At 44.9% G+C, this 72089-nt stretch overlaps 3 protein-coding genes across 3 annotated transcripts; 1 reads left to right on the top strand and 2 right to left on the bottom strand.

Annotated features, from left to right (window-relative positions):
• Positions 1–13637: 13637 nt before the first annotated feature.
• LOC124660740 (homeobox-leucine zipper protein HOX29-like) lies at positions 13638–17983 on the bottom strand. Its single transcript, XM_047198555.1, has 16 exons — positions 17373–17983; positions 17139–17254; positions 16908–16998; positions 16711–16806; positions 16496–16609; positions 16331–16414; positions 16088–16243; positions 15881–15955; positions 15676–15782; positions 15399–15591; positions 15135–15320; positions 14964–15041; positions 14670–14804; positions 14253–14572; positions 14058–14166; positions 13638–13959 (listed from the first exon to the last, which is right to left on the bottom strand). The coding sequence occupies exons 1-16, from the start codon at positions 17736–17738 to the stop codon at positions 13651–13653; spliced, it is 2535 nt and encodes an 844-aa protein (XP_047054511.1). The 5' UTR covers positions 17739–17983; the 3' UTR covers positions 13638–13650.
• A 3919-nt stretch (positions 17984–21902) lies between these two features.
• LOC124661059 lies at positions 21903–28442 on the bottom strand. Its single transcript, XM_047198920.1, has 11 exons — positions 28233–28442; positions 28083–28127; positions 26946–27002; positions 26692–26761; positions 25428–25469; positions 24365–24438; positions 24088–24158; positions 23331–23416; positions 23079–23179; positions 22380–22441; positions 21903–22296 (listed from the first exon to the last, which is right to left on the bottom strand). Exons 1-10 carry the CDS (start codon positions 28440–28442, stop codon positions 22382–22384), a joined length of 816 nt encoding a protein of 271 aa, XP_047054876.1. The 3' UTR covers positions 21903–22296; positions 22380–22381.
• Positions 28443–29785: 1343 nt separating this feature from the next.
• On the top strand, positions 29786–34612 carry LOC124665558 (nuclear pore complex protein NUP35-like). The gene is given in 4 exon segments (XM_047202955.1): positions 29786–30000; positions 30002–30354; positions 31782–31893; positions 34154–34612. Coding segments are annotated over 4 exon segments (972 nt in total). The 5' UTR covers positions 29786–29823; the 3' UTR covers positions 34484–34612.
• The last annotated feature ends 37477 nt before the right edge of the window (positions 34613–72089 follow it).

Genomic DNA, 72089 nt, shown 5'->3' on the forward strand with positions numbered 1-72089 from the left:
TACTTCACTTCATCTAATTTTACTTTTTTTTGTTGCATTAGTTTTACTCATTGAATTTTAATTTTAGCACATATAGTTTTATACTAGAAACCTCTTCGCATAGACAAACACAATATAGATCCTAGATTTGTATAGAAGGTCATATAAATGGGTTATAGGGCTTTAGTGAATAGATAGTTTACCTTCAGCTCCTCATGGGTTCGACACTCAAATACTTATTGAATTGTACTACGGTGATCCCCTGCACTTGGGGGTCATAAGGGTCCCATTTTGCAGGAGCGGCTTCAACGTTTCAAAACCAGCAGCCTGAACGACTCAATCGGAGAACGTGAACGAGAGGGTGCGATCGAAAAAAAATAGCGCTAGAGACGCTGCCATATGGGCCCTACAGCCCTGGGAGTGCGGATTTGCGTTGACTTGGGTGACACATCCGATAATTCATCATGCACCATGTCCCGGCCACCATTCATGACGTTTTTCACGATTCCGTGGTGCTAGATGACCTCAAAAACGAGAAAAAACAGTTTTAAGATGCACCACGGAGAGAGCAAAAATCATCAGGGATGGTGCAACAACAACCACGGTCCGACTTGAAATTCGTCGACCATGGCAACTTTTCTTGTAGTGTGGCCTAGGTGTGAGAAACTTGCAGCTATTAATCGAAGTCTATTTGTTTCGGCAGCCTGCAGGTTAGCAAAAAAAACCTGAGAATCATCTTGCTCTCATCCTCAAGTCAAAATACCACAGTGATACATCCATTTGAAGGGAAAATCAAAACAAACCAAAATCTACCTTCTGGACGGCAATTCTCAAGGTAAGACCGCTTCTAATCTCAACATCTTTTTACCAAACTGTTGATGGCAGTAGCTCCATCTGGAGTTCTCCTTGGTTCTCGTAGTGGCAAACTATTTATGATAATATGATCATTCAGCAACCTCCTTATGCATACCCAACAATTGTTAAGGATCTAGGTGCCCAACCAGAAAATATGGAACGTACAACTGTGAATTCTCTGTTCACTCCTGAAACTGTCGATGCCATATTGCAAAATCCTATTGTTAATTCTCCTAGGCAGGATGTTCTAGTTTGGAAACTAATCCCTGCAGGTGATTGCTCCTCGAAAAGTTCCTACAAGCACTGCTTTGATAACCTTATGCTGCGAGCAAATTAGAGACCGAAAGCAGTTCCTCCACAGATTGTTCACCTTCTGAAGCAGGCATGGTTAGTAAAACTTATGGCTCCAAGAGTCCAGACTTTCTCATGTAGGCTTCTGCGCCGAGCACTTCCAACTGCTAAGCATGCAAGTAAGTTCTCCGAACACATGGATGAAGACTATGCTAGATGTGGTAGCATAGAGGATGAAATGCACATGATTTTTCTATGTCCATTCTCAAAAGCTGCATGGTTCTCCTCTCTTTGGTTTATCAAAACATGGATCTTTGCTGCTACTCATCACTCTGTTCCTGAGATAATTCAAGCTCTTCTTGCTTCTGCTCGTTCCCTTGTCAATACTAATAGTTTATACACCTTCTTGTGGTGTTTGTGGAAGGCAAGAAATGATGCTCAATTTGGTAGAAAATTTTGTAAACCCTCTCAGGTGTTTTCTAATGCAATCATGCAGGCCTCTAAGCTTGATGAGATAGTGAACCCTAGGAACAACGCTTTACTCGCTCAGCTAGCGAGCTACAAGTGCCACAACAAGATCCTTCTTTATTTGTAGGTAATGTTATCTTCCGCGGGGCGGCTTGGAAAAATGAAGAGAACGACCAATCGGTTCTAGCAGGCATTGGCATCATCATCCAAACTGGAGGCATTCAACACTGCCAACAACTACATATGTGGGCCTTGTCACTTTTTTTTTCGAGAGTACGTCTTCCATATCCATATCTTTATAGAAGGTAGAATTTTGAATACAAGACGACTACAACTCGCTGCAAACAACTGAGCTAGTACAAACTCCACTCCACTCTACACCGGCTAGTCCGAAGACAACCACAACCGAAACTACAACTACGACACGAAAGAGCCTATCCAAAGCAGCAGAACATCAAAGTCACGTCTCGAACAACTCGGGTCACATCCGAAGATCAACACCTCCAACTGAACTCTCCTTGTTCACGCACCACAAAAGTAGAAGATGGTGGGACTTGGGCGGTCCCGAGAAAGGAATCGTCTTGGACTCCCCAGCTATGTCGTACATAGGGCCACGGATGATCAAGCTTGGACAACGACAAGCACCGGAGGGGCGCGACGAGAAACAACGGGCCGTGACTCCAAAACGCAATGCTCCCAATAGAGGGACGACATCGAGATGCCGCTGATAACCCACAAGTATAGGGGATCGCAGCAGTCTTCGTGGGTAGTAAAACCCAATTTATTGATTCGACACAAGGGGAGATAAAGAATACTTGAAAGCCTTAACAACGGAGTTGTCAATTCAGCTGCACCTGGAAACAGACTTGCTCGCAAGAGTTTATCGATAGTAACAGTTTTATAGCAAGTAGCGTAGTAAAATAACAGCAGCAGAGTAACAGAGATAGCAGTAGTGATTATAGTAAACAATAGGATTAAAATACTGTAGGCACGGGGACGGATAACGGGCGTTGCATGGATGAGAGAAACTCATGTAACAATCAAGCAGGGCATTTGCAGATAATAATAAAACGGTGTCTAAGTACAAAGCAATCAATAGGCATGTGTTCCAATTATAGTCATACGTGCTCGCAATGAGAAACTTGCACAACATCTTTTGTCCTACCAGCCGGTGGCAGCCGGGCCTCAAGGGAATCTATCGGATATTAAGGTACTCCTTTTAATAGAGTACCGGAGCAAAGCATTAACACTCCGTGAACACATGTGATCCTCACATCACTACCATCCCCTCCGGTTGTCCCGATTTTTGTCACTTCGGGGCCATTGGTTCCGGACAGCGACATGTGTATACAACTTGCAGGTAAGACCATAAACAATGAATATCATGATGAAGTAATAACATGTTCAGATCTGAGATCATGGCACTCGGGCCCTAGTGACAAGCATTAAGCATAACAAGTTGCAACAATATCATCAAAGTACCAATTACGGACACTAGGCACTATGCCCTAACAATCTTATACTATTACATGACCAATCTCATCCAATCCCTACCATCCCCTTCAGCCTACAGCGGGGGAATTACTCACACATGGATGGGGGAAACATGATTGGTCGATGGAGAGGCGTCGGTGGTGATGATGGCGATGATCTCCTCCAATTCCCCGTCCCGGCGGAGTGCCAGAACGGAGACTTCTGGCTCCCGAGACGGAGTTTCGCGATGTGGCGACGTTCTGGAGGGTTTCTGGCGACTTCGACTTCTCCCCGTGCGTTTTTAGGTCAAAGGCAATAAGTAGTCCGAAAGAGGGCGTCGGGGGCCAGCCGAGGCCGCCACACACTAGGGCCGCGCGGGCCCCTCCTGGGCCGCGCCGGCCTAGTGTGTGGGGCCCTCGTGCCCCCACCTGGCTTGCCCTTCTGGCTCCGTCGCATTCGGGAAAATAGGGCCTTTCGCATAAATTCCGAGGATTTTCCCGAAAGTTGGATTTCTGCACAAAAACGAGACACCGGAACAGTTCTGCTGAAAACAGCGTTAGTCCGTGTTAGTTGCATCCAAAATACACAAATTAGAGGCAAAACAATAGCAAAAGTGTTCGGGAAAGTAGATACGTTTTGGACGTATCAACTCCCCCAAGCTTAGCTTATTGCTTGTCCTCAAGCAATTCAGTTAACAACCGAGCGATAAAAGAACTTTCACGAACACATTTGTTCATATGATGTAAATATTCTCATGCTATGGCTAACACTTAGGCAGTTCATAATAAGATACATGCAAATAAGATCATCCAATAGCTATGTCAATCATGGAAAAGTACCAACAATTAATAATAAGCATCATGAATCACGTATATAAGCATGATTGCAATGTTCATAAAAGAGTATGATAGAGTGGTATCTCGCTTGCCCATATTTGATCAGCAAAACATAAATGCTCAGGCACCTCTGAAGTTCATAGAAAGACTAGAAATAGTGATTGTCAAAGATAAAAGCATCAAAGTTATACCACAATCAATCATATTTTGAGACAAGCATATTACACTAAGAATGACAGTTGTGCTCTCAAGAAAGTACTCAAAGAAAGGATGGAGACTCAATGTAAAAGTAAAAGATTGACCCTTCGCAGAGGGAAGCAGGGATTAACATGCGCTAGAGCTTTTCATTTTTAAAACAGGAGTAAAATTATTTTGAGAGGTGTTTGTTGTTGTCAACGAATGGTAATGGGTACACTAACTACCTCGTCAACCAGACTTTCAAGAGCGGCTCCCATGAAATTTTATTTTTGGGTGGCACTCCTTCCAACCTTGCTTTCACAAACCATGGCTAACCGAATCTTCGGGTGCCTGCCAACAATCTCATACCATGAAGGAGTGCCTTTTTATTTTAGTTTTATTTAGATGACACTCCTCCCCACCTTTGCTTTCTCAAGCCATGGCTAACCGAATCCTCGGGTGCCAACCAACAATCACATACCATGGAGGAGTGTCTATTTATAAATTTATGAAGGTTAATTAATTTGGGGCTGGGAACCCCGTTGCCAGCTCCTTTTGCAAAATTATTGGATAAGCGGATGTGCCACTAGTCCATATGAAAGTCCGTCAAGAGTAAATGACAAGGTTGAAAGATAAACACCACATACTTCCTCATGAGCTATGAAACATTAACACAAATTGAGAAGCATTTTGAAGGTTTAAAGGTAGCGCATGAGAATTTACTTGGAATGGTTTGAAATGCCATGCATAGGTATTTATGGTGGACACTTTGGAACAACTTGGTTTTCATGTGTTTGGAGGCACGAGCAGCGTTCCCGCTCAGTACAAGTGAAGGCTAGCAATAGACTAGGAAGCGACAAATCAAGAGAGCAAGAATCGTCATAATCATGCTTGCGGCAAAATAGATTAACCGAGGCATAAAAGTGATACAAGAACTCGAGGCAATGTAAATCATTGAGGCTTAATTGACTCTTGTTCAGTCATATGCATGCGTGAGCATGTGCCAAGTTAATTCAAACGAATTATTCAGAGGAGGATACCACAATATCATACCTATTTATGAATAAAACAATGCAAGCAAACATTCATGACATGCTACTCATATTAATAGATTGGAGCTAAACATGAGAGATCATGAACTACTAGACTTTCTTAAATGACATATACCTCACATGAACCAACCAAGCATGCTCACATGGATGAGTATATGTACAAAAATGAAAACAAATAGAGTTCATACCAGCCTCTCACCACAATCAGATCGTCGTATATCGTCATTATTGCTTTTTCACTTGTATAGCTTGAATAATATGGAATGAAAACCACGCTCCAGCCACCGAAGACCATTGAACTCATAAAGAACTTTACAAAACCAAAGAAGAACAGCAAATATTTTTGGTGTTTTCGAATTTGGAAACAAGAACAAAAGGAAGCAAGCAAACAAAGCAAAATCTTTTTGGATTTTCTTATAGCAAACTAGCAATAGCAAATAAAGCAAGATAAAATCAAGAAACTAAAATAAACAAGTGGTGAAGAGAAACAACAGAAATATTTTTGGTCTTTTTGTGTTTTAGGAAAGAAACAAAGTAAGAATAAGAAAATGAAAACTAAAAGAAACACAGAAAAGCAAGATGGCAGAAATCTGCCAAAACTTGACAGCAGTACAGTAATCGATTTTTACAAAAATCTTCCGTTGCTCAGCTCGAAAAGTGTTCAACTAATGAAAGTTAGATAACAACCTGGGGAACATGCACAAAAATTGGCAGCTCAAAATAACGTTCTGGCTGTGCGCACGAATTTTTCTAGTAACAGTCCAGAATCTGTTTTCAGGCAGCACCTCCCCAAATATCATCTTCCTCTCATTAGAAAACCACTCAAAGAAACTCAACAAGTATATACAAGTATCCAGCAACCATAATATGCAAAGAATGAGTGATGCCGGTATACCTCCCCCCAAGCTTAGGCTTTTGCCTAAGTGGAGATCAATCCCATGGTGCCCATGAAGTAGCACCTTCGTAGTACGACGAAGATGGATCATATTCCGGGTATGTGCTGGAAGAAGCACCCGGATACGTGACGGTGTAGTCATAAGAGGGCTCGGCGTCCTCGGAGTCATGCTGCTGGTGGAAGCCTTGTATCTTCAATTGCTCATCCACCTCCTCCTTAGAGCGCGACCATGGTTTCCTGTCAATGCTGAACAAATCTGGCTGCGGCAAAAGAATTTCCCTCTCTTCCCCGTCAGCAAACAATATTCTATAGACAATGTTATCTAAACTAGAGTCGGCCGTAACAAATTGGTGACTCTTCATAGCAGCAATATCGAGCCTCATAGGGGTTATTTTTACATCAGTAGGGTCAAGAGGAAGCTCTAAATATGCTAAAACGCGCGAAGCAATAATTCCTCCAAATATAGGCCCCTTGTTAGACAAGCGGCGAGCAACAAGAGCACCAAGATGATAAGGCGTGTCCCCAAGTGAGTGCAGCAATTAAGAAACCAAGGTGATAGCTAGATATGTTACTAGTGTTCTCCCTACCAAGAATGCTAGTGCCAATGTAATAAGCAAAATACTTAATGGCGGGGAGTTGGATGTTTCTTATCTTGCCACGCTGAATGGTGCGACAATCATCATTGGTGATCCCTCGATAGAGCTCCAGCAATTCCTTGGGGTTGTCCTCGATCTTCCTTGCTGTACCTATAGGGACAATACCCAATGCAGCACAAAAAAATTCCAACTTCATAGTAATAGGTTTACCATAGATCTTGAATGAAACTGTCGGGCGAAAGTGCTTATTGTTGAACTTGAAGCTCTCCACAAAGATTTTAGTGAGCGTGTAGTATTGCTCACTCTCATCTCCCACATAGGTGGTTAAACCCGCCCTACCGACGAGGGTCAAGAAATCATCCAACAAACCTGCATTTCTCAAAAAGTCATAACATGGGAAGGATGAAGCATTAGGGACTCCATTGTCCTCCTCGGGTGCGAAGCTTGGTGCGATGAGATCCTCATTGTAGGATTGCCTGAATCGGGTGGATGACCTCGAGGGCCTCCCCGTGCTTGTTGTCTCCCCTTGGAACACTTCTCCAAAGTTAAAGTTGTCCATCCCCCTTTTCTGAAATTTTTCAACAAACAATATAAAATCTGATTTGGTGACATATAATTGAGGGAAACTACCATAGGAACTTGCTAGAGTACTAATCATGCATCAAAACTAGTTTCTACCACTTAGAACAAGCATGCAAGCTCACTAAACATGTTACCTACAGCAGCAAAATATTCAAGATATACTCAACCAAACAAAATTCTACTTGGATGGTTGGAGGAGTCACATACCGAAGAGCAAATGTGCCAAATTTCAGACAGAAATCTGGGCTGAGCAAAGAGATCGAGAAATCTGGAGCTCTTGAGCAAAAACGCGAGTGAGAGGAACCTGGTGCGAGCTTTTTCGGGAGAGAGAAGAATGTGGGAGGAAGAGATGATGAAGTGGGGCAAAGGGGGACCCACACACCAGGGTGGCGCGCCCCCCTTGCAGGCCGCGCCGGCCTGTGGGGTGCCACCCTGGGGTGCCCCACTGGTCATCCCCAGGTGCTCCCAGGTGCCTCGTCGAAAAATAGGACCAACGGTATAATTTTTGTGGATTTTTGAAAACTTTGAAAAATGCACATTTCTGGGTATTAAGTTTATTATTACTGGCCAGGAAATTTTTTGAAATCTCTAACTAACTAAGGAACTTTACAAAACAAAAGTGCTACAGCAAGTAGAACAAGTGGAGGAAGAAAGAGATGTTGTTTACCTCCTCTATGCATATAAAAAGTATTTGTTAACAAGGTTGATCAAGTCTTGCCACCAAATAAATTTTACATAGCATAAGAAGAAATAAACCTCAAATCAATCATGTTACCTTGAATTGTATTGATATGGATCCAATCACAAGAGTTTGATATTCTTCTTTAGGCTCATATATAGGACAATCAATGGTTCCCACTTTGATAGTTCTCACATTAGAAATTGTATTAACTCCACATGCTTTCTCAATCCTCTTGGGAAAATAAACGGTATGCTCCTTGTCATCAACATTGAAAGTAACTTTTCCTTTATTGCAATCAATAACAGCCCCTGCGGTGTTAAGAAAAGGTCTCCCAAGAATAATAGACATATTATCATCTTCGGGCATTTCCAACACAACAAAATCAGTTAATATCAAGCAGTTATTAGTAACTTGAACAGGAACATCCTCACATATACCAACAGGAATAGCAGTAGATTTATCAGCCATTTGCAAAGATATATCAGTAGGTATCAACTTATCTAAGTAAAGTCTCTTATAAAGAGAGAAAGGCATAACACTAACACCGGCTCCCAAGTCACATAGAGCAGTTTTAACATAATTATTCTTAATAGAACAAGGAATAGTCGGTATACCTGGGTCGCCCAACTTCTTTGGAACTTTGCCATTGAAAGAGTAATTAGCAAGCATAGTGGAAATTTCCTCATTGGGGATTTTCCTTTTGTTAGTAACAATATCTTTCATATACTTTGAATAAGGAGGCAATTTAATAGCATCAGTTAAAGGGATTTGCAAGAATAAAGGTTTCATCCAATCACAAAATTTATTATAGTGTTCTTCTTCCTTTGATTTTAATTTCTTAGCAGGAAAAGGCATTTGCTTTTGCACCCAAGGTTCCCTTTCATTACCATGTTTCTTAGCAATAAAATCTTCTTTAGTATACTTCTTATTTTTAGCATGCTTTTCAGGTTCTTCTTCAACCTCTTCTTTATCAGAAGCATCATTCTTATCATTATCTTTATCATGTTCATTACCACTTTCAGTTTCAGCATCGGAAATAGAAATACTATTAGGATCATTAACAGGCTCAGAGGATTCCACAACAGTTTTATGTTTCTTTTTCTTTTTCTTAGATGGAGCACTAGTTTCAGTTCGTTGAGAATCTTGTTCAATTCTTTTGGGATGCCCTTCAGGATATAGAGGATCCTGGGTAGAGACACCACCTCTAGTTGTTACTTCATAAGCATGTTTCTCTTTAGAATTATTTTTTAATAAGTCATTTTGCACTTTAGTAAGTTGATCAATTTGAGTTTGAACCATTTGAAAATGTTTAACAAGCATCTTAACATCATTGGAGGTTCTCTCTACAATACCATGCAATTCACCAATAGCTCGAGAATTTTCCATTAAGTGATTCTCTACTCTCATATTAAAATTTTCTTGCTTAACAATATAATTATCAAACTCATCTAAGCATTGCGCAGGAGGTTTTGAATACGGAATATCTTCCCTAGTAAAGCGCCGAAGGGAGTTTACCTCAATCATGGATGAAGGGGGAATTATCTCACATATATCTTCTATGGGAGGTAGATTCTTCACATCTTCGGATTTAATACCTTTCTCCTTGAGAGACTTCTTGGCTTCCCTCATATCTTCATCATTCAATTTAATTAAACCCCTCTTCTTCAATATTGGCGTTGGAATTGGTTCAGGCGTAGTCCAATCATCATGATTCCGGCCTATTTTAGCCAATAATTCTTCAGCTTCGTCCGGAGTTCTTTTCCCGAAAACACAACCAAGCACAACTATCCAAATATGCCCTAGACTCAATGGTTAGTCCACTATAAAATATATCAAGTAGATCATTCTTTTCTAAATCATGTCCAGGTCGAGCTCGATAAGAGAACAAAATCTTGCCCAAGCCTCGGGCAATTTCTCTTCATCTCCTCGGTCAAATCTATAAATTTTCCGTAAAGCGACATGTTGAGCACTAGCAGGAAAGTATTTTCGAAAGAAAACATCACGCAAATCGGTTGGACTTTTAATAGAACCAGGAGGCAAATTATTATACCAAGTTTTAGCATCATCCTTTAATGAGAAAGGAAAAAATTTAGCGACAAAATAAGTACGCATCTTGACATCATCAGAAAACAAACTACTCATAGAAGAAAGTTCAATCATGTGTTCTACAGCACTTTCTTTTTCAGTACCACAAAAGGGTGCTTTCTCTACAATAGCTATATGAGATAGATCAAGAGAAAAATCATAATCTTTATCCTTAATGCATATAGGAGATGTGGCAAATTTAGGATCAGGAGATAACTTATGTCTAACAGTATATTGTGTGAGAAACTTTTTAATTTTACTTGCATCAGTAGTAGCATTGCATCTATTAATAAAATCATCATTAAGCTCCACATAATCTTCATCAGGATCATCACTAGAATAATCAAGTTCAGGTGAATTAACAGGTGTAGTAGCATTAGGAGTTTCAGTATTTTCAATTTGTCTAGACCTAGCAATTGTAGCATCTAGAAAAGATCCCAATGAACCACTATCATCAAGCACAGCAGAAACATTATCAATATTATGAGAGTTTTCAGATTCAGCGAAGTACCAGCAAGTGAAGCTTGTGGCGGTGAAACAAGTCGACTTATCACGGATGGTGAATCAAGAGTAGCAGAGGTACTCGGAGTTGTACCTTTTCTTGTAGTGGATGGTAATATGGCGACTTTAGGATCGCGAGGTTTACCCATGATGGAGAATTTGCAGCGAACAATATCAATCCAAGTGAACTTCCAAATAAAGCTATGCTCCCCGGCAACGGCGCCAGAAAACGGTCTTGATAACCCACAAGTATAGGGGATCGCAGCAGTCTTCGTGGGTAGTAAAACCCAATTTATTGATTCGACACAAGGGGAGACAAAGAATACTTGAAAGCCTTAACAACGGAGTTGTCAATTCAGCTGCACCTGGAAACAGACTTGCTCGCAAGAGTTTATCAGTAGTAACAGTTTTATAGCAGTAGCAGTAGTGAAATAACAACAGCAGAGTAACAGAGACAGCAGTAGTGATTATAGTAAACAGCAGGATTAAAATAATGTAGGCACGGGGACGGATAACGGGCGTTGCATGGATGAGAGAAACTCATGTAACAATCAAGCAGGGCATTTGCAGATAATAATAAAACGGTGTCTAAGTACAAAGCAATCAATAGGCATGTGTTCCAATTATAGTCGTACGTGCTCGCAATGAGAAACTTGCACAACATCTTTTGTCCTACCAGCCGGTGGCAGCCGGGCCTCAAGGGAATCTACTCGGATATTAAGGTACTCCTTTTAATAGAGTACCGGAGCAAAGCATTAACACTCCGTGAACACATGTGATCCTCACATCACTACCATCCCCTCCGGTTGTCCCGATTTCGTCACTTCGGGGCCATTGGTTCCGGACAGCGACATGTGTATACAACTTGCAGGTAAGACCATAAACAATGAATATCATGATGAAGTAATAACATGTTCAGATCTGAGATCATGGCACTCGGGCCCTAGTGACAAGCATTAAGCATAACAAGTTGCAACAATATCATCAAAGTACCAATTACGGACACTAGGCACTATGCCCTAACAATCTTATACTATTACATGACCAATCTCATCCAATCCCTACCATCCCCTTCAGCCTACAGCGGGGGAATTACTCACACATGGATGGGGGAAACATGGCTGGTCGATGGAGAGGCGTCGGTGGTGATGATGGCGATGATCTCCTCCAATTCCCCGTCCCGCCGGAGTGCCAGAACGGAGACTTCTGGCTCCCGAGACGGAGTTTCGCGATGTGGCGGCGTTACGGAGGGTTTCTGGCGACTTCGACTTCTCCCCGTGCGTTTTTAGGTCGAAGGCAATAAGTAGTCCGAAAGAGGGCGTCGGGGGCCAGCCGAGGCCGCCACACACTAGGGCCGCGCGGCCCCTCCTGGGCCGCGCTGGCCTAGTGTGTGGGGCCCTCGTGCCCCCACCTGGCTTGCCCTTCCGGCTCCGTCGCATTCGGGAAAATAGGACCTTCGGCATAAATTCCGAGGATTTTCCTGAAAGTTGGATTTCCGCACAAAAACGAGACACCAGAACAGTTCTGCTGAAAACAGCGTTAGTCCGTGTTAGTTGCATCCAAAATACACAAATTAGAGGCAAAACAATAGCAAAAGTGTTCGGGAAAGTAGATACGTTTTGGACGTATCAGCCGCCATAACGCCGATTCACTCTGAACCCAAGCTTTCGCCCCGTAGACACCACCATACCAATGCGGGAATGTGTGAAGTGCCTACACACTCGACGACACCTCCAAGGAGGGGAACGACGCCACCGGAATCGCCGCCGCTGGCACCGACCAAAGTCGGGATGGACTTTCATCCACGTTGCCATACACCATCCACACTACCTGTCTGATTGGTCCGCCGATCTTGTCGTCTGCACCGCCGTCATCGCAGCACTTCGTTCTCGCCGCCATAGCCTAGTGGACCACCTGCTTCCAGCACAGCGAGGAAGCGCGCACACAACTCCGCCTCCAATCCAGCGACGAACCACATCAGCCCACCACCAGCATGCCAGGCTGCGCGCATGGTCGTCAGGCCACTCCTTGCTGACAACCACACTGGCCCTGGAAACCCAGATCTGGCCCAAGAAGGTTCAGATCAGGCCCCTGCGCCTCCGATCCACCCTCCTCGCCAGCGCCACCGGAAGGACTTCTCTGCTCATCTTCAACCCTGCAGAGGTGGCCGGCCGCAGGCGCCGCCACCTCCAGGGCCTTGGACTGCTTCTGGGCCTTGTCACCACCAGCGTCTTCTCTACTCTAGGCTGAAGCGTTTGGGCTGCTTCTAGCTACCATGCTAGCTGATTGTCTCCACATACATGAACCAAGATTCTACATAGATTGCTCTATCTTGGCTTCAGCAGCAACGGCGTCATCCATTTTTAAGGACTCGGGTCCTTGGGTCATTAGACCTATCCTTGCAGCTATTCAAAACATCATCAGCTTTCCGTGGCAGTAGTATATCTCATACCAACAGATGCTTCAATGTAAAGGCACATCATCAGGCAAAACTAGCATGCAAAATTCAGACTAGGTCCCTAGCTGTTAGTGTTAGGTGCCTGTCTTCAGATACAGGTCTTTGTCCTGGTAGAGATGTTCTATCCATGTCTAGTGTGAACCCATTCACACTCCTCTTTGTAAAATGTTGCTAGTTGAATAAAAACCTTTTTTATGTTCGAGAAAAGAGGAGAAGCAATGAGTTCGATAGTAGCGTGGAGGCGAAAAATCTCGAAGATTCTGGACCTAACAATACAATCTATGATAAGAGTAGGATAGAAAAGCTGCTAGTCCGGACCATGAAAAACACATGTTTCAGTAGTTTAGGAGATGAATCAATTCAGAACTATTTCTAGGAACAGAAAAGGTGTGTAAACTGGGTTTTCCTTCATGTCTCTCATTCTTACAAGTACTCCCTCCAGTCTCTTTTAATTGACTTGATTTAATACAACTTTGTAGTAAATTCGAGTAAATTAAAAAGGACCGTGCGGCACAAGTTTCGTCAGGTGGTTCCGGGAGTGTAGGAAGCTTGGTAGCGAGAAAAGGTTTGTACAGCTTAGAAAAACAAGATGCACGAAGCATGCACTCCAGCAAAAAAAGAAAAGCAAGACACATATCGCCATCTTCTGCAGTCCGCAGTCACTACATCACAGGAACATGTGGTGCGAGACCTAGCAATAACAACAGCAACAACAAGGATCTATGAAACGAAAGACCAGCCGAGGAACGCGAAGCAGATGCAGTGGGTGGCGCCACTGGTGTCGTCGAGGACCTTCCACGCCACCACCTTATCGTACGACGCTGGCCTGCCCTGACTCGACACACAGGTCCCACCCTGGACGCACGCGAAGCCCTGCTCCATGACGTTGGCGATCAGGTCGGCGCACACGAGGTTCTTCGTCCCTTGGTCGTCCAGGACTTTCTCCAGGGTGGTGTCCTGGAGCGCTGCCAGAGTCGTCTCCAGCATGTCCAGCCCGGACTGGTTCGCGAATGTCAGCGCTGACATGGCCTGCATAGGAGATGTACATAGGAGCACAGTAGAGCCGGTCAACAGACGATGACAAATAGTACATGCTGAAAATGTTGAGACTAAACCCTGAAACATACCTTCAGAGAGCAGCATAGTATAGCGCTGCTATGATGCCAAAGGGCTTGAAGCACCGATTCGCCGCTGTTAGCATCTGCGGATTTAATGAGCTCAGCCCCAAAGTGAAATCTGCACAAGCCAGCACCATCAGTACATAAGCAACCAAACACACTGTAGTGAGTAATTAACATGGTAAATACTACAACACCACAAACCTGTAGCTCTGAACAATCCATCTGGAGAGTGTCTCTGCCTCCTGAGTAACAGGTGGGAGGAGACGGCTGCTGCCGTGAGACACGAGGTGTGAGGATGACAGCGCCAGCGCTATCCTTTGCACTGACGAGATGATGCTGCGCATGTACTGACGCGCCATGGCCGCAACGCTGTCTTGCAGGTGGCTCTCGAAGGCAAACTGAAATGCAATTGTCATCACAGCCTTCGAGTTAACACCGGTACCACCAGTTATCCTGCTTCTGGGTGTTCCAGCCTCAAGGGTGGACGCAAGGTCCAGTGTGCAGTTCGGGCTAGATGTGTCCTGTTAAACATATGCAGCCTTAGAGGATTAAGTATACTTCTTCGATAGATTCAAGTTGAAAAATGTATGTCATGTTTGGGTGGAAATATATACTTACAAGAGGAGAATCAATCGGAATGATGCGAAAACCAGAAGGCAGCAGAGGAGAATCATCACTGAAAGATGCATCTATGGGTGCAAAGATAAGCTCTGAACAAGTGCCTATCGTGTTCTCGTCTACTCCATTGTACATCTGCCATTTCAATCCAGTGTACAAGTTATATAAAGGAGATAAATAATTTTCCCAAAGCTCAGTTGACAAATATGATAGAGCTATGTGCATCGGGTTATCTGGTTCCGTTCGGTAGTGAAATTAACTTATGCAAAAATGGCACTAGCAAGTAAAAGTTACCTGCAACAGGAAAAGGTCACGATTCATGACTGCATCTTGATAGTTACTGGCATTTCCTATCTTGATAACCTCCAAGAACTGAAAATAAGAAATTGTGTATTTACAACATCGAACAAGAGGACATTATGGAGCAGATATTTTTATTAAATTTACAGAAGAGCAGCAACTTACTTCTTCAGGGTCAAACGTGTGTGCTAAAGGAAGTATGACCTGACCACTAAATCCCCCAAGATGAGACATAGGCAAATTGCAGAAATTGGGTTTCAGCGCCGAAGCAAAGAATGCATCTAAACTGCTGTCAGCCCACTGTGATCGGTGCTCCCGCAAAAACCGCAGGAGAGATGGTGGGGAGACATCCTACAGGCATTACATGAATCGATGTTAAAATCAGAAAACTTGTTCAGGAAAAAAAAACTCGGCTGTCATGAAACTAACCTGCAGCAGCATCGACGCCTTCGCACAAAGAACACCAGTACTAACTATGGGTAGACCATCACTGAATGCTGCGTTGCAACCTATCACTTTACTCGGCGATGTATTAACAGAGATAGAAACATCATCTACGCCATCGCTCTCAATTACAGACCATCCATCATCAGCAAGTCCACTAAGAGTTTCGTTGAAACCTCTGAAAAACGTGTGAAATCAATTACACTCTTTATGGCAACAGATTAATGAAAAGCAATTTGTTTGTGCTGTTTGAGAGCCCAACCTTGTGAGCTTTTGACTCAGAGCCCGTAAGGCTGCAGGCTGTCTGCCCCATCCAGTGATTACAGAATTAGTATCTACGTGAACTACCTGCCTGAGATAGCGCAGTGCCTGTATTTGCAAAATTGAATTATTTCAGATAATGTTTATGCCTACAGATTAATAATTATCACGGAAATAAAAAAAGAGTACAGTTCATGTTACTGTACCGCCATCGACATCTTCTGGGCAATAATGGCTGACGATTCATACAGTGGTCTTACAACTTCAGGCACGCTCCAAGGCTGTAATATGAGCACGAAGTAGCTTAATGTTTTTGATACATGAACTATAAGGCGAAGCAATTTTTCGTTTTGTACTGAATTGTTTTTTTTGAACCATTTATTTTTGAACCATTTCTACTGAATTGTTATTACCTCCAGATCCAAGTGGTCAACGATGTGAATCACACTACCTCCACCATCACTCGGACGGATCAAGAACCCACTGGGAAGCATCTCACCCCTAATAAACGGCTGGACAAGGGGCATGCTTGGGCCTCCTTGCTTGCTACTGAGTGATCTTTCACAGACCTTCAGAGCAAGAGACAGTCAAGTAGCTGACACATAAACATGCTATGATACTAACTGGACACGAATATTTGCTGATTAGCAACTCACCACTAGACTTCCATCGTCAAGAATAGAGGTGTACCGCATCAACCAGAAATCACGAGCAGGCGCTAGTGTCGTTGGAGCGTAGAGCTAGAGATGAAACAAATCTCAAGTTCATGATATGGCATCATTGAAGAGGTTTCATAGTACAGTTAACAAAGCAGTTCTTACCTGCATGTAGAGCAGCTCAATCGTGCCATTGCTGCCTGCAGGTAGCACGTTCACTACCTCCATAGACCGGCAATCACGCATCCACAGTGGCCGATCCTTGAGAATGTCGGCGACCTGAGTTGGCAGAGATCAACAAAAATCAGGAACATGTTCTTTGAGTTTCTCAAAATCAGAAATGAGAAGGACATGTAGAAAAGTAGAAGCAATGAGCTTACTTTAGCAGGCTCCATGCCTACAAGGCCGCAAGCTCGCGCAGCGACACCCGCGCAACCATGCGAGATGGCAATGATTCCAATGGAATCCGGACCAGGCTGCATATCGATGACCATGACAAGATAGGTTGAGCACATTTACCATGCAAGAAGTTAACAATTCAGAAGCAGGAAACTAGTGGAATTCAGAGGAAACGGACCTTCATCCCAGGCATTTGGACCCACTCGACGGCGGTTCCGGTGGCCTTGGACAGAAACTCCGTCAAAGTCTCCTCGGCGATAGACATCAATCTGCAGGAAACTATGCTGAAAAACCATATTCTACATCTCGCTCGCACACAAACTACCTGACTGTAGGATAAAGCAAAAAAAGAACATGGCCAAAAGCTGAATACAAGAACGGATGATGTCAGGCAGGCAGGCATACGTACCCAGCAGGGCTCGCGTCGCGCGGCGGAGGCTGTTGCTGCGGCGCCGCCACGACGACGTTCTGTTGGCCGCTGGTGACGACCGACTCGCAGCTCGTGTCCGTCGTCGCCAGCCCCGCCTGCAACGGCAACATAAGAGGAGGAGGAAAGCTAGTGTCAGCGCTAGCAGTTGCAGGGAACTCTCATCATGGAGGTCGTCGGAGACGGAGTAGAGGCAATCGAGGAAGAAGAACGTACGCTGTGCGTCTGCTGGCGGTAGTAGCCGTTCTCGTAGACGAGGTGCGAGACCTGCTTCTGGAGGCGGTCGTTCTCCTCCATGAGCAGCTTGTTCATGGCCGTGAGCTTGCGGTTGAGCGACTGCAGCCGCCCCGACTCCTTGCGCTGCTTCTCGCGGCATCGCCGGTTCTGGAACCAGACCTTGATCTGCTTGGGGTCGACGTTGGCGAGCACGGCGCACTCCCTGACGAGCTGCTGCCGCCGCAGCGAGCTCGGCTTCGGGCACTCGTAGTAGAGCCGCTCCAGCGCCTCCACCTGCTCCGGCGTGTACCGCACGTACTTGCTCGGGTCCATCGCCGCCTCCCTGGCCTCCCTCGCCGTCACCATCGTACACAGTACACGTATCTACCTATCGCTCCTCCCCAACCAACGTACTCTCAGCTGACTGTCAAGAATTCCGGCGCCAGCAAGTGGAGTGGAGTGGAGTGAAGAAGAAGAGAGCAGCAGCAGCAGCATGTGGGCTAGCATGGGGAAGGTGGGAGGGGGCGAGAGTCCATGGCCGGAGCGCCGGTGCCGGTCGGTTTCTTTCCTCTAATGGCCGGGCATCGGCAAGCACAAGGAGGCCCGTGCTTTTTGGGTCTACGAGCTGTGTGTCGCCCTGGCTCTTCGATCTTCTTTAAAGAAGAAGCAAAAATTAAGGAACTCGATCGGACCAACCGCGCGCGCGTGCTATTAATTTTGGAAAAGGAAAGTTCCGTGCAAACCCCTCCAACCCAATTCCGGCATGCATTTTTGCAAAAGTTGAAATTCGTATCCCTCGATCACTCCCACCAACAACAGTAAATTGATTTGCAGTTCACGAACTTCAGGCGAAATCTGTAAGAATTTTGTGGAAACAGTTCAAAACTCGCATATAATTTGATGAAAATTTGCACGTCTATATGAACCTTTTTAACTTATGATCTATTCGGAGTTAGTGAGGACTAATTCACTGATCACTGTGAATGGAAAATGCCCAGATAAGAGTCAGTATGATGCAAGGCTTAGCGTAACGATGTGCCAGATACTAGTTTACGCTAATAATCGAGAAGCTTTCTGCTGCACATGCTTTAGCAGATTCGAAGCTTTAATTTATCTTTTCCTTTATTTAGTTTTTCCTCTATCGGTAGAATACAAGCTGCACCTTTTTTTCCTTTGCGCATCACACACACAGAGAGAAGAAACCTAAAAATTTAGCAGCAGTGGTTACAGGAATCCCTTTTCCTTTATCTTTTTCTGCCCTCCTTTCAATATATTTTTGCTTGCAAGCGCTGCACTCAAGAGACATTCCCCCTGACTCAGGGCGTGAGCTCTCGATCCCCGAAATCAGCCGCGGATATTCCTCGTAGATTTGCGTAAATTCGCCTAAATACAATGGCCCTCTTGCACACGCGCGCAAGGCGCAATCCCTTCCCTGATCTCTGTTCTACAGAAGCACTCAAACTCATCAACTAGCTAGAAATCAGAACATTCATTCATTTTTGCTATCTGGAATTGTTTGTTCATATTGAATATGTACTTTTGGGGTTTACTCCAAACTACTCTTTTTTCCATACTATAGTGACAAATTTTGGAAGCAGAAAGCTGAAACAGTAAACAGTGAAAGTGGCTGAACGAAACCAGAGAATTTTTCTCGAGATTGGAGACACTACGAATGGCGCAAGGCGCCGACGGCCTGCTGATATGCCGACGGCCAAAAGTCGGGGCCGTCTGCGTATGGCCCGGCCAGGCCAGCCCGCCAAGAGAGCCGTCGGCGTAGCGACGCCCTCGGCGTAGGCAAAGCTACGACGACGGCTACCCTCGGCGTAGGCCGGGACACACACTCCTCCAAAGTCAGGCCATGACGGCGTTGTCACGGTGTTAGAGCTACATCGGTCGGCATAACAAATTTGAATTTTGGCTTTTTTTTTTGCAAAAACAGTTTATTTCTTCACTAAAATGGCATTATCATTTGAATGAAAAAATATATAACCTATCAAAATGATCGTCTCAAAAAGTTACATCTGAATTCATCCGGGCTTACCCGGTTGGTATATTTTTAGATTCTCAAAATTCTAAATTAAAATATGAAAATTTAGTTTTTGCCAAAAATTCATGATTTTATATTTATTTTGAAAGAATTTAAATTAATAATTGCATCTTGCATAAATATTACTATTACTTAACCATTAATATATATTTAAATAATTTTTAAAATTCAAAATAATAAAGAGTTGCGACATCATAGTCTAAGGGTTAATAGGATTGCTATAGCATTATTATCAACAATGTTTTGTTTTTTTTTCATGAAAGCTCAACCGGAATGAACGAAAATATTAAGCGTGCTATAGCTAGAGTAGTGTGAGGAAGTTTGACCATGAGTGTCGGAAGGAACGAAAATATTAAGCGTGCTATAGCTAGAGTAGTGTGAGGAAGTTTGACCATGAGTGTAATTTGACCTAAGATTAAATGTAGTTAGAGTTAAACTGATCCATGTGAGAGGTTAAAAAAATTGAAAAAAGAAACAATTGAAGTTAACGGATAGCATGGCCTGCGCCGAGGGTCTAGACGCCGATAGCCAGCGTCGGCATATAGGGGGCATATAGGGGCTATGCTGAGGACCAAGTCAATGCCGATAACCCACGTGGCTTTGCCGAGGAGGATCTTCACCAAGGAGCTACGCCAAGGATGTAGCCTACGCCGACAGCCTGTTACGGCTACGCCGAGGGTTTCCAACCGTCGGCACCTTGCGCCATTGTAGCGAGAGGGAGGCAGAGTTTGATTTTCGAATGGCATGACGAAGAGTCAGAGTGAGATTAACATACACTAACGGGTCGGGTCTTGCAGGTGTGCAAACGCAGAAGATCCGAAGAGAAAGCGGATTTTCCTCGGCAATTGGAGCCCGATTAAAGGCAGAGTTGCGCATCTTGGACTTCGATCCTCCCCATGGAGATTCGGTGTCAGCAACGCCACGGCGTCTGGTATAAAACTAGAAATCCGGCCAGGGTTTCCCTTTCTTTCCCATGCTTCTTTTACCGCTTCTTTCCTACTGTTTGCTTTGCTGGGCATGTTACTGTTTACTTTGGTTCCAGACTTTCAGTACGGACACAGTTCATTCAGGAGACATCTCTTTTGCCTCTTCTCAAGGTTTCAGACCTAGATCAAAACACTTGGGCATGTAGCTTCCCAGTGAAAAATGGACATACATATTCAAAACCTATAAATTTTGCAGGATTTTCATAAAGATCAGCTTAGTTCGTACATATTCTGCTTCACTTCAGGGTAGTTTGGGCACACAGAATATGGATCTAATGTTCACATATTCCAGGTGGGTCTACCATGAATTTAGAGAAAGAACCTAATGAGTACAATTTTTTGTACAGATTTTGAAGATGTGCCTTTCTCCTGATCCCTCAAGTATGTAGGAGTAGCTTAGCTACTTAAGGAGCCTGCTCAGAATGCAGGATCTTCCTATAAAAATGTACAGCTAATATGGACTCTAAAAAATTGCATTCCATAAGGGCACAGGTGATTCCATATAGGGTAAATTTCTCTAGTCTAACCATAGCCAATTTGAAGCACAGATAATGTTTCCATGAGGTCTACCTTACATTTTCAAATAGCACAAAACCAGATTATTGTCCTAGAAAGATATATGTTGATGCTCCAAATAGCACAAATAATGTTTCCATGAGGTCTACCTTACATTTTTCAAATTCCTTATCTTATATGTATGGATTGAGCAATTTCACAAAAAGTTACAGGAATGTGCAATCAGAAGGACCTAGATTGATGTGGATTTAACTGAATCTACACTACACGACACTACAACATTTTAGTTCACATCTGCATCACGTAGCAATGATACTGTATTAATGGAGGTAACCGGAAAGGGGGGCTGCAGGCTATCAGCTTGACAGCTGCAAGCCAACCCACTATTGAGTACTGGTCCACATGGCACTTGCGAAGACCACACTTTCTCTCATATCAAAACTCAAAAAGGAGATACTCCATGTTTTCTTTCCCACTCTAAGGAGAAGAGATACTCTGCTGCAGAACATATGAAAATGATAATTATATATTAATAACTGCCAAAGCTAAAAAGCTAGAGCTTGTCCTATCCCACTACCAACCACTAACCTGGGTCTTACGTGTCATGGCCTGGATATGCACACCTTTTGTGTTATTCTAAGCTAATCGTCCATCCGTGGTCCTCTTAGGCCAACCCAGATTTGTAAAACAATAATTATTTGGTGATCTTATCAACCCATTCCCCCTTCTTTTGAACACCCAGCAAACCTATTCTATCCCACCACCAATCTCTTCTTTTACTGGGCAGTCAGCTTTTGTTAACAATGCCACCAAAATCCCACTTTTTCCTCCACTTGATAATGCTGGTGGCCAAATGCAATGCTTTGAGTTTTATATAAGTTGAATCAGGATTATCAAGAAGCACTAAGCACATATTTAAGATGCAGTTCACAGGGAAAAGCATCAGGCACATGGCAGGTCATGGAAAATGGAGTTGAAGGGGAGACAGGGAGGCCTACCGCGCAGGCCATTACCACTTGGAAAAGGTGACGAGATCCGAACAAATTCCGAGACACAACTGCTCTGCGGAAACGATTCGTGTCTGGATTGACCACTACTGCAGTGCAAAGCATAGTCGGCAAATCATTACAAGATCTCTACAGGGGCAGTAACATTCCAGAATTTATGAAGTGACAGATTGTAGTGAGATGTGAAACATATTTGTTGCCACAAGAGTATACTGGCCTTGGATTGGATGGTGCAACCAAACCCACCGAATAAAACAAGCTTGAGTATACACCCCCTGAAGTGATCGCTGCCACTCAACTGTCTGGTCAATTTATCTTGTCTGAATTGGCACCTTCAATTCTGAGACACCTGGGATATATGATGGATCCTATGACAAGGTGCATTCGATTAGCAGGTGTTCTCTGGACAGTGAAATGAAAGGACTGTGAAAGTTATCTCTGGCCGACTTACAACTAGGTAGATAGGTATTCAATCAGTCGCCTGTCAAGATCAAAGTGCTGGCAGAGAAGCTTCTGCAAGAAATATATTGGCACAATATCACTATATCAGACACCCCTCACAAAAGCAATACCACATAGTTGTACCTCATCATTAGCGCTTTATATAGTTGAATTTCACAATATGGCCATTGAGGAGGACAGTATAGCTAACTGAAGTTTCAGGAGTTCTATCATTGGTTGAGGTGTTTATCATCTCATTAATCGGTGCTTTGACTGAGGTACAATGCCAGATAACCACCCAGATGTTTTGTCAGAACTAAAACGGAAGGGAAATTTGATGTCATATTGCCGAGCACAGCTTCTTTTAGGTAGGTCATATTTCAATGACATCAACGCTACCTTATCACTCAACTTTTCTTTTCCTTTTTCTGTTTAGTACATAGGGTTATTTGATTCCACAGTTGGAATAACCAGTTTCTCTAATAACGAAGCTCTTTATACAAAACATGCATGGTCCAAATTCTTAATGTCAACTCCTGATTTTCTTTATATGCCTAAAAGTAATGTGTTTTCAGTTAATCATCTAGTTGTGTAAATTGCACACTATACTGATTCTCCTGCTACAGGATGGGTTGATCAAACTGATAAAATTCAAAGGTATTGTAAAATCATATTAGTGCAGATAAAGAAGAAAGTGGGGGAAACAAACCTTAGTAACTTTTGGCACAAATACTTTTGTTGCATTTCCAATTTCTGGGAACCGAGCAACTTCAGTCGCCTTGTCAAACAGTATATATGTGGGAAGATGATCTGTGTAATGAATTTTAACCGAGTGAATGTAACCCTCATGGGAAGAAAGACAAAGAATATTGAGTCCATGGATTATATAAGACTGAAATGTAGGCCATCTAAACCCAGTAGAGAAGAGCATAACTGACAGAAAAATGAAACAAAAACTTACCCAACATGGATATTCCAAATCTTGGTGCAGCATTTGGGAAATGCCCGAGATCAATTATTCCAAAAGAAATGTTCTTGTTCGAGTATCTGGATTAATAGAATAATCAAACTGCGCATCACAATATATAGAAAGTACAACCCATATTGTACTCAGAACAAACGAAATTCAGAAAGAATTTGATAGATAATTAAACAAATAATGCTGAGATTGACTGGGAAAACATTAGCTCGTTAATCAGTAAAGTAGTAATGTATTCCAGAAGCTAAGTAACATAGGTGACATGAAGCTGCAAAGAAAAAAAAAATGACAAGAAAACCCCACACTTCCAGCTAAGATTCAACCTCTCAGGGCTCCTTTGATTTATAGGATTTGTAAAGGAATTGTGTAGGATTTGGATCCTATGGGAAATTTTCCTATACAAGTTGTTTGATTCATAGGAACATATATCATATACGAATTAATCCTATAGGAATCTTGTAGTGCAAATTCTATAGGAAAAAAACATTAGGTCATACCTCATGGAAAAATTCCTTTGCTACAATCAAACACACTTCATCTTCCCATAGGATTCAAATGGACATGACATCTCAACCCTATGTTTTTCCTATTCCTATGTTTTTTCTATCCTATGAATCAAAGGAGCCCTCATAATAGTAATACTCAGCTAATGGCTAATCATACTAGTTAATGGGTGTAAATTACTGCAAAGGTCGAATATAAACCCGGCCCGGGAGTAAGAAGCCCCGAAAACACTTACATGTTAGAGAGTTCAGGCAGAACGCTGCTTGCTTGTATACAGTTCGCTAAAAAGGAAGTCCGGAACTCAACCTGTTAAAATTAGAATAACAAATTGAACAATGAGAAAATTCTGCTTACGACCCTACTCACTGAAGTAACAGACATAATAATGGAACTGGGATATATTTTGCTACAAGCACTGCAGAAGTTCAGAAAAAAAATCAAAGCAGGAAACAAAAGTTTGCTGGTGACATAACATGGGAGGAAACAATGAGAAAACATGTAAATCAAATTACCAGACAAAACCGTGTTTTTGGATCTTCAGTTAGCATGGTTTCCAGTTGCAACGGGGTCAGATGATTTGAATGACCTAGAAAAATAAACATCTTAACTCCAACTTAAGAGAAAACTGCACTGATGTTTAATACTATAGTGAGAATGAGGAAATAATACATTTTTGCTGAAAAGGAGGAAGATGGTTACTTTAACTACTACTAATTAAGAACAGATATGATTCAACGTCATCGCTTTTCTAGAGTAGAACTTGCATGTATGTACCAGTTGTACTATAAGGAAAGAGTAGTACTCTCGCTTAGTAAGAACACAAATCATTGAACTAGAAACCAATTTGTAAGCATAGCATATTCAACTTGTAGTCGTTAACTAATAATTTTGATTCAGCTCAACTTTATGTCAAGTGTTTTGTCTCAGGTTAGCAATACTGGTAATCCCCAGTTAACTCAGCACATTTAGAAATATTTAGGCTGCAAATTTCAGATTGGGCCTCTTTGCGCAAACGGACAAGTCTGGTTTGCCTTCAATCTAGAGCATAGTGTTCCATTCAGTACACCACAAACTTTGGATGCCCAGCAGGGTATTAGTATTGCCCACTTAGCTATCAGTCTCCAAGACATCTGGAAATAGAAATGCCACATTCAACTATTACTTAATTAACTTTTGCAATGTCTCCCTCTTGTATTAGTTTCATTGTTTCAGAACTCTATTGGCAGCCATTTCACTTGTTAGCTACAGATGATTACCAAGTACGTAATTTATATTATATCTAGTGTGTCCTAAGCCGGATATATCTCACTTGGCAGTATTGCCATCTTCACAACTATAACAGGCATAATAGCTCATGGAACAGATGAATTAGTGTTTATTTAAATCAAGAAGTGAAGTAGTACATTCACGGTCTGAAACATACAAATACTAACTGAAAGCATATCATACAATTTAGAAATACAGTTCAACTTCCAGAGAATTACTACATAAACATATGAACGTATAAAGACCAAGGTGCAACACTGTGCATAACTTTCCATGCTTAAATTTCTAAAATAGAAACATCAAGCATACCTAAACCATCATAAGGCGGTTGTTGAGCTACAGCATATATAACTGCAGAAGGAAAATTCATATGAGCAACGGTTATGAAAAGTTCAAAAGAAAACTTGTGAAAAAGGGTGCAAACTGAAACAGTCTGAATGACATTGCATCCAAGGAGTTTCTCAAACTATGATGCTAAAACAATATGTGTCAAGACTTCCAACATAAAATGAATACATTTTGGACCTAAAGTATGAATGTTAAGAAGCCTCTGGACTGAAATCATTAAAGTTCAGGAGCGCAAGTAGGTAATCCACAACCAGGGTGTCCCATATCAGATGTCCCTCATTGGCAGTATCAATGTGTCTGCTACTATGGCTAGCGCTATGGTTCATACAACAAAATAATACACTACACATTGTACTATAGTGACTGTGAAATAAGCTAATCATGACAATGAGCACTGAAAATAGCATCGCCACAGTAGCCAGTCAATGAGGATCTTGATGGGTCTGGGAGCATGTTGCCACGCCAAATATCAACCTTCTTCACAAGCATGAGCTAGAAAACTGAGCAAGTTGTTCGATGTGCCTACCGAAGATGGTGCCAATGGAGAAGGACCATCCTTATTGTCCTCCATGCTGTGATAGAAGCAGGGGATAATTTGCTGAGGACTTGGGCTAAAGTTACATTGCAATTGACACTCATTGTATAACATACTTGGTGCTTATAGGAAATGATGAGTAATCTTTCAGAAATAAATCCACCACAATGTAGCCAGTTAACTCCACAGTCCAACAAGTGCACCTACTGAACATTGGCTCATTTATAGTCTGGCACTTGGTACATCACGTCTCCAGCATCTTTAGTGTATAACCAATGTGTATTGGCTGCTCAAAGCTTCATTCTAAGAAATAGACAGATTCTGTATCCAGGACAAGGATTACTAGTGCAGGACAAGGATACAAAGGTTTACTTCAATCTACCTAAGCGACTGATGCATACACCTTACTAGTTATGTTGGACAATAGCAAAATATTTACACCAGTCCAATAGACAGTGGGAAAGCGACATTTCATGAATATGATCTGAATACACCAGAAACGTGAACCACATAATGAGCACTATATGAGTTTCAGATAAGAAGGGAATTGCATGCCAAATGCCTATAAAGCACACACAATGAACTGTTAGGTGGTAATATAAAACTCCACAGTTATTTTACGTTGCTCTTTATGTACACAAATATGACCATGTTTGCACAATAATAAAACTCAGATAAACAAAAGCATACCGACAAATGCCAGTAAGTAGCAGATGGACAACTTGTAATCAATAACAAAAGTAACTGCCAACAATAGGCCCTACAAAGAAAAACAGGAACATTAGAAGCCTTATGATATTCACAGTGGCATTGAACAACAACGATTTCTTAAACCTGTAGTCCACTTTGCCACACATAAACTAAACCAAGATATCGTGATTTGCTCCTTCATAGGTCAATAAATAAAAATAATAAGTGAAGAAAATAATTCCACATGAACACACCTTTGCATACAGCAATGAATCAGCAATGAAAGTTTCCCAGTTTTCCTCTTTCACAATCTGCAAAGCAAAAGGAGAAAATATTTAGGAGCCTCTCTATAATGACTCATTTTATAGAAAATTATCTCAAAACAGAAAACAAGTCTGCAGTGGCGATGTTAGTTTCCTCTTTCAAAATCTGCTAAGCCTGACCTAGTTTGATTGGGAAAATAGGAAATAGAAACATCTTCAGGAGCTTCTACTTTTCCATAAGGGAGATGCATATGCCTTCGACTATTTGATGGCTCAAGAGTAATCCCTCTCCCATTATCCACGTTGTAGAAAACTTATAGCCAGCTTAAGATTATTAGTTGATCTTAAGTGACAGTTCGTGTGATACATGCACACAACCAAAAAAAAATCGAGTGCCTTTCATTTGAACAACGGCAAAGTGTAAATTCAACACCTCCACAGCATGATATGCTATTATGCACTACACCATGCAAATGTTACCTTGACTACTACGAGTTATCTTTCACCACAACAAATGATCCACTTCCGCCAAAAACAGATAATGCACGTGTCCCAAATCTACAACGTGGTGTGGCATTGCATCTCACCTAGGGTCTCCCAACTGGACAATGTTATTTCCATGTATGTTACATACGCCATTATTATTGCTATATTTCCTGCACTGCTACTGCCTTTTTTTTTGTCAAGAAACTTAACATAGCTGCAGACACTGCAATAAAAAGAAAGTCCTCCTAGTGCAGTGCAATCCTTTTTGCATTTCACATGCCGATACTGGATTTTTTTTTCACGAACTTTAACATGTGGCAATTCGATTCCTCTACACTATCACTACACCTACTGAACAGCAGAACAACTCAAGTTTCACTCAAATCTGAAATTGTTCCCTACTCTGTGGGTTGCGGCCTAACTGATCCCAAATGTGAACCTTCGTAACAGCAACCGACTGTTGAGCATCATATCACATAATGGATCTAAGCTCATGTTCGCATCACCTGGAAATTGTACATTTCCAGCGCTCTTTCTCAAGCAACTCGGTACTCCACTCCACCCAATGTAATTGCCAAATTCCAGTACAGTACAAAGGAACGTTTACGAACAAACACTAACAGTCGTCACTACACACCGTACCTTCACCGTGAAGAGCACCAGGAACACGAGCACCGCCTGGATCTCCTGCAGAAACACAGGCACAAGCACCGATCCGCATGAGCCAAAACAGTTCGCGCACTGGCGGAATGGCACGATCCGGATCTACACGCGGGAGTCACGGGATCTCACCCGTCGGATGAGGCGGGCGTGGAGCTCGCCGTCGTCCTCGGCCGAGGGCGCAGTGGAGCGGGCCGCGAAGTAGGAGAAGAAGGCGAGGAGGTGGAGGAAGTAGTAGGGCTCCGAGATGGCCAGGTCGAGCCACGGGAACGGGTGGCTCTGCCAGCTCGCGCGGCCGCTCCCCGCCGGCGCCGACGCCTCCGTCGCCGTCGCAACCTCCATTTTTTTCGACACGGGGGACGCTGTCGTCGGCTTTGAACTTTTAATCCGAAGATGATTACAATTCAGATCCACTGACAGGTGGGCCAGGGCGCCAGTCCTTCGATAAACGCAAAGCAGCCCACGCTCACACACTTATCCTTAACCCTGCCAATGCTTCTGCTAGGGTTTCTCCTCCTCGACCCTCCTCCAACTCGCCGGCAGCGATGATGGCCTCAAGTACCATGCATGTCTTGGGACAATTCTTTCTATCAGTATTTCAGGCCAACCTCTTTTCTTATTTATCTCCATCAATCTTTTTATGTCATCCTCATTAGGAGCTCGAAGATAGGTTGGCCCAATAACTTGATAATCATGCGAGCAAACCTACGTACGGATTCTATGGTTGTATCTTCACCAATTTGAAGATACTCATCGGTGTAATTCACATGAATGCCATACGTAATCACCCTCATGGCAGCCGAGACTTTTTGAAAGGGGCTGAAACCATCACGCCGACAACATTTTTACGTTGCTTGAAGTAATTTGAGTTTGCTTCGCTTGCCTTCAAAATTGTGACGAACAAACTATGACGCATGTGATACCTCCTACAGAATAGATGGGGCGGATAGGTAGGTACCTCGGCGAAGTAGTCCTCCATCAGTTGCTCGTGGTTGAGGAGGCGATTTCGTTTGATGTGGTTCTGGCCAATCACCGAGCCCCCCTCCGATTCAGCAGCTTCGCGCGGTCCTCTAGCTTCTTGACGGAGAGATGGAGGATGGTGGCATCCAAGCTCGCCGAGGTCAGAATCGTCCGATCTCGACAAATCGAACAGATCGACGTCATTGATCTCGTCGGCCGAGCTCATCCACGATTCGGTCGCGCGGCGACGGCGGGACCCGGAGCTGAGCGGGAACCGCGGGCGGGATGCGGGGCAACCTACGCTAGTTCAGCTTCGCCGGGCTACGCTGAATCGGGCGATGGGGGCAGCGGAGTGTGCTGGAGGCGCGGAGGAGGAGGGAGAGACTGAGCGATTGCGTGAGGTGAAAATTCGGCGCGCCCAAGATATGGATCCATGTTCGGTTCGCTAGTTCAACCACTACAAATACATGTCAAATTGGATTTTTGATCTCGCGCCCTGAAATCTTTTTTTTTTTATTTTGGATCGTTTACGTGACTGATCGGCGCCGTTTTTCGGCCGAACAAGTAAACTAACGGCTATTTTTCAGTTTTAGGTCTTTTATGGTCTCTGTTAGAGTTGCTCTAAGTTGCTGACAGGTGGGCCAGGGCGCCAGTCCGAGAGACCTTCGATAAACCCAAGGCGGCCCACGCTCACACGCTGGACCGTGTCACTGCCTCTGCTAGGGTTTCTCCTCCTCGCCCGTCCTCCAACTCGCCGGCGGCGATGAGCGCAACCAGGCCGGACCACCGGCGGCACCAGTCGCCGTTCCTCCGGGACCTCTCCTCCCCGGTATCCTCGTCCTTCCGCATGCCCCCGGCGTCAGTGCGCCGCGAGGCGCAAGCCTCCACCCCGCCGCCGCCTCCGCCGCTGCTCTCCCTCGACGACCTCTCCCGCCACTCACCCGTCCCCGCCGCCCTACACGCCTCCGCAGGCAGCCGGGTCCCCGTCGCCTCCTCCCACCCGCGGCGGAATCTTCTCCACCCCGCTCCGCTCCAACGGGTCCCCCGCCCCCGCGGCCTGGTGGTCCGCCTCCAGGGAGGAGAAGGCTAGGGATGGCTCCCCGGTGGACGGGGTCGTGCATCAGCAGCAGTCCCCGCCGACTCCGTCCGGGCAGCAACAGCAGCAGCAGCAACAGCTCCAGGTGGCGCTTATCACACTTCCGCCGCCCAGGGAGGTTGCGCGTCCCGAGATGCCCAGGGATTCGGTTCTCTCCACTGGCCGTGTCGACGAGGAGGAATGGGTCACCGTTTTCGGGTACGTGTGGCCTCTCCTCTTGCTGATTCGATTGGACAAATGCACTAGGTTTTGGCTGGAATTTTTACTCTGGATTCATATAGTCATATCTATGTCTCGACTGCTTTGTGTTTTGTAATTGTATAGCCATGTTTAAGATATGTGACTTAAGTGAATAAGTGTGCAAAGGATTTGTAATTCTATTATTTATGCCTCTAGAAATTATTTGCGTTTCGAGAGAACCATGTGGTGATACAACTGATGCTGTTGAGGGATTTATGGTTTTCTGAAATCCAGTTGTGTGTTATTGATACAGTGATGCCCAGATTATCTATATAACCTTAGCTGCAAACAGAAGACTCGTTAAAAATGATCATTGACATTAGTTTCTCCATATGAATGCTCGAAGCAACGTCCAAATACCCCACGGATGAAGAGCTGAGACCAAGATTTCAATTGTTGGCTTGTTGAACTTTTGCAGATCCATTGGCCAAAGAACTGTCATTCAGGGACACGTTACGATTAGGCTGTTACCTATTGCTCTCTTACTCTGACCAAACTCATAACACGACAGTTGATTCTCTGTGCTATTTTTCTTGATCACACTGATTTATGTGTTTTTAGTGATTGGTGTTCTGATGATGAAGTGATACACTTCTGTTGTTATTTCAACTGTGTATTAGGTAGCTGCTCTATCTTATTAAGACATGTTCTGTCTTCTGTGTATTAATACAGCACACTTAAGAGTAGAGTTTATGATTAGATTACCATCCAAAATTAACTGGTTTCCTGATAGTTTTTAAGTCGCGATGTACTGTCGATTTTCTTAGTTTACCTGTAGATCATATTTACCTGAGAGAATGCAAATGGACGTGACTTAATACCAGTATATAGATGTATTAGTCTCGTGCCCAGGAATGATGTTTTCCGTGCTTGCTTACTTGCTCATTTGTGAGCATGCCACTGGAGAGAGCAACATTTGCTAATAATCTGTGATTATTTGAGTTTTCGTGCCGAAATTAGGAAATTGGGAAATGAGAACCACAAGCAACCTCGTTGTAAATAGTTCAAGTAATCTTTATTGGGATGTTCTAGTTTTGCATCTACATTCTGAGTTTTGATGGACTTATGCAGTTAGACAAACCATCCATACGTGCTCATGATTCCATTGATATCTTTGGATTGCCAGAGATTTGATGAACACACATTCATAAGACCATAACCCTGCAGTGCCACTTATACTATTGCATCTGTTCAGCTTTCAATATTCAGACATGATTCTCGTTGTTGTATGTAATTGTTTATTTTGTGGAGCTATCTCATTTAAAGTAAATCTTATCTTCAATGCATAATCAGATTTATGGATTGGTTTTGCTGTCTGGATTCAAATCCTTAGGCTCTGCGATAAATTTCATTTTAATAATCTATGTATGCCTTCTTGCTTTCAGTTTTTTGCCTGGTGACACCAACTTGGTACTGCGAGAATTTGAGAAATGTGGGATAGTCTTGAGACATGTTCTTGGTCCGAGGAATGCGAACTGGATGCATATCTTGTATCAGGTAAACATTGATATAACTTTTTTTACATCATAATGTGCCAAATCTCTGTTCCCTACCCATGATGAAAAGTTTTCTCAAGAACAAGACCACAAAGTAAATTTATATGATAGATACAGTTGTATGTGTGCTAATTGTACCTTACTTTTAAGATGTGTAAGTGGGACAAATGGAATAAGAGGGATCTCCTTCCACATCCCACTTATTCTAATACATCCGATTTTTATTATCCCAATTATTCCACGAAAATGAGGGTCTATAGTCTAAATTAGGGATGTGGAAGTAGAATCCCTCTTATCCCACTTGTCCCACCTACACTCTCTTGGTTTTAGAATTTCTGGCTCCTTTTTTGGTGTATGCTTCCCTCTTTTGTTGCTCTTTGCATACTTTTTGATTTTCCTGAAAGCCTCCTGCTTCGTGTTTTTTTGAGAATGTAATTATAAAAGAAGTGTAGGACACTCGGTGTGATTACAGAAGCAACTAGCTACTTCTAAGCGAAAGTGCGAAACTAAGCAGCTTTTATTGATATATACACCGGCAATCAAATTCGGCTGAGGGCAACTCAAACCTGAGTTGCTGTGATAAACATCAACACCTCATACAGTCCCACCAACTGCCTTAGGCGCAGTTCCTAATCACAGAAGCAACTACATATACCTGTTTTCCTCTAGCTTCTTATATGTTTCAGAATATAAAAGTACTGATAAATGAGAACAAATCGTGGGTGACAAAACAATTCCTTCAGAGCATCCCCAGTCACGTCCCCCAAACAGTCCCCCAAAGCGATTTGGGGCGTGCGTGACATTTGACCGCCCCCAGCCGCGTGCCCCAATGGCCGATTTGGTCCGGCGCGGCCCAATAGAGTGTCTGGCACCCCCTGCCCGTCCATGCTACACTGTTAAGGGGCGTCGGACGCAAAGTGTGCGCGATGTGGCAACTGGTGGTGGGCCAGCCGTGTCATTGACACAGAACCGAAGTGCCGCAGCTTTTCCTTAATGGTGGTGACGGTTTCCAAGGCAGCGGTAGGCGAGACATCCCGTCAGCGCTGCCCCTCCCCACACTTCGCCGCTGCCCGCCCTTTCCCCGCCTCTTCCCACGCCGCATCTGCCTATATAAACTTGTCGTTCCTCTCTAGCCCCACCACAACCTATGCCATGCTTGGCCTCAATGGCTGCAGCAGTCCTTCACCTTCACCTCCACCTCCGTCCCTACCCTGGCTGCCACCTCCCCGGCCGGAGAACCTGTGCCACTTCTGGAGCCTGGGTTCAATGAGTATGAAGTCGACGACAACGACCTAGAGGACGAGGAGATGGACGCGCAGTTCCTAGCTAACGCGGAGGAGGAGGCGGTCGCCGCATCGGTGGAAGAGGCTATGGACGTTGAAGTGGCAGCGGCGGCAGTGCCGCCGAGGAGGAGAGGGACGGTGACGACAACGACCTGGAGAGCTAGAGCGACGGGCCGGACTCGGAGGAGAAGATGGCGGAGTAGAGGGCCATCCTAGAGTCTCGAAAGACTGAAGAAGGGGCAGGACGATGCTTGCGCCAGCAATGAGGGCGCCTTCGAGGAATAGTGGGGGGTGCATTGTTGGCATTTCCGTCGAACGGGCGCTCATTGAGGAGGGGGCTCGCCGCGTCATGGTGGACGAGCGCTAGCGGCTCCACGGCGAGGTGCGCAAACGTTGCTCTTGCGCCGGAGATGCGGAGGGAGCGGCAAAAGTGGGTGGGCCGCGATGAGGCAGCAGGGCCGTCAGGTGCCCCGAAGGACAGTGCGTAGGATAGGGGCCACTCGTAGCCGTTTTTATTCAATTTGATATATATGATCAAAATTTGAAAGAAAAACTAAATTTTCATCATATTTTCAGTGTTTGGGGAATCCATTTTCTAACTGGCTTTCGTGCTTTGGTGAGTCGTCCGACATTTGGGGTACGCGGCACGAAGCGGCGGCATCCCCAAATGGCTGATCCGGCGCTTTTCCTAGACGCCATTTGAGGGACACGGCTAGAGATGCTCTTAGTCATCTAGTATATCAGCATATCATACGAAATGATGTTGGTCTGCATTTATTTTGATTGTCTTGTACCATTGCACAGTGCCTTGATGTGATAAACTCTGCCTACCAGGCTACCACCAATAATTTCTCGTGGGGCCATGCTAATGTGCTTAAGTTACATGTCAACAGCTTCTAAATATATGAAAATTCCACTGGAGGCTCAAAGTTGATACATCTCATCACTGATCTGTATCTTTTTTATGTATACTTTTAGAGCCGTCGTGATGCACAGAAAGCACTCGCCAAACATGGTCAGCAGTTAAACAGTGTTCTTATCATTGGGGTGAAGCAAGTGGATCCATGGCAGAGACAGTATCTGAACGACAGCACCAATGAGAACTACCAAGGCAGCGCATCAGTTGGATTTCCATCCCAGCCTGTAGCTCCGAGCGGCTTCGCAACCAGGAATGCACTCGCACCTTTGCCTAGCAATGCCATGCAAAATGGCGGCTGCAACGAGAGCAGCCGCAGTGCTTCTGGAGCCATTGCTTCCCCAGCAAAATCGGCGTTGTCCAAAGTTATGGACCTAATGTTTGGTCTATAAAATCTGTTGTCAAAGCTGATGCTGGAAGAAAAAGTATTCTTTGCTTTTGCAAGCGGCTAGTGATTATTGGTTGCAGACTTGTGTTAACTGGCTTTCGACTATCTTAAGATGGCGAAACTTCTCTGCGTACGACACTTCTATGTCTAATATAATCTATGTACCATTGCAATACAACGTTCTGCCTATTTGCCCAATTTGGTGGGCTGTGATCTGGGCCGAGGAGGCAAAGAAACCGACTTGCATTCCATTATTTTGCATGAGGACAGGAGCAGGAGCCCAGTGTTTGAGCTCTACTGAGGCAATGCTATTGTGTTTGGTTGTGTGTGCTTGTGATGGTGATTCTCACTTCTTCTCAACATGTGGTTGTGTGCTAGCAATGGTGGTTCTCACCTCTTCTCAACATGGTAAACATAATTTCAATCTGATCTACATGACCACAAATGCACATAACTTGTAACCACTTTGTCTACGATCTGATCTACATGATCACAAATGCAAATAACTTGTAACCACTTGGTCTATGATTCTTGAATAGAATCTAACAAGACGAGACTACGAGAGTTGTGGACAAAAGCAAGATGAAGGTACATGTTAAAGAATTTTTTAACCGATTAACAAGGTGAGATGAATTTTTCAGAATTGTTCTAAAAAGGTCCAAAGATGAAGATGAAATTGCTAGCTTAGTAATAGGTAAAAAGAGACAAATCAAGAACTCCTCAACCTAGGAGTATAGAGATAAACAACAAATTGGAAAGTTGCAACTAACGAAACTCGGAATCGAGTTCTAAATGGAATCACATCGTCAATGCAAATGTTTTCCATGTTGACCTCATCATTAATCGAAAAACAGTTATGTAGATCAATAAAAAGACACGTAAAATAGTTGTAAGCAGGTGAGGAGAATAGATTTGTATACAAGATTATCTTCAATGGTTTGAGTAAATGCATCAGTAGAATCATCGCATGCAACCGCGTTTCTGAGAAGTCCGTAAAAAAGCTTCCTTCTTAAAATAGCAAAATCAAGTGGGACGGTACATTACTCGCAGAGATGATTTGTGCAGTCCGATCTACCACTAGAAGCAACCAATAATGTTGAATTTGGCTCAGTAGACCTGGCTAGATCTCTTCGTAATATATTAACTCTCTATACTTAATATTGTGTTGACATATAAGGTTTTGTCTCTGAGTTCATTGTGTTCCATTCTAAGCATTGGGGATTCAGGAGTTGAGTTCACATTTCATATACACATTGCAATTTTTATACATCATGATTTTTTATTTTACTGCGTTAGTGATTATTGTTTACTGTTTGCCACTTTCTAAAATTATTTATGAAGTTTTTATTTAACACAGAAGAAGTGGCAGACCCGGCATTTATATTAATGAAGTTTATACCAAACTTTTATATTTCCTTACAACATTATACTACAGTTTTAAGAAGTGTATGCACAGTTAACGAAATATAAGATATTACTAATATTAATTGTAACATTCTTTGTATTACTTATGTACATTAAAAATAAATGTACCTTGTGGTAAATTAAATATGTTTCTAGAACAAACTATGTTATTTTTCTATCATATATATATTCCAAAAACTAAAAATTGTATCCTTATTTTTTGCAGCTGCACTAATATTTAAATATATTTAATATTTCAGTAGACATGTCTATTACAAATAGTCTACCGGATATCTTAATGCCAATTCGTAATGTATCATTACGTAAGAAAATTTATACACCCTCCAATTAAAATTAGTTGACTCAACTTTATCTAGATACAGATGCATCTAGATGTGTTTATTGCGGAAAACCAAAACTGATCATGGGTGCATATGCACCTGGTATGTATAAAACATATTTCAAAAAGTAAAAAAAATTAGGAAAAAAATTTAGCATGTAGAGGGACATGTTCTATGTGTACACGTAAAGTTTCACGTAAAACTAACAATTTTTGTACCCTGTGTAAAAAAGACAAATAATGCCTCGAGAAATAGACTATTTTAACACCAAAAATTTGTCTTTTTAGTACAGGGCACAAAACATATCGGTTTTTGCTGAAACAACTTTGTGAACATGTAACATGTCAAGATATACACGAGACATTTTTATTTTTATTTTTTTAACATTTGGAAATATGTTTAATATGCATTTCAAATAAAGGGTGCATATGCACCCGGGTGCAGAAACACCCTGTCCCGTTTATTGACTATATATAGAGAAAGTTGAGTCAATCAATATAAATCGGAGGGAGTAGAAATTTCTACATAATAAATTGAAGCATTAGCTTGCCTCTCTACCTTTTTTCGCAGTTAATTAAATGTGTCCAAGTTACAGGGCGCATGCTCAATTATAGTCTGGCAAGACATGCATTTTATGCACCTGATATTGAAATATGATCACGAATCGCCAACGATCATAAATATGTTACGGGTTCTACAACTTTCACGTACATAATACTTGATCTATTAGGCTCATCGATCGTGTTGTGTTTGATATCATCTATGTAGAAAATCATACCAGTACCAGGTTTTCAAATAAATAGTCGTGCACACTATTGATACTGAAAATTTAGTTCACCATCGCTTTTAGTAGGGATTTCATCGAATGAGAGAGTAATGGCCTAGCTAAACATGTCAGCCCCGATCATGCATATTGGGTTGTTCCCACGTGACACACGGTTTCTGGTGCGGACTTGCTCCAGCAAACGAAATGAGTGTTCTAGATATTCAATAAGGTAGATAATAGTGCAATGATTATAAGAATATCATTACTCTCTCTTGTTGGAGCCGTTGCTTCTAGCAGCTGTCGTGATGTCCATTGGCCTGGAGAAAAGGGACTGAGATCCAGTGGTGGTGATAAATTTGGTGAGATAAACCTAGATTAAATTTTGGGAGAGACCGGCGGGGTGCTTCAGGAGCCATTGATTGGCCTGCAAAATCGTGATGGACCTAATGCTTGGTCTCTAAAATACGTTTGTCATATCTAATGGTGGAAGCGAAAATTTATTTGCTTTTGCAAGCCGTTAGTGATTATTGGTTGCACGGACTTTTGTGTTTACTGGCTTTCCACTATCGTTTTGTAAGACGGAGCTATATATGCTGGTGTCTACGTGACGCAGTTCATCAGAAGTATAATGTGGTGCAGCTCCACCGTGCTTTTCATTCTAAATTTGACACATTCCGGATGCAAATGGCAAAGTTTATCCTGCCTGATCTTGCCTCCTAGCTACTGAACTTATTGTTCTGGCCTATATGTTCATCACGTCTTTAAAATCGTAGCTGAAGGATTTGTTTATAACACACACAAAAAAGAACAATATCTGGTCGGCTGGTCAACCTGGAAACAGGACGGGAATGGTTTCCCCAGTGGAGACACCGGACCCGGCTTTGCTTTTTGTTCGGTTGTTCTCTGTATCTTGCTAGAACAAAATTGGAAAGCACAGAAAATTGGAGCTTGACCTTCGTTAGTCAGCTAGGTTTGGACTTTCACCGCACGTTCTGAAGTCTTCATGATTAGGATACGAAACAGCAGCGATTTGTCCAATTGAAATATCTGGGATCATTCGTTGACATAGCACATAGCATGGTCGAGTCAATAGAGCTCACTAATTAATTCAGCATTACTAGCAGTACTATGGTACTTAGCAATTCATGTTAGAGATAATGAAATATAAGTACGTACGTACTGGTGGATCCAGGTCACAACTTCAGCACGTCTATTGAACAAATCAACGATGAATGCACTACACGGAAATGTCAACCAAAATTAATATTGTAGTACAAACTGTACTAGATCTTTCCAAAATTTGTGGGTAAGCCTACACTGACAAAATGTGTGAAGCCACCACGTTGCGATCTTTGCTCAGACAAAAAATCATATATGTCAACTCCAAGTACACAATAATGAACATTTGTTTGAATCAAACATGTACATGTATTGTACCATTCAGTTAATCTCTAAGGTTTTTCTTAGAGATAATATTATCCAGGAGTACGTCCCACAGCATTAATATTCTAATTTTGTTCTGAGCTGGCCAAGTGTCTCGCACAAAGTTATCTTCGTTGCCGAATACCGCACACAGAAACATTGCATTTTATACAGACCTGGGGTTGTCATCTTGCCTATCCTGGACATTTTGTATCATGTGGAAGCAAAGAGAGCACGTACTTAAAACCTATAATATCAGTAGTTGGTGTACCAAACGTAATTGATTTATGCAATGACGCTATCATTTGGAATGTTGCTATCATGCTATGACACAAACCTCCCAACCGATGAACTAAAGAGGCAACTTCCAATCACTATATGCATAGAGTTTTAATTAAGAAATACAGTAATGACCCAATCGGGAAGGGCGGGGTGAGATTGTCCTTAGTTTGGCCATCGGTGCCGAGCAATCTTTTTTAGATTCACAGGGAGACATCTCCCCGGTTCCATTTATATAAATGAAACCACAGTGTTTTCCAACATCAGTTCAACTGCAAAACTAGGGCTAAAACTACCACCCAGACATCAGCCAACATTCCAACACAAAGTCTAACAGCTAAAACCCTTCACGACACAGGACATAGCAACACGGCCAAACTGAAGAAAACTAAAGCTATTACACTTCACTTTTTCGAGATGGTCTTTTTCCTCACAGCACGACATGCACCGAGGCGTCTTCCTCCGGATGTTCTTTCAGAAACTCCAGCGACGCTCGTCCTCCATGAGAAGTTTTAGACGCAGGAGCCCAGGAAGAGATCCAGTCGAAGGAAGAACACTTCAAGGTGGTTCCAGCTCCAGCGGTGCTCTGATCTTGTTTAACAGATGCTTCGTAAAGAGGTCTACTTCCTCCCATATCTGTTCCTTGAAAGGAACTTTCCAGTTTCTCAGATAGGAAAGGATAACCCTCCACACCTGCTTCAAATTCAACCAGGTAAGTCTATTAAACACTAAACTATTTCTAGAATTCCAAATCCCCCACAGCACAGCAGAGGAAATGAAATTAAACTGTAAAAACCTCTTGTTACATAACCATCTACCAGCTATATCTATATATTTCTCTACTTTAAACTTGCAAATATCTGTAACCATTCCCCACATCTGTTTAGCCACAATACAGTAAAAAAACAAGTGGTGTACACTTTCAAACTCTCTACAAAAGGAGCACTCCATAGGTTTTGGAATCCCCCTCTTCCTCAAGTTGTCTCTAGTCATAATTTTATTTTGAGACATCAGCCAAAGAAAAATTTGTATTCTAGGTGGAATTTTTAAGTCCCACACAGCAGGTAGATAAATTGGAGTTACTCCTCTAAAATTCACTAGAGCATACATTGATTTTGAAGAGTACACACCATTTGTTTCATAAACCCAAATGAGTTGATCCTCATCAGAATTGAAAACTATAGTTTCAAACAATAGCTACTAATTCCAGCCATTGCACCATCATAACATCAGTGAAATTTCTCCTAAAATCACACCTCAAATTTGTGCCATCCCAGAGTTCCCTAACAGTTTTAGTTTGTTGGTTAGAAACAAAATATATGTCCCAAAATTGTGTCGCCAAGTTAGTATTACCAAACCAAATATCTTCCCAAAATCTAACACTTCTACCATTTCCTATTTTCCATTTGTATCCAAACTTCACCGCTTCTGCAGCACCCATCACTCCTTTCCAAAAGGTAGATGGGTGTGCATCATGGCAACACAAAATGTTGGGGTCCTTAGTATTATATTTACAATCTATGACTTTCCTCCACAGGGTCCCTTCACCCTGGATATATCTCTTCACCCAAGACCCTAAGAGACATAGATTTAAATCTTGCAGGTTAGGGACCCCCATGCCACCAAACTCTTTTCTCATACATACAGAGGACCAATTTTCTAAATGTATTTTATTGTTCCCTTCCTCATCATTCCATAGGCAATTGGCTAGCTGTGTATTGATAAGTTTCAAAGCCCATTTGGGGAACTTAAAGAAAGAGAGCAAATAAACTGGAATACTGGCTAATACTGATCTCACTAATTCCCTCTTAGCTGCAGAAGATAACAACTTCCCTCTCCAACCAGCTAACCTACTTAAAAGGGAGTCAATCAAAGGCTGTAGATCTTCTCTCTTCAATTTATCATAATGAAGAGGGATCCCTAGATATCTGATTGGAAAAGACCCTAGCACACATCCAAAAGTCTCCAGGAAAGTATTACATTCCCCTATTTCTACATTGATAGGTATTAACTCACTCTTATGATAGTTAATCCTCATGCCAAAAATCTGTTCAAAACAAGTTAGGATCCATTTCATATTAGTAGCTATCTCATTACTTTTCTCAAGGAAAATTAAGGTGTCATCAGCATACTGAAGACAGATAACACCCCCTGGAACAAAGTCAGGGCAAAGCCCCCTAATCATCCCTACATCCCCTCCTTTGATCAACATTTTAGAGAAAACATCCACTACAAAGTTAAACAGACCAGATGACAAGGAGTCCCCCTGTCTTAAACCTTTGCCAGTGGTAAAAAAATCACTTTCTACTTCATTTATCTTCACACCTACTGAACCACCAGTGGTCAATTGTTTTATAAGTCTAATCCAGAAGGGACTAAAACCTCTAAGATGCAGTACCTCATACAAAAAATCTAGATTAACCCTATCATATGCTTTTTCATAATCAATTTTAAAGACAAAACCTTCTTCTTTCCTCCTATGTACCTCATGTACAATTTCATGTGCAGTAACAACACTCTCCAAGATATATTTGCCTTTAATAAAAGCAGATTGATTTGGAGAAATCAACCTACCAATAATTCTGGCCAACCTATTTGTCAACACTTTGCAGAAGATCTTAAAACTACAGTTAAGCAGACTTATAGGTCTGAACTTCTTCATAGTCCTAGCATCATTCTCTTTTGGAATCAAAGTAATCATAGCAAAATTCAGTCTAAAAATATCTAGCTTATCATCAAACCAAGCATCAAAGAGATGTAGTAAATCCAAAGCGATAATATCCCAATATTTCTGATAGAAGTAAAAAAGATAAGCCATCTGGCCCAGGTGCTCCATCTGCATATGACCCAAACACAACATCTTTTATCTCCTCTAAAGTAAATCTCTTTTCTAAAATCTCATTTTATTCTGCAGTTACTCTTTCCTCAGGTAAGAAAAAGTCATCTATCAGCCTAATCTCAGGTCTCTCTTCAGCCCCAAACAAATTCTTATAAAAAGCTTTAGCTATCTCTAGCATCTTTTTGGTTTCAGTTACAGGGCCCTCAGGTCCCTCCAGCACAGGAATCATTTTCTTCCTTCTCCTCTGGTTGGCTAAAGCATGAAAATAAGCAGTATTTCTATCCCCCTCACACACATCCCTATCTCTAGATCTTTGCTTTGCTTTAATTTCCTCAATTATCCAAAAGGAGCTCAATTCAGCAAGAATTTGATTAAATCTACCAGCTTCACCCTCAGATAGTTCCTGAGTTTCAGCCTTAACATCTAAAGCATCATACTCCTCCATAAGAGATTTTTTCTTTTTCCTAATTTCAGCATCTATATTAGCACTCCAGCCTTTAGCAGAGCTCCTAAATTTCCTTACCTTAGCCTGCCATATGTCTAAAGGATTATTACTTTGAACTGGAATAGACCAGGCCTTAACTACCACATCAAGGAAGTCTACCCTAGTACTCCACCACTTTTCAAATTTAAAACTACTTTTCCTAGGAACATTTACCTCCCCAGAATCCCAAACTATTGGAGTGTGATCACTCCCTAATCTAGGTAAGGCTCTTGCATTCCCCAGAGGGAATAAAGCCTCAAAACTAGTGTTGCGTAAAAATTCTATCTATCCTACTCATAATCCTATTGTTTTGGTTGTTACTCCAAGTAAAAGATCTACCTGCCAAACCTATTTCTACTAATGCCCACATATCAATCCAAGCATTAAGCTTATCAGCCCATTTAAAATCTATAGAACCATTGATTTATCACTCTGAAACCTAACCAGATTAAAGTCCCCTCCAATCATGGCAGGACCATCCCAATTTAAAAACAAATCATGTAACTCTGAAATAAACAACTCCTTACCCTCCTCATAAGGAGAACCATACACTGTAGTTAACCTAATCACTACACCTGAACTTTTCAGTCTAGCAGTTGTACTAACAGAAAAGGACTTAATGTCCCAAGAAATAACCTCAAAGATATCATTATTCAGACCAACTAGAATACCACCAGCAGTCCCTACTGCAGGCATATAGTTCCACTCAAAATTCCTATCTCCTAGTATAGATTTCAAGAAAGACTTAGAGAACTTCTCTTTTTTTGTCTCTTGAAAACCAATATAGTCAACTTTCAAAGGGATAACAGTATCCTCCAGGCATTTCTTCCTACCAGGAGCAGTAATCCCTCTAATATTAAAAAAGGAAACTAACATTGTAACCTCTTCCTGGGGTGCTTGCCCCGAGATTTTCTAATGACTTCTATCCATTTATCCCCTTCATCCTCATAACTCTCATCAACTTCCTTCTCATACTTTTCAGGAGTAACAACTAAAGCACTATTATCAGAACATAAAGCTATTTTTTGAGATTCAAGAGGTAAATTCTCACTAGGAATCTCATTATCTACTAAGTACCCCTTTGTTTGGGCTTAAATTCTTGATTCTTGGATTCTAGCTATTATAGAATTAGAATCTGAAACAAACAGCCCACCTCAATATCCAGATTGTCCAAAATCGATTCTGAAAAATACACACAGAGCACCACAATCTCAGAATTGGCAAAATAGGTGATTCCCGAGCTTTTTCTTTTGGGCCGAACCGTTTTCCGCGCGAGGTCTCGTCTTCACGAGCGGAGACGCACGACCCCTGCCCTGCATCAGGGCGCGTCACGAGCGCACCCGCCCCCGCGTGGCCGCCGCCTCTCCCTTCGCGATCTCTGCCGAGGCGCCGGCCCCAGCCCCTCCGGCCGCCGCCGGATCCCGTTCCTCTGGCCGCCGCCGCCGGCTCCCACCTGCTCGATCGGCCCCATTCCTCCGGCCGCCGCCGGCTACCACCCGCTCGTCCGGCCCCGTTCGTCCGGCCGCCGCAGGCTCCCACCCGCTTGTTCGGCCCCGTTCCTCCGGCGCTCGACCACGTCCAGATTCCAGGTTGCAGGGGCGCTCTAGCAGGCCCCAATTCTCTTCACCGGTCAACTCGCTGCGCTCCACCACCCTGTGAAGGTACGTATATGTTGTTGTTCTCTGTGATGTGCTTTGCTTTGCTCTGTGTGAATATGTTGTTCACATATACATGTTGTTAGAAACTATTTTGAATACTACTTGCTGTTAGAAAATATGAATAGTAGTGACATGTTGTTCACATATACATGTTGCTGTTAGAAAATATGAATAGTTCTGCTATGTTGTTCACTATGTAAATTTAATTTTATATGCTGTTATGTTTAATTTGTACATAACAATACCATAGTACATAACAATATATGTGTTGTTTTTCAGGTAGGTACTATCTTGTTGATTCGGGTTATCCAAATACCAATATGAGGGGTATCTAGCTCCATACAAGTCGACAAAATACCATGTGCCAGAATTTATCCATGGTGATCCCCCCAATGGTAAAAAAGAAATCTTTAACCATGCTCATTCGTCGCTAAGCAATGTCATTGAGCGTGCATTTGGTGTGTTAAAGATGAAGTGGCGTATTTTACTGCATATGCCATCTTACCCCCGTGACAAGCAAGCTTTGATCATTGTTGCTTGTATGGCACTTCATAATTTTATCAGGGACAACCACTTGAAAGATAAAGAGTTTGATAGATGTGACAGTGATGAGTACTACATGCCAGGAGATCTACTACCTCCACCTACTGGCCGTGTATCTAACATTATGCATGGTGATGATGCTCTCATGAAAGTAATCAGAGAGAGAATAGCTGATGGATTATTGACAGCTACAGATGGAGTTTAGTTTTACGCGGTACTTTCGGGTGATGGTTGATGTACGTTTAGGATGATGGTTGGTAATTAAACATGCATTTTGGATGATGGTTTTAATTTCTTAAATATTTGTATACATACTTGTCATTTTAATGAAACCCCGACAGAAGCAATAACTAGAACACGCATAAATGAAGACATAACATATATTTTATATTAATTCCGGTCCGTAAAGCTGCCCAAACAGTAAAGTAAACAAACAGACAGATTCTGATTCTCAGATCCCACAGCAGGGTAAACAAACAGTCTGCTTCTGATTTCAGAAATCAAGAATCACAGCTGATTCTCAGGAATCAGGATTGACAGCAGAATTTCAGAATCCAAAGCCCAAACAAAGGGGGCCTAAACCACCCCTAGGTGATCTGTACCTATAATGCTTGTTTTCTACCCTATCATTCTCACTAATAGCAGAAATATCCACCCCAACTTTTCTAGCTAAGGATTCAAGAAAATCAACATCAAGAGACTGAAAAGCATTAGACTGCATTATACCTTTCATCTTCTTGTTAGGCTCCTCCAGATTGCTCCTTTTCTTGTACTCAATTGCTTTCTTCATGACATTAATGGAAGTATCCACCCTAGAGCTCTGTCTGGTAGCTTGCACAGGTCCCCAAGCCTTCTTCTTCCCTTTGTCCTTGTCCACTTTGTCCACAATCATCTCCTTGTCAGATTTCTCCAGAGTGGGAAAGAGATCATCTGGTAGAGCAGCTTCAAGGTCATCCACCTTCATCTCCAAAGTCTCCATATCACCAACCTGTTGACCAGCAAGAACTCCTTGATTCTCCAAGAGGAAAGTCTGCACTTCATCCCCCATTTCATCTTGAGAGCAACCACCACTTTTCCAGATAAACCTGCCATCTTCACCAACACAACCATTTTTAATCAGCAAGTCATATACCTCTGCACCACTAACATACTCCTTGACTTCTTCACCATCAGCCACAAGTCTTCTCACCACAGATCCACCACCAGAAGCACCAGGTGTCATCACAACAGAATTGGCACTTGCACCTCCAGCTGCATTACTTCTGTCAGTTTCCATACCATCCTGTCTTTCACCAGTTTGCTCTTCATTTCCATGCTCATCATTTCCATCTGAAGGAGGTGGAGGTGGAGGGGGAGGATCCTCAGCTACCCCCATGGCAGGCTCTCCTTCTGCTTCAAACAGCAATTGATGAAATTTGCCTTGAAAATGAAACAACCTGCCAGCAGGAATTCTAGATGTATCTCTGCACTTTATCTTGACCCTAACCACCTCAGCACAATCCTTGAACACACTCATCCAATCTATCTCTTCTAGGATGCCACACACAGACACAGCTTGAGCAATACAGTTCCATTCACACCATGGAGGTTGCAGGCCATGGATTTTCATCCAAGTCTCTTGCATGACAGCTACAGGGTCAGGGTCATCATCCCAAGCCTCCACTTTTAACCAGACACCAGGTTTTGTGAGACCAAACCTAGGGTAGCCAATCACCTGGTCCACTGGGAGATGTGGTGGAAATTTGACCAGATAAGACCATTGAGTGAGTTCTCTAATCTGCCAAGGCCAATTTGTTCTGTAAATTCCAGCAAACTCCTTAGCTAGCTCTGTCTTGGTTATGTTGCCCTCTTCTATCAACACCAGACCACAATTCTTGGTGGTAGCTACAGGGTTCACCACCACATCAGGGATCTCAATATGGAAGAATCCCAAGCCATTAGCTGCACTACCAATATACTTAGCTACCTGAGGAGGCCTCTTAATGACAGGACAACCTTCCACAGCATGATTTGTTGCCTTGCAAATGAAACAGAAAGCCTTCTTCTCACAAGATTGTTTGAAGTGTCCAGGTTCACCACAGCCAAGACAGATAGTATCAACATATGACATCTGGTTTGGGATCACTTGAGCTGATTCCCCATTCCCTCCACTCTTCTTCTTCTGCATCTGTTTGGGTTCTCCACTTTTCCCCTTGGCAGCATTCACACCCTCTGAATTATGACTGTTCTGAGAGAAATCTTCAGAATTGGGAGCTACCCACTGGTTGGATGGATATCCAAACTGCTGAGGAGGGAATTGGGGGTATGCACCCTGGAAGGCCCAAGGGGGAGGCATCCCTCCAGGCACAAAGCCATAAGGTTGAGGAGGGAAAGGGAAGCTACCTTGATTCTGCTGGAAGTCTTGGAACGGCTGCTGTTGTTGCTGCTGAGGCTGGCTAAATTGCCGAGCAATCTTTGTCAAAAGAAGGTAGTTAACGACCTGATCATAACCGTATTTTGTTAGAAGTCTTAAGAAAACTGCACCACAAATACTCCTTTTAGTATTAAGTAGTTCTACTCTGCCTATTATCTTTAGCTCGGTGGTCACTGTTTAATTTAGAATTTGGTGGTTAGTTGTGGATGTCTGTCCTATTCTACCAAGATCTTATCTTTGCAACTCTGGAATTATGCTTTGCAAGTTGCAACTAGTTGCACATATGGAAGTTAAAAAAAAAACAAGTGCACCAGTCCTGTCAAATTCATTATATAACTCATTTTCCATCATATACTCCAAAAGCAAACTTCTAGAATCAGGATACGTCGGAACCGTTTTTTTTGTAAACGTAGCAAAATCATCATTTTAATCTTATAAAGGTTATACAATACTCACGCACATAGATATTGGGTTGAAGCTTCTGAGTGCCATAAAAGAGTTAGAGCGTTTGGCCTCCCCACGCCGAAATCCGGGGTAAATTTCCTCCGGATTGGACGTAAAATTGGCGTGGGGAGCACCAGTTTCCCAGCCGCGATCTCAGGCGAAGACACCGATCTAAATTTAAAAAACGAAAGCTTGACGAAATACGGCTAAAAACGATTGAATTTAGACTAAATTTAATATATTTACTATATAGAGGGCGAAGTTCATACATAGAGGCCGAATTCGAATATATTTTGAATTCGGCCGGGGGAATACAAATTTAAATATTAAAACACGGCGTTCTACATGCCGAAATGGCGGTAGAACACCGTGTAGTCCTCGTGACCGTCGCCGCCATCATCGTCGGAGCCGTCGTCGTCGAAACGCGGCGGCGCCGTCGGCGCCTGGCTGCTGGTACCCTGGCCGGGGTCTCCCCACCGGCCACCGTGGCGTGGCGGGGACGGCGAGGGCTTGTACCACTCGTCGTCGGACTCCTTCTCGAGGTCGATGACGGGGACGGGGGCACCAGGTGGAGGAGTCGCAGGCCGGCGGTAGCGAGCGGCCTCCCCGAGGAGCCGAGCCTACCGCTCCGCCTCCTCCTTCTCCCACTGCTCTCGACCAGGCGCAGGCCTGGTCGAGGGGCATGGCGTTGTCGGCGGGGACGAGGTCCTGGAGGGACCTTGCCATGACGGCCTCGAGGATTGCGGCATCCTCGGCGTCGTCAACCTCCTCCATCTTCACCGGCTTGCGTTTCCGCTCGCCGGAGGTGCCTGGTTCGCGCTTGGGGCGAACCAGGCGGAGGCGGCCGCGTTGCAGCGAGGGATCGCGAATGACGATCCCGCCGCCGCTGCGTGCACGGTTGCGCGGCGGGGAAAGCGGCCCCGGTTTCACCGGCGCCCATGATGGCGCCGACCTGGAGATCGGCGTCGACCTCGACGCCGAACCGGACGACGAGGAGCTGGCAGACTTGCGCCGTGGCTGCCAGCTGCTTCCCCGGCGGCGGCTAGCCGATGCCCTCGACGGCGGGGGCATCGTCAGGACGGGCGCGTTGCCTCCCTCGATGTGCTCGATGACGGCGTCGAGCGTCCGGACCGGCACGCTCCACCAACGCCGGCGTCCCGCGGCGTTGTTGCATGGAGGCGGAGGCGGCGGGCCGTCGTAGGAGGCGAGCTCCTGCTCCCACCGCCGCAGGAAATAGGAGTTACATGCCGTGTAGTTGTCGGGGTGGTGGCGTGGCTCGGTGCGCTCCTGGTCCGACAATGTCAGTCGGACCTCCTCGATGGTGGCGTCGAGGGCGTGGCCCTGGGGCGGCGGCGGGATTGGCACGCCGCCTGTCGTTGCCTAATCGACAATACCTCGGAGGAGGGATCCTCACGAGGGGGAGAAGAAGTAGGGGCCATAGGGCGGAGTGCACACGGGACGGTGGTACGCGAGTTACCCAGCTTCGGAACACCTGCACGATGACAGGGGCCTACTGCTGCTTGTCTGGAATTATCTGGGCGCTTGCGCGTTGTTACAATGATTGTGGTTGTGTCTCTAGGGCTCCCGGGATCCGGCTTATAAAGGCGCACGGATTTAGGGTTTACATGGAGAGTCCTAGCCGGATTACAGATAGCCTAACTACGGTACAATATCTTGCCGTGCACGTCACGGATCCGCCTTCCTTACATGTCGTACTGGATCCGGGTTCCTACTGGGCCTCCATGGATCCGGGTTACTCCCAAGGTCGGTCGGATCCGGCTTCCTGTTCCTGGGCCGGACATCTTCCGTCAGGATCAACAGCAACTGGGCCGCCCGATGGGCCACATGCCTCATCACCGTCTGTGGGCCACCCGGGCTTGCCGGATCTAGGCACCGTCGATGGTACACCCATGAAGTATACCCACAACAGTAGCCCCCAGAGTTCTCCGAGTTTCGCCTGCGGCTTCCGCCATGCTTCTACCGTAAGTTTCCGGCATCGTTGATAACGCGGAGAAACTTGAAGAGCTCCAACTTTGCATTTTCTTCTTTTCCCAACTTTCAGTCGGAAAATGCTCTCATCCTGCGGGACTTCATCCATCGACATTCCAAAGAACATTTCCGGGTTACTCCCTGCTCACGAATGGAAGCTAACTTATTCTCATGCAATCACCCGGAATCTTAAAAGACTCAAACGGTCCCGCCAATTCTGGCGCCATTTTCTCGCGATTTCCGCGGTAACTTATCTCTAGCCATTTTTACCGTTAGGGTTTTGGGACACGTGTCACGCATCCAACGGCGCGACGCTTGCGTTCCGACCATAGGATGCGGAGCACGAATCTTATCCCTTCAACCTATAAATATCCACCGTCGAGGCCCCTTACCCTCATTCACCCCCTTCTCACCTCTCTGCCGAGCGCCGCCCGTGAGCTCTTCCTCCGCCGCGCCGGATCCTGCCGGAAAAGTCGCCGGAGCTTCACCGGAGCGAATCCACCACCGCAGTGTTCTTCGTGTTCTTAACTCCGGCGAGCCACTGCGCGGAAAACTCGCCGCCGGCAACTCAGGCCACCGCATTCGCCATTACGGTAAGTCTTCGAGCTTCACTCTTACGCCGCAGTTGGTAGGGATGAATTTTGGGGAGACGACGTGGGATCCGACTAAAGAAAGTTTCCGCCAAACCCTTTTTCTTCAGATGTCTTCAACGACTCCGCCTCCGACCTCGGAACCAATCATGGCGACCCCACTCGCCTCCGCCCCTCCTCCCTTTATTCCAATCAGGCTGGATCCTTCAAAGGATTCCGGCAAGGAAGCGGAGGGGACCTCTGCTCTCCCGGAGAAAACCTCCGGAGCGGGTCAAACGGAGCACCAAGTGGAAGAGGTCACAAAGAAGTCGAAAGCTCGGAAGCGAGATTCTGAAGCTAAAGGAAAATGGTGGCCCTGTACTACCACCGAGATGGAGCTAAAGAACCTCGAGTCGGAGGGCTTTCTGCAACCCGGAAGCTGGAGGTCAGTTCCGAGTGAACTTGCTCCGGCTCCGAGGGACGATGAGATGGTGCTGACCAAGGCACTGGTGGAGCGCGGATTTTCATTTCCGCCTTCAGACTTTTTCTTGGAGATTCTGAAGACGTATGGGCTCCAACCCCACAACATATCTCCAAACAGCGTGCTCGCCATCAGCAACCACGTCGCCCTCTGCGAAGGCCATCTCCGGGTATCCCCTGAGATCTCTCTGTTCCAATATTTTTTCTCTGTCAAGAAGATCCGGCAATCCGGCGAACTCGCCACGTGCGGATCCATCACTTTTATGCTCCGCCCGGGCCGCGTCTACCCTCCAACCGACCGCCACGAATCCGCGAGGTACTGGTCCGCGGGTTTCTTCTATCTGAAGGACGTCTCCGACCCCGCGAGCGAAAAGAAACTTCCGGCTTTTAAAAACTGCCCCGCCAACGAGCTTCCGTCATGGACGTACTGCCCCCACTTCTCCGACTCGCCTCAGCTGACCCGCGCTGTCAGGCGGATCCGCAAGCTCACGGAGGAGGGGCTAACGGGGAAGGATTTAACCCTTTCCTGGTTCACCAAGCGGATCCAACCGCCGCAACACGAGGACCACCCGATGTTTGAGTACACAGGGCGCGACGATCCAATGCGCGCCACCAAAGATAATCTTTCGGCCGACGCCCTCGACAAAAGGATCCGGGTCCTCATCAAGATTTCACGTGAACTCCATGTTCACGTATGCAACAAAGACATCCACACAAATGGATCCGGAACCGCGGTACGTCGCCTTGACTTTGGGTCTATTGTTTTTCTTCACTTTTTTCATCTAAGTGTTTAACTTTGTACTAGCTCGAGGCGCTTGAGGAAAATGAACTCGGAACTCTCCTCCGAGTCCCATCCACCGAGCAACGCGGACCCGGAAGCCGCATCGGAGGCGGAAGCTCCCGAGGCTTCCCGCCCCGCTAAGAGGAAGAAGCCAGCACCTTCCAGCCCCCGTGCGAAACGCGCCCGCGAAGTGCTCAGCACTGCAGCTACCCGGAAGTTGGAGGCGGAAAAGAAGCGGCTCTCGCTAATTAATACCAGCAACAGTGGGCAACCTGCTTTCCAGCACTTCTTCAAACCTTCCGGGTAAGCGTCCACTTCCGAGACCCAAGTCCTGATTCAACGCTCGCTCTTATACTTGTATGTTTTTTACTGAAGCTCCGGAAGCCAGCCCCCCAAGGCCCCAAAGACCTTTAAGAGGAGAACCAAGCCATCTCCGGCTTCTTTTCCCATTACTCCTGAGGTTGAAGTTCCACCTAAAGCTTCATCCACCTCCAAGCCGGATCCAAAGGATATTATCAACATTGATGACCTTCCCGAAGACTCCGCTCATCATGGCGACTCCGCCAAGGGGACCTCCTCACCAATTCCTCCGCCAGATCAACCAAGCTCCGCGTTCGCGGGGCCCACTGAAGAGGAACAGGAGCAAAAGGCTAAGCTCCTTCAAGTAACCAACGCGACTCGAGTCCACCTCCAACCAACTCCGTCCTTTCAAAAGCTCACCCTTGCACAGCGTCACGCGGAAGTTTCCGCCATGCTTGAACAAAGTGTGGGGTAAACCGGACGAGGAGGTGCGTGAACTCGCCGACCCGGAGGTCAGCCTGAAGGATTTTTTCGCCAAGCACAGGGAAGTGCGGCAGGTAATACTAGCCCCCAAGCATTGGGTGATATATTTCCGTGTAACATGTATTAGCCGATGCTTTCCGAAAAATGTACCTGAGGCGGAATTTAAATTTTTTTGCACCAAGACTTTGAATTCTTCGCTAGCCCCCAAGATTTTAAATATCCGACTAACTCCTCTGCACAGACCACGCGGAAACTGCACGAGGACCTGCGCGTGCATGTGCTGGAGCAGATCGCGGAGATCGAGGGGCTGCGCCAGAACGCGGAAAATAGCCAGAAGGCTATCCAGCTGCTTGAGACCCGCCTTCAAGGTACAAGATCCGGGTCTTACTCTTGTTTTGATATAGCTGTTCAGGATGCATAATATGTGCAATTCTGTCTACGTACAGAAGAGACTGCCAAGCACTCTCAGTTTGACGAGCTGTCCGCCAAGATCCAGGTGCTTGAGGCGGAAAATGAATCCCTCAAGAACTTTGTGAAGACATCCGCCTCCCAGGAAAATAAAGCGAGGAAGGAGCTGTCCGAAAAGCATGCCCGCGAGCTGGCGGAGCTGAATGAAAAACTGGAGAAAAGCCAGGGCCGCGCGATTTCCATGATATCCAAGAACAAAGTTCTGGAAGCGGAAGCGGAGGCCATCGACAAGCTTATCTTCCGTAAGCGTTTTCCGTGTTGTTGCTCCGACCATCCCGCAAGCTTTATCTCTAACGGAAACTGTTGCTTCTTCCACAGCGAGCCTTGGCTTCGAATGGACAAAAGAGTCAAACCTTACGAGGACGGAGGCATATGATGAAGCGCGTATATCAATTGTCAAGTTAATTGAAGCTCGTCGCGGAATCGCCACGGCTCTGTCTCCGAAGAAGGCCAAAACCACGAGTCATCGATACGATGACCAAACTTATGGGATTGGTGCCGGATTTCATCAAGGACCGGCGAAGTCTTCGGCACGCGGAGTCGCCTCCCTAGTCTTGGCCACCTGCAAGGCTCACTTCCCCTCTCTCGACCTGGCGACTGTCGCACACGGAGCCCCCAAGGGTTCCGACATGGGCGCCCTCCTCGCGGAAACCGAAGGATATGAACAGCTGTTTGTCAGGCGAGTGGATCACTCGTTCTGGTATAACAAGCACGATCTACCCGAAGGATTTTCCGATGCTGAGGAAGAAGCAGGTGAGCCGGAGTATTACGGGGAAGGATCCGGGTCAAGCGGCGAGCATTCCGGAGAAAGCTCTGGTGACGGCTCCAAAGCCGGATCTGGTGACAGTGATGACGGCTCCAATTACCAGCAAAGTGAAGAGGAGGACTCCGAGTAGAGCTCCTGTTTAGAACAATGAAACAAGTTGCATCATTTTGGCCCCAAAGTGGGTTTGTAATAATACTTAAATTCTTAAGTAGCTAGGTACGAAACAATTATGCGTGGGCGGAAACAACTTATCCTGCTATCCGTTTATATATTATTTGCATGTGTTGTTTCTTGAAAGCAAGTGCTGGGTTGATAATTTCCGGCTTGCCCACTTGACCTTCCACGAGCCGGAAAACCCGAGCCGGAAACGCTCGCCAGCGGCGACGAAGCCCAATGGCAATCCGTCAATAACCGCGGAAACAAGCCCCCAGCCCAAGTGCCGGAAGTCGCTACCAGGAATCCATGGGTTTGCAACAGAAAAAATTTCCGCCAGAAAACTTAAGCTTACGTCCTAAGGGACGATTTTGAAAATCACAACTTTCATACACGCCTAGGCGGAAAGATCCAGCTCTGCGGTTTTAGTCGGAAAAAACATACACGATCCGTAAATGAAAAATTAAAGGAGGTAAAAGACTCTAAGAGTGAACCAAAAGCTTTATTTCATTGATCATGTATCATAGATATTACAAGGTATGTAATGCGTAAAGCGCTAAGTGTGGAAAGGACGTAGCTGTGCTATGTTCCAGGGACGATCTGTTTCATCATATATGTCACCCGGATCTTCTCGTTTTCGTTTCCGATGCCAGTTGGCAGGTCTATCCTTTAGTTCCCGGAAATCAACGAGGTAGTAGGATCCGTTGTGTAGTACTTTGCTGATGACGAAAGGTCCTTCCCATGGAGTTTGCAACTTGTGATCTTTCACCTGGCGAAGGCGGAGGACTAAGTCTCCGACCATGAACGAGCGGTTCCGAACTCGACGGCTATGATAGCGTCGGAGCTTCTGTCGGTAAATGGTGGAGCGTTGGTCGGCTAGATTCCGAGCTTCTTCGATCGGGTCCACGGATAGGCTGTCGAGCCTCGTCGGCAGTTTCTTCATTGTAGGCGGAAACTCGCGGTGAATCATGGATGATGTCCGTGGGGAGCACGGCTTCGGATCCGTATACCGAGGAAGAAAGGAGTAAATCCAGTTGACCTGTTAGGGGTAGTTCGTAAACTCCACGGAACGCAGTCCAGCTCATCAGCCCAAGCTCCGGCTGCGCGGCGCAGCGGTTCTTCAAGGCGAGGTTTGATTCCGGCTAGTATAAGGCCATTAGCTCGTTCGACCTGACCGTTGGATTGTGGGTGAGCCACGGATGCAAGGTCAAGCCGGATCCCAACCTCATCGCGAGTAATCCTTGAGTTCTCCCTGCGCAAAGTTTGTGCCATTGTACGTGATTATCGTTGTGTGGGATGCCGAATCTCGTCACGAGGCTGCAAACAAATTTTAGTGCCGTAGCACCATCGGCTTTTCTCACCGGCTTTGCCTCGATCCACTTACCGAACTTATCAATAGCGACCAGGAGGTATTCATGACCACCAGGAGATGATTTCTTTAACTTACCAACCATATCGAGCCCCCAGACCGCAAACGGCCGGGTGATAGGTATGGTCTTCAGCTCTTGGGCTGGAGCGTTTGGTTGAGTAGCATAGTACTGACAACCGCGGCAAGTTTTCACCAGCTTGTCAGCGTCTTCTTTAGCTGTTAGCCAGTAAAATCCTAACCGAAAAGCTTTTGCAACGAGGGATCTGGGGGCGGCATGATGCCCGCAATCCCCTGCGTGGATCTCTCTGAGGATTTCAATGCCATCTTGACTAGAGACGCATTTGAGAAATACCCCGTTTGCACTTCGTTTGTAGAGCTGTCCATCAACAATTGTGTAGGATCTTGCTCGTCTGATGATCTGTCGTGCGTGGACCTCGTCCTCCGGCAACTTTTGATCGATGAGATAGTCCAGAAACGGCTGAGTCCAGGCCGGAATGATTGCCATCACTTCCTTAGCCGGAGAAACTGCCAGATCGGGATTTTCCGGGTTTGCACCCTTCACTGAGGGCACTCGCAGATGCTCAAGGAAGACTCCAGGCGGAATTGGTTTTCTGCCGGATCCGAGCTTGGACAGCATATCTGCTGCTGTGTTATCGTCTCTCCTGACGTACTTGACTTCGTATCCGAGGAAGCACTTGGCGATCTCGTCCACTTCGTCTCTGTAAGCCGCCATGACGGAGTTTACGGCGTTCCGGGTTCCGGCTACTTGTTGTGCCACCAGGTCGGAATCTCCGCGGCATATGATGTGCTTGATCCCTATTTCCTTAGCGATGCGCGGACCGTGTAGTAGAGCCTCATATTCCGCCATGTTGTTGGTTGCTTCGAAGTGAATCGCAGAACGTACTCGCAGTTCTTCTCCGGTCGGTGACTTCGGGGTAACTCCGGCCCCCGAGCCTTGATGTTGCTTGGATCCGTCAAAGTGCATGACCCAAGCTTCGGGTTCCGGCACGAGTGTGCCCTCCGGTGCTTCGAGTCCAATCGCGATGAAATCCGCTAGAACTTGAGACTTGATTGCGGTTCGGGCTTCGTAGTTGATGTCAAAGGCAGATAACTCGATGCCCCATTTTGCTACGCGTCCTGTTGCGTCGGAGTTGTTGATGATTGTTGCCGGGGAGCCTTGCTCACCACTTGTCATTGGGTGTTCTTGGAAGTAGTGTCTCGGTTTCCGGCTTCCTAGGAAAACTCCGTATGCCGGCTTACGAAAGTGAGGGTATCTCTGCTTGGATTCCGTCAAGACTTCGCTAATGTAATAGACAGGCCTTTGGACTCCGTGCTCAAATCCTTCTTCCTTTCGCACCACCACGATTACGAGGCTGATGACTTTGTTGGTAGCCGCTATGTAGAGGAGCATAGGCTCGGACTGGGCTGGAGCTGCCAATATAGGTGGGGAGGAGAGTATGTTCTTCAACTCCTGAAGTGCTTTATCCGTTGCCTCGTCCCGGACAAACTTGTCGGTTTTCTTCGAGCAGCTTGTATAGAGGTAAGGCTTTCTCGCCAAGACGGCTAACAAATCTGCGATTGCCGCAACGCAACCGGTTAATCGTTGCACATCTTTGAGACAAGTTGGCCTTTTGATGTTCAGGATAGCCTTGATTTTTTCCGGGTTAACTTCAATGCCCCCGTGAGAAACGATGAAGCCAAGGAGTTTTCTCGCTGGTACGCCGAAGACGCACTTCAGCGGATTCAACATCATCTTGTACCGTCGGAGATTATCAAAGGTTTCCTTGAGGTCGCTCAGCAGGTCGGATCCCTTCCGGGTCATGACCGCGATGTCGTCGACGTAGGCGTGCACGTTCCGGCCAATTTGGTCCTTCGAGCACCGCTGCATCGTCCGTTGGTATGTGGCACCTGCGTTTTTCAAACCAAAAGGCATGGTAACATAGCAGTATGTGCCAAAGGGTGTGATGAAAGAGGTCGCCTTTTGGTCAGACTCCTTCATCAATATCTGATGATACCCGGAATATGCGTCAAGAAAACACAGAAGCTCCGCCCCTGCCGTCGAATCAATGACTTGGTCAATGCGCGGCAAAGGGAACGGATCTTTCGGACAGTGCTTATTCACGCCGGAGTAATCGATGCACATTCTTAGTATTTCAGAATTCTTTTTAGGTACAAGGACGGGGTTTGCGACCCAATCGGTATGGATAACTTCTACTACAAAACCTGCCTCTAGTAACTTTGCTAATTCCATTCCTATGGCGCGGCGCTTCTTATCTCCAAAGCGTCGCATAGCTTGCTTCACCGGTTTTGCACCCGGATTTATGTTGAGGTAGTGCTCGGCGAGTTCCCTTGGTACTCCGGACATGTCAGAAGGTTGCCATGCGAAGATATCCATGTTAGCTCTGAGGAACTCGACGAGCGCGCTTTCCTATTTGGGGTCCATGTTGGCTCCGACTGAAACCTGCTTGGAGTTGTCCCCTTCAACGAGGTCATGCTTCTTGGTTTCTATCGCGGCCTTGAACGAGGTCTTCTGTTCGGAGATCTGCTTCTTGGTGGTCTGCATCTCAGTCGGATCCACCGCGGCTCTGTAGCCTTGCAGCTCCTCTCCAGATATGACGGATTACGCAAAGGCGGCTTCGCCCTCCTCGCGGTCCCTAGCTTTCTTGTAGTCTCCGGACACGGTGATCCAACCGTTAGGACCCGGAATCTTGAGCTTGTTGTAGATGTAGCATGCCCTGGCGTGGAACTTGTGGTAGGTGGGCCTGCCGAAGATCACGTGGTAGGAGCTTTTGAAGGGCACCACTTCAAACGTGATCATCTCTTCGCGGTAGTTGTTCACATTGCCGAAGGCCACGGGAAGTTTGATGCTGCCCAGAGAATTTGCCTTCTTACCGGAACCACACCATGAAATTCAGTGGTGCTGTGCTTGAGCTGTTCCTTGGTGAGGTTCATCTTCTCCAGGGTCTCCAAGTACATGATGTTCAGGCTAGCTCCTCCGTCCATAAGACACTTGGAGAAATCATACCCGTCGATGCGGGGACTCACAACCAGAGCGTAGCACTCTTTGGGGATGACGGCCGGGTGATCCGACCTGTCAAACGTACGAGCTTTCTCCGACCACTTGACATATCGCGGCACGGCCGGAAGCTGTGGCGTTCAAGATCCGGAGCGCTGATTTTTTCGCGCGGACAGTTGGGGTTCCGAGGAAGGTGTGGTAATTTCCGACACTTTTCCTGCCAAAGGGGTTGGACTTGTTGGCTGCGGTACCCTCTTTGGGTTCCGGCGAAGCGTCATCCTCGTCCATGGCCTCGGAACTCGTCCTCCTCTTTGTCCTTGTTCTTGCCCTTGCCTCCTTTGCCGCGCGGGCGGTGCTTCCGGGCTCGCTTGTATCCCGCCTCCGGGTCGTTCTTCGGATCGTTGACCCATTTGCGGTTGCGATTGGTATGGGTGGATTTGCCCGTAGCCGGATCCGGATGGGCCGGGCACGGCATATCCCTGTATTCTTCGTACGTTTGGGGGCGCGGGATCCGGCTGCGGTGACTTCGTCGGCGCGCGCTGGCCCCCTGCCTGCTCCGCCTCCACGTCCGCGGCCTCTTCCGCCTCCTAGACCTCCGCGTTGGAACGTCATGGCTACCATGTCGGATCCTCCACCCTTCGGTCTTCGGGGGGTTCTTCCGCTTGTTGCTTGTTGTCGACGCCGTTATCACGGTTTTTCTTCGTTGGTGCGGGGGTATGGCTGTAGCTGCAAGATCTCCGCCTGCGTCGTCATCGGCGGCAGTATGATCGCTGGCGATGTTTATCATCTCATCAAGAGTGAGTTTGTTTGCGTTCACCAGGCAGGTAAGCTTATGGCGCAGCAGCCCCCCGCGCTGCAAACCACCAATGAAGGCGTGCATCGCTGTGCGGTTATCTACGTTCTCGCACTCGTTCCTGGTTGCCAACCATCGGGTGAGGAAACTCCTAGATGTCTCACCCTTCTTCTGGATGCAAGCTTGAAGATCGCTGGTGGTGGCCGGCCTCTTGTAGGTACCCCCGAAGTGGTTCTCGAACGCCTTCTTCGGGTCCAACCAGCAAAAGATGGTGTTCTCCTCAAGGTCACCGAGCCAAACACGAGCTGGACCAATAAGGTACAAGCTGGAGCATGCGGCGGGCTATATTCGGGGTTCCTCCGGCGAAGGTTACCGCATTGTAGTAATCCTCGATCCAGGTATCCGGCCTCTCGCTGCCATCATAATGCTTCAGATTTCCTGGTAGCTTAAGGTTCAAGCTTCTTGGCTTTGGTTCCTCTCGGATCATCTGGCCAAAGCACCTTGGACCAATGTAGTCGGATCTGTACTCGTTGAGGCGATCCCGGGCGTCGCGAGGGGCGGCCGCCGGGTGACTTCGAGCGGGAACGGGATCTCCGGCCTCTGCCTCCGCCTCCACCTCCGCCTCCACTTGGGTGGTGGTGAGGGAGATCTGCGAGGGGGCCCGTAAGGACGTTCTTCCGCCTTCGGACTCGTCGGCGTGGCTCCCGCGGCTGGCTCCGGCTTCGGTGGCTCCCTTCCTCTTGGTGGTGGTCGCCTCCGTCGTTCCGGCTCCTGCGTGGCTCAGGTGCATACTCCTCGTTCCGGCTCCTCCTGGGTTCCGGATCGCGTCCTTGGCTTCTGCGAGGCTCAGGGTCGCGTTCTTGACTCCGACGAGGCTCAGGTTCGCGGTCTTGATTCCGGCTTCTGCGTTGCTCCAGCGTGCGCTCCCTGTTCCTGTCTCTAGGAGCCGGCATCGCGTCGCGGATGTTGATTCCACCTGGCCCATGGGGCCTGGGGTTTCCGGCAGGACTGCGACGTCGAGAGGGTAGCGGAGGACGCGAAGCTCGGGGTGGTGGTGATGGAACACGGTATTTGTCTCTGCCAGTGTACATCGCACCCTTTCCCTTTTCCGATCTTTCGGAGCTGAATCCGATGGTATTGGGATTGGATTTGGATGATCTCCGACTTTCCTCCCGCGCTCCGTAGATCCGGTGCGCGACTCGTCATCACGATGTTGACTTGGTATGGCGTCCTTCTGCGCGGTGGATATGCATTGTTCCGGATTGGATGCTAACCTGCGCGAAGTGTCTGCCTTGCTCTGTTGCTGCATTGCTGAAGCGACGAGCTTCCGGACGTAGTTGATGTCAATCTCCTCGTCCTTCTTCTTTAGGAGCTCCGCAGCCTTCTTCATGTTATCCTTTGGAGTTGCGAGCGGCTGCTGCTCTGTGGGTGTTGCGAAGGTAATCCTGCGGGGAGGGATGGCTTCACGAGCAATTCTGTCAGCCTCCGCCTGCAAAGAATCTAACCTTTTCTGCCACTCCTTACGGAGTCCTGTGGCTGTAGCCATCATCTCGTCGACTTTGCGATCCTTCTTTAGGGAGTAGTCCACAAAATTTGCAGCCAAGGTTCTTTCCTCCGCCATTGCGGCTGCAGTCCTGGCGAACTTCCGAGTCAGTTGCCGGCATCTCCTGCCGTTTGGCTTCCAAGGCCTCCGGTCTGCAGCCTCTTCTGGAGTTATTGGCTTGTTGAGAATATCAGACTGCGCGACTAGATCCATGCGTGCTTGCTCGACTATCTCTTCTGGAGACAGGACACCCCTGTGCGGTTGTGGTCCCAAGGGGGGCCGCACGTTGGATGATCCTGGGCCGGAGTTGGAGGCTTTGTCTTCCGTGTCCGGCTGATCCAGTGGTGCCACGGTTGCAAGAACCTGCATCGGCTGGGCGGATTCCACTTCAGCTTGCTCACTACCTCCGAGTTCTTCGAGCTTGCGGTTGAATTCTTCTGTGTTCATGGATGAAGCGCCGTCATCTTCTTCCCCGATTGCGAGCTCCTTCGTCAAGCGATTGTATTCTTCTGTGCCTATTGAGGAGGCATCATCGGAATTTGGGCTCAAGTTTCCGAGGATAGATTCCTCAGGGTTTCCGGCTTCCTCTTGTCCCGGAGCGTCGCTGTCTCCGACTGCTTCTGGCAGATCCGGAGCTACGTTGTTTCCGGGTGCCTCAACCTGCAAAGGATCGGCCTCGTCCTGGTGGAGGGCGTCTCTGCGGTATGGGCCAAGAAGTGCACGAAGTGACACCTTTGCTTCTCTAACACCCGGGAGACCCGGGCGGATCCGCATTGGTCTTCCACCGTTTTCTCCTGCTCAGGGGCGGATTGGGTGGGCTTTGATTTTTCCTGATCTAAGGCGGAATCTTCCTTAAGAAGCTCCTGCGACTCAGATCGGATCTTCGCGACGGCGTCCAGCTCAACGGCGGACGCGTCAGCGTTACTTACCAGTGCGTTTCCGTCGGAATCGACGGTCTCGCCGATGAAGATGTGGATGCCGCCGATTGGGACGATGGAGAGCTTGACGGGGTTTGACCTAGCCGGAATCCAGAATTCGTCCGGACGGACGATCGGAAAATTCCCGGCGTAGAGAACGCGCCCCACAGCGATCGAGTCGTCGTAGCTTCCCATGGCGGAGCCCTCCCGGTTCCGGCCTCCAGACGCCTCAGGCCCCACGGTGGGCGCCAACTGTCGTTGCCTAATCGACAATACCTCGGAGGAGGGATCCTCACGAGGGGAGAAGAAGTAGGGGCCATAGGGCGGAGTGCACACGGGACGGTGGTACGCGAGTTACCCAGCTTCGGAACACCTGCACGATGACAGGGCCTACTGCTGCTTGTCTGGAATTATCTGGGCGCTTGCGCGTTGTTACAATGATTGTGGTTGTGTCTCTAGGGCTCCCGGGATCCGGCTTATAAAGGCGCACGGATCTAGGGTTTACATGGAGAGTCCTAGCCGGATTACAGATAGCCTAACTACGGTACAATATCTTGCCGTGCACGTCACGGATCCGCCTTCCTTACATGTCGTACTGGATCCGGGTTCCTACTGGGCCTCCATGGATCCGGGTTACTCCCAAGGTCGGTCGGATCCGGCTTCCTGTTCCTGGGCCGGACATCTTCCGTCAGGATCAACAGCAACTGGGCCGCCCGATGGGCCACATGCCTCATCACCGTCTGTGGGCCACCCGGGCTTGCCGGATCTAGGCACTATCGATGGTACACCCATGAAGTATACCCACAACAGCAGGGCATCAAAAGAAAAAAGGAAATAGACAAAAATCAGAGAGTGAAAAAAAACCATAGAAAATAAACTTTTATAGCACATAGAGGATGACATGCGGGTCCCACGAGCCAGCAGGTTCCTCAAAGTTTCAAACGTGGCATGAGATCGAAAGAAAAAAAGGCAAGTGACCAAATATCAGGAGCCAAAAATAATCCAAGAAAAAAAAGTTTATTGTACGTAGAGGATGACATGCGGGTCCCATTTTGCAGCAGCGGTATCACCGTTTGAGAGACTGCACGGGATCGAAAGAAAAAGGCAAGTGACCAAATATCAGGAACCAAAAATAATCCAAGAAAAGAAATTTTATTGTACGTAGAGGATGACATGCGGGTCTCATTTTGCAGCAGCGGTCTCAACGTTTCCAAGGCGGCACAGGACCAAAAGAAAAATGAAGTAGCCAGAAATCAGGGGTGAAAAAAATCCAAGAAGAAAGATTTCAATTGGGCTGCATCCGGACATCCGGGCTTTCGAACTATCCCGCTTGGCCTTTTGACTCGTACAATTTCAGCCCACTCCAAAACAGGAAAGTTCCGAATTTTCTAAAAAACAGGAAAGTCCTATGCTTCGCAAAGACAAAAAAACAAGGAGATTCAACATATAAGTTTGTTTATGTAAAAATAAAGATTTAATTATCCGTTTGAAATAGCTCGGAGCGCAATACATTGTTTATTGTCCGCAAAATAATCAAGATATCATATGTTTCTTGTACGGGGAGGTCGACATCGGGGACCCAGGAGCCAACAAACGTCGTCAACGTTTTAAAGGCGGCAGGGGATGGAAAGAAAAAATAAACCAAAAATCTGTTGGTAAAAAATCCAAGAAAAGAAACATTTTCGTTCCGAGAGGATGACATGCGGGACCCATGAGGCAGCAAGCATCCTCGGCGTTTATTGTTCATAGAGGTTGACATGTGGGACCCGTGAGCCAGCGGCGTCCTCAACGTTTTAAAGGCTGCAGGTGATCGAAAGAAAAAATAAGCCAAAAATCGTTTGGTCAACAAAATCCAAGAAAATAAACATTTACCGTTATGAGAGGATGACATGCGGGACCCATGAGGCAGCAGCATCCTCAACGATTCCAAGGCGGCGGGGAAATATCCGGAAATTAATGAGGGGTTCAAAATAAATCCATCAAAGGAAACTTTTATTGTTCATAGAGGATGACATGTGGGACCGACCCGCCAACAGACGTCCTCATCGTTTCGAGAGGGCAGGAGATCAAAAGAAAAAGGCAAATAGCCAGAAATTAGGGGTAAAAAATAACTCCAAAAAAGGAAACTTTTATTGTTCGTAGAGGATGACATGCGGGACCCATGAGCCAGCAGCTTACTCAACGTTTCAAAGGCGGCATGAGATCGAAAGAAAAAGGCAAGTGACAAAATATCGGGAGCCAAAGATAATCCAAGAAAAGAAACTTTATTGTACGTAGAGGATGACATGCGGGTCCCATTTAGCAGCAGCGGTCTCAGCGTTTCAAATGCGGCTTGAGATCAAAAGAAAAAGAAAGTTGATTGTACATAGAGGATGACATGCGGGTCCCATGAGTCAGCAGCTTACCATACGTTTCCAAGGCGGCAGGGGATCAAAAGAAAAAGGAAATAGCCAAAAATCAGAGGGTGAAAAAAATAAAAAAAATAAACTTTTATAGTACATAGAGGATGACATGCGGGTCCCATGAGCCAGCAGGTTCCTCAACGTTTCAAACTTGGCATGAGATCGAAAGAAAAAGGCAAGTGACCAAATATGAGGAGCCAAAAATAATTCAAGAAAAGAAAGTTTTATAGTACATAGAGGATGACATGCGGGTCCCATTTAGCAGCAGCGGTATCAGCGTTTGAGAGGTGGCAGGGGATCAAAAGAAAAAAAGAAATTGCCAAAAATCAGATGGTGAAAAAAACCCAAGAAAATGAACTTTTATAGTACATAGAGGATGACATGCGGGTCCCATGAGCCTGCAGGTTCCTCAACGTTTCAAACGTGGCATGAGATCGAAAGAAAAAGGCAAGTGAAAAAATATCAGGAGCCAAAAATAATTCAAGAAAAGAAAGTTTTATAGTACATAGAGGATGACATGCGGGTCCCACTTAGCCGCCACCCGCCGCCGGGAGGCCTCGTCTCCGGTGGGCAGGGGTACCCCGCCTGGTATAGGAGGTGTCCCTCCCACGTGTGGAGCGACAAGCGTGGAAAGCCGTTGTTGGCCACGCCGTCTTGCTCGTTGAACGCCATGGATCTTGTCGAGGGAAGAGTGGCGGCTAGGGTTTCGTCGCGGCGAGCGGGGATTATTTAGGCGGGGCTGGACCCGGCGATTTAATGCCGCGTGGATGCTACACGTCCACGGCGAGCTGACCAGCGGCAGCCTTTACTGCGCGCGGAAGACGATGTGTGTGCCGCTGACCGGCCGGGTCCACCTCTGCGGCGAAGCCGAAGCGAAAGCGCGGGAGAGATTTCTCAGCGTTTCGCGCGCTTTCGCTTCGTCCGGACTCCCCGAGCGCGCCCCGGTAGGCCGGGGTTGGCGTGGGCTCGCCGGATGGATGAAGGCCCAAATCCGAGGGAAAACGAGGAACCGGGGGTGCGGCTGGGCCATTTTTCGCCGTCCGGATGAAAAAATAGCTAGCCGGGGGCCTATTCGGGGAGACGAGTGTAGATATGCTCTTAGGCGTTTGCTCCAGCGCTCCCTCCCCCAAATTTAGACAAACTCATACAAAATGGCCGAGATGACCCAGTTCAAAAAAAAGAGGCAAAGATTCTACCACAGCTTCTCATCAATTATTGTTAGATCAATTATTGTATAGCAGTGGTTGAGGACATCTTCATCTCTCATTCCGCCAGTGCCACACCACCTTCTATCCTGCCACCGGTAGCAGGAACGGTATGCACGCTCCAAATAAAATCTTGCCACAAATTAGTGTTTTTTTTTTGACAAATCTAACCCTTAATTAGGAAGAACCAACTTCTTGTGTGACCTCTTAGTGAAATGATTTCGGAATCAGACCCCTGCATTAGGCGCCATCGTGAATAAAACTAAAATTGTGCTGGTCGATGATAACCAAAAACAGCATAGAATCACCTATGGTAGCTCGGTGCCACTGCCAGTGTCTTGTCACGCTTCATCACATATCTAACACGTCATCGCGTTGAAAGACGAGCACTGGTTTTAGCAATTCAGATACATGTGTTAGCTTTTATCTATCATGATCTTTACTTTTGGGATTTAGTGTCTTTTGCGTTATCTATTCATCGTGCCATAGAAATGTTTTGGAAGGATGGGTTTATACAAACGAAATGTTAAATAGCCCTTGGAAATAGTTTGTGAACTATTTACATCATCTTATTATAATAAAAGATCAGTCAAAATCTGTTTAATCTCCACTGGGTGAAAACTCTCTCTTCTGTTGTGGACTATCTGAAAGCTCTCTCTTCTGCCCCTTTGCGTGTAGTTCTACCCAACTTTGTAAATTCACTCCACCAAATTGTTGCACTCCTCCCGTAAGAGCACACCACTCCCCTCACTGAGCGGCGTGGCAATCACACACGCAACTTTAATGGCGCCCAGTGTTTGCCTGGTTCTATCGTCTTATTCCTCTCATCTACCTTTTCTCTTTGTCTATGGCTATCTTAACCAAGACCGCTAGGATTCATCATGGATAGGGGAAATGGGAAGGGTGCATCCAGCTTGCTTTTTGCAAGACACTCTGCACCATTGGATCAAAACTTACTCGCATGAGCACTTTTATTGTGCTAAAGGTACTTTGTAGCCTATATAATAGGATAGAGCGAAGTTGGGCTGGTACTTTATAAAATAATTGTTTGCGGTCAGGATATTCGGTTTCATTCGGTTAACTGAATTATTTTGGTTTTAAACCGAATTAACCTTTGACATATGGTTAGCTATTTTGCTATCTGTAACCTAATTGAAAACTAAAAAAAAAAAACCACAATTTGGTTACGGTTAGGATTTTTTGGGTTCGGTTTTCGGTTTCGGTTCAGTTATGTATGGCCTTAATCATCACTGACACTTGTTGCCAATGATCATAAAACTATTACGGATTCTACAACTTGTGCATAGACGTAATATTTATTGGACGCAATAGATAAGATAATCGAGTACTCCTCTCATCCATAATAATTGTCGTGATTTTGGATTATGGATCGAAGGGAGTACAATGATTATAAAAGAACATTACTATTTGGGCCCTTCTACTCGCGAGGCTGGGGGCAGTGGCCCTGTTTGCTCAGCCCATGAGCCGGCCTTTGTCAGAACATAATGTCTGATGAGGTCTAGGTCGTGGAGTCAAGGGTTGACAGCATGAGCAGCCGCCACTTCTAGTCTAGCAACAAAATATGATGTCATGTCTAATGGTGGAAGAGTTAAATTGTTTGCTTTTGCTAGAGGTTAATCATTTATTCGTTGCACGGACTTGTGTGTTTACTGGCTTTCGACCATCGCTTTGTAAGATGGCGCTAGCCCTACGTGACGCAGTTCGTCAGAAATATAATGTGATTCAGCTGTATCGTGCTTCATTCTAACTTGACATATTCCGGATGCAAACGGCAAATTTATCCTGCCTAATCTTACCTCCTACTAGATTTAATGATTCTGACCTATATGTTCATCACATCTTTAAAATCGTTTCTGAAGGATTCGTTTGACACACACACAAAAAAAAGAACAATATCTTGTCGGCTGGTCAACCTGGAAACAGGATGCGAATTGTTCCCTCAGTGGAAACACCGGACCCGGCTACGCTTTTTCGTTCAGTTCCATGTATCTTGCTGGAACAAATTTGATAACACGAAAATTTGTGTTTGATCTTTTCTAGTCAGCTATGGTTAGACTTTCACCACGCATGCTAGAGTTTTATGATTAGGATACGAAGCAGCAACGATTTCACAAACTGAGACAACTGGCAATCGATCATTCGTTGACATCCAACTCACTAATTCAACATTACTAGCAGTACTATGCTGCTTAATATTACATGCTAGGGATAATGAAACATAATTAGCATGATGCAATGAACGGTATCAAGTACGTACGTCCCCGGTGGTTACAGGCCAGAATTTCAGCACGTCTATTGAGCAAATCAACAATAATGAAGCACACAGCTGAAATGTCAACCATATTATTTTAGTACAGTCTAAACTAGATCCTTCCAAAATTGTGGGTTAGCTTAGGCTGACAGAATGTGTGAAGCCACCACGTTGGGATCTTTCTTCCAGAAAATTAACAATACTCTATGTCAACTCCAAGTACACAAAAGTGAATATTTGTTTGAATCAAACTCGTACATGTATTGTACTACTCAATTAATATCTGAAAGTTTTTCCTTAGAGATAATATTATCAAAGAGAGCACCTCACATCATAATAATTTGTTTGTGCTCTGAGCCGGCTTATCTCGCAAAAAGTTGTCTTCGTTGCCGAATGCCATACACAATAACATTGCATTTTACAGACATAAGCTTGTCGACTTGACAATCCTACACATTCTAAATCATGCGGAAGAAGAGAGAGCACATACTTAAAACCTATAATTGTAAGTACTTGGTGTACCAAAATTTATTGATTTATGCAATAACGTTATCATTCTTGCTATGCCACAAACCTCCCAACAGATGAACAGAAGGGCGACGTGGGCTTGTCATTAGTTCGGTCATCGGGGCCGAGAAATCTTTGTCAAAATAAGGTATTTGAGGACCTGCTCTAAAAAAAGGTACTTAAGGACCTGATCATAATTGTATTAGTTAGAAGTCTTAAGAAAACTGCACCACAAATACACCTTTTGAGTAGGAGTACTCTGCCTATTAGCTCGGTGATCACTGTTTCATCTGGAATTTGGTGGTTAGTTGTAGATGTCTGTACTAATTACACCAAGATCTTATCTTTGCACTCTGAAATTATGCTTGCAATTAGTTGCACATATAGAATTAAGTTAAAGAAAACAAGTGCACCCATCCCGTCAAATTCACTATATATATATAACTCATTTTCCTGCAATATATTCCAAAAGCAAACTTCTAGAACCTGGATACGCCGGAACCATTTTCAGAAACTTAGAAAAATACTTTTAATCTAAAAAATTATACAATACTCACGCACATAGCTATAGATATTGGGCAGATACTTCTGAGTACCATAAAAGTTATGACCATCTAGGACGTGCGAAAAATAGAATATGAAAAGTTACGATACAAGTTTTCTCCTTTTGTCATTTTTGTGAAAGCCATTGATGGCCATATTGTTACGTAAAATGTACAATAGTAGACTTCTATGCAATACCTATGTGTACGCTTTATTCCCAAACAAGTTGGGGTAGACTAGAGGTGAAACCCATAAGATCTCGTAACCAACTCATGGTTCTGGCATATGGATAACAACTTATATATATGTATATGATTTTTAAATTTTAAAAGAGGCTTAATATAGTAGGCCTATGAGGCCATAATCCCGTTATTAGAAAAGTGGAAAAAACCTCTATATTGTGGACAATATCATAATGGTCACTTTTCCATTTAGAATTTAGTGGTTAATTATAGATCTCTAAATTAATTCCTTCAGATTTTATCGTTGTAACTCCAAAACATATGCTTGCACGTTGCAATCAGTTGCGCATATAAAAAGTAAACAAAATGCTCTTGAAAAGCAATACATTAGATTCAGATAACTAGTTTTCCACCATATTATCTGAAAGAGAATTTTATGACATGGATACACATGAAACCTTTATTGAAATTCAGCGAAACCCATGCTTCTAACTTTTAATTCAATTTAAAAAAATCATGCATGTATATATTAGGTAGGAAGTTACTCATCTGGTATATGAAAAATAAACTACTTTTGTCCAAGCTTTTCATTTCATACTGGCACAGATGGCTAAACTGTTTTATGAATATTTGCAAGATCAAGTTTCTACTCAATACTAGCGTGTATAATTTTTCGTAATTTTGAAAACTAAAAATAGGATATTTCTGAATTTTGATGCTGGATTAAATATGTACCCAGGTTTCTTGAGCATGTTCGCATATAATCAGATCATGTTACAAAAATATCTTCCAGTAGAGGGTTCCTTTCACATGTTTTTTCTCTTTTTTTGAAGTGTATAAATCGGTAAGGTATATAGCCATGCTGAATTTTGGATTCATGTGCATTGATTTGTACTCTTTTTATTGAGAGGAGCCTTATCATTGTTTAAGGGTTGTATTTGAAAAATGTAAGAAATCTGCTACACAATAAATAACTAGATGGAAATGCGGCTGACGAGAGCGTCTGTTGGACATCCAAGGGGTCAACACAACCTCTTGACTAGGTCCGCCATGGATCGCGAACATTGATAGTTTTATTATTATAAGTATGATTTGGTATTCGAGTAGTTAACAAGCCGATTTCATTGTCACGGATCCACAGTACAAGGATACATGAAAGATTGATAAATTACACGGTCATGTAGTTAACATTGATAGTTTTATTAGTTAACTATGATTATGTATTAAAGTTGATTATGTCCACTGTTCTAGTTAACAAGCTGATTTCATTGTCACGGATCCACAGTACAAGGATACATAAAAGATTGATAAATTACGTGGTCCTGTAGTTAATTAGCTTATATGTAAATATGGTATGTGCACCAGACAATCAACACTCTAGTAACTATGAACAGTTTTTTTTTTGAAAATTAAATGATTCACGATTGATATATAAATGAGTCTGTGGATATTTTTGATGAAACGAGCATAGGTACTAAGTACCGATTATTGCATAATTTAAGTAAAATAATAATGCACTGTGATGATAAAGGATGACATTTACAATTTTAACCTAGTCAATTGTTGTGTATATGTTTGCATGAAGCTAAACCTATTTTTTATCAACTTATGACTTATGATAGTCATGTTCAAAAGTGTAGTTATTATTTATACAAACAAGACTAATCGATCACTAAAATCCATGTAGAAATTGACCACTCAGATCAAATTGGTTGGTCGATCTAAAGGCTAAAGTTGAAAAAAAGTGTCAAATTATAAGGAACGACTACAATATACATTTTACGTGATTGCTAAAAAAAGCTCCCTTGTGCTGGTAAGCACGGTTTCGTGCTAATTTTATTTTGAGGTGTCCCAGGGTGGGCTAGAGGTGCAAATAACTATTTTTTTAGAATATGTGGTATGCACGTTCCAAATATAATACAAATTCGTACTCTTGGTGTAAGAATGACTATAAATCATAAATGCCCAATTTTTTTGTTCATGAAAAACTTTTTTTTTACGAAGCACGGTACAGACGTAGACGCTCACACATACGTACATACGCTCATCCCCTATAAACGTACGCACACACTATTCCTATGAGCACCTTCGAAAGACTGAGTCCAAGAAACTGATCTGATGGGTTTTAAGATTGACTAAATCACCACGGACATCTCACTGTCAATGAAAACGTCGCCTTCCATTAAAAATATCTCGCTTTTTAATGAGACAAAAATATCAAATCTGGAATTTGAACTGTACCACTAAGAAACCTTTCAAAATGTACACATTGCACCCATGGATATTTTTTAATTAAGGTCAACGAGGAGCTAGACTGTTAAAAACTCTGAATGCTCTGCACCACCCATGCATGCACCCGTACGTCATTGATTATACCGGGCAATTTGATCCAGCTCAGAGTTGTATTAATTTTCTCAATTGCTACGGCGCGCCTGGATGCATCTCCGTCTGACTGCTGTACATGTAGACATCGACACAAGCGATGCAGTTAGTGGCATTCATGTATACCAAATCTCCGGTAATCTTGAGCCAGCTTATTGTAGGCCTACGCTTGTGCACAGGTGGCAACTTGTGTCCAACTTAACAGGAGTAATATACATCGCGTTCATACAGATACATGTGTGTGTGCGTGCGTGCTTGTGAGTGTTTTTTAATTACTTATTAGAGCATCTCCTACGGACAGTACACCTCTTATTCTTGCTATGAGGCCCTCTTTCAGGGGGATCACCTCAGCATCATAGGAGCTGAACTGGAGATTCTGGGCGCTTCCTAGGGTGAAATTCTTTTTATGGCTGGCCTGTCTGGACAGGTGTTGGACGGGTGAGAGGTTGGCGTGTCGTGGTCTACCACATGTACCCAGATGCCCACTGTGTGACCAATCCAAGGAGACTATGGCACATCTACTCACCGGATGCTCGTTCTCCAGGACGATCTGGTTCGAGGTCCTCTCGTGGATCCGATCTACCTCAGGGCCTCCGGATTCGGAGGGGGACTTCGTGGTGGTCGCAGGCGGTGCGGACCGCTCCCCGCTAGTTGCACAAAGGTATATCGTCGGTAATCATGCTCACGGCGTGGTGGATCTGGAAGCACCGGAATGCTGCGATCTTTGACAACGCACAACCCTCGGTGCCTTCCCTGCTCAACGACATCAAGACCGAGGCGCAACAGTGGGTGAGGGCGGGGGCCCGGGGTGTCCGCCAGATCATCCCCTAGACTAGGTCTCCTTTCTTGGGTCGAGTTGTAGTGCGGGGTGTTGGTCCCTTCGTGGGCTTGTACATATAACCTTTTTCCTATCTATCAATACATCGAAACGCAAGTCTTTTGCGTTTTCGCGAAAAAAGAGCATCTCCTACAGGTTTTATATATTTGGCTAAGATCACTAAAAGCTGAGCAAAACAAGAAATAGAGGCCCTCAACATAATCATTGGCAACTAAGATGATTTTATATATACTACTCACTCCATTTCAATAAACAATGCGCACTTGTTTTTCGTATTTTATCTTTGACAAAATATTAATCTATATCTCTCTATTTAAAAAGGATGTTTCAATTTTATCTAGATATACATGTATTTAGATGAGTTTAGTTTGTAGATACATGCAAGTTTTGATGAAGTTGAAACATATTTTTCAGGATGAAGTATATAAAAAATATTTGATAAAAAACTGATATCTTTAGAAAGTATTTCCCAACATGATTCTAACAATATTGTGTATGTATTATATGATCGTGATATTGTTGTCCTATTTATTTGGTCAAGGTTGACATTGAAATGTGTGTGCGTTTTATTTATAGGAATGGAGGTAGTATGTGGAAAAATAAATTAAAAGAAGTGCATCATGTGAAAAAACAATTTAAGAATTCAAAAGTGATAATTTTTAGTCGAAACGTGCCATCTTTCTAAAATGAATCTTCAATTAGTTCTTCATAAAAATCCTTTAGACAAAATCTTAATATTCATTAGAAGACTAACTGAATTAGCTGCACTCGCAATGGAAGAGAACGAAAAGATACGGGTAAAGAGGCATGGGTGCCTTGGGGGCCTTTGCAGTTAATGTGATTGCAAATTTTCTAAGCACTAGTACTGCCTTAATGGAGTATAGTACTCCGTAGCATCTCTCATCGAATTGATTGAGGCCCAATGAAACAAAATCGGTCATTAGAGTACTACTTTAACATATTAATTTGGAGGCCCTCTAAATCGGGAAGCCCTGTGCGATCGAACAGGCTGCACATGCCTGCGGTACGGCCCTGCTGAAAATATAGCAATCTTGTCTA

This window comes from Lolium rigidum, chromosome 6 (assembly GCF_022539505.1).
Source record: "Lolium rigidum isolate FL_2022 chromosome 6, APGP_CSIRO_Lrig_0.1, whole genome shotgun sequence".
Taxonomy (NCBI): domain Eukaryota; kingdom Viridiplantae; phylum Streptophyta; class Magnoliopsida; order Poales; family Poaceae; genus Lolium; species Lolium rigidum.

Bases quoted from the DNA above. Each gene is read 5' to 3' on its own strand.
- LOC124660740 (XM_047198555.1), bottom strand. From the start codon at position 17,738: ATGGTGACGGCGAGGGAGGCCAGGGAGGCGGCGATGGACCCGAGCAAG. The intron at 16,244-16,330 runs GTGAGTTGCTAA...CTTGCTCTGAAG, and splicing joins TTGACGATGGAAGTCTAGTG to GTCTGTGAAAGATCACTCAG. The intron at 15,592-15,675 runs GTTGGGCTCTCA...CACGTTTTTCAG, and splicing joins CTGAGTCAAAAGCTCACAAG to AGGTTTCAACGAAACTCTTA.
- LOC124661059 (XM_047198920.1), bottom strand. From the start codon at position 28,442: ATGGAGGTTGCGACGGCGACGGAGGCGTCGGCGCCGGCGGGGAGCGGC. The intron at 24,439-25,427 runs GTATGCTTGATG...TTATTTTTCTAG, and splicing joins ACCGCCTTATGATGGTTTAG to GTCATTCAAATCATCTGACC. The intron at 22,442-23,078 runs GTTTGTTTCCCC...TATTTCTTGCAG, and splicing joins TTGTGCCAAAAGTTACTAAG to AAGCTTCTCTGCCAGCACTT.